Raw genomic sequence first — 72,089 nt, 5'->3', positions numbered from 1 at the left:
ATGCGATCAAAATAACATTTAGTTCCAAAACTTGCAACTAGATGGCGCTAATTTCAATACTTAGAAAAACGCACTTCTACTGCTCAGAACCATTTGAAACAAATATATTCTTGATCAGAATTTCACGCTGAGCACGATGCGATCAAAATAACATTTAGTTCCAAAACTTGCAACTAGATGGCGCTAATTTCAATACTTAGAAAAACGCAATTCTACTGCTCAGAACCATTTGAAACAAACATATTCTTGATCAGAATTTCACGCTGAGCACGATGCGATCAAAATAACATTTAGTTCCAAAACTTGCAACTAGATGGCGCTGATTTCAATACTTTGAAAAACCCTTCTACTGCTCAGAATCATGCAATCTAGGGTATATTCTTGATCAGAATTTCACGCTGAGCACGATGCGATCAAAATAACATTTAGTTCCAAAACTTGCAACTAGATGGCGCTAATTTCAATACTTAGAAAAACGCACTTCTACTGCTCAGAACCATTTGAAACAAACATATTCTTGATCAGAATTTCACGCTGAGCACGATGCGATCAAAATAACATTTAGTTCCAAAACTTGCAACTAGATGGCGCTAATTTCAATTTTTAGAAAAACGCACTTCTACTGCTCAGAACAATTTGAAACAAAAATATTCTTGATCAGAATTTCACGCTGAGCACGATGCGATCAAAATAACATTTAGTTCCAAAACTTGCAACTAGATGGCGCTAATTTCAATACTTAGAAAAACGCACTTCTACTGCTCAGAACCATTTGAAACAAACATATTCTTGATCAGAATTTCACGCTGAGCACGATGCGATCAAAATAAAATTTAGTTCCAAAACTTGCAACTAGATGGCGCTGATTTCAATACTTTGAAAAACCCTTCTACTGCTCAGAATCATGCAATCTAGGGTATATTCTTGATCAGAATTTCACAATGAGCACGATGCGATCAAAATAAAATTTAGTTCCAAAACTTGCAACTAGATGGCGCTAATTTCAATACTTAGAAAAACGCACTTCTACTGCTCAGAACCATTTGAAACAAACATATTCTTGATCAGAATTTCACGCTGAGCACGATGCGATCAAAATAACATTTAGTTCCAAAACTTGCAACTAGATGGCGCTAATTTCAATTTTTAGAAAAACGCACTTCTACTGCTCAGAACAATTTGAAACAAAAATATTCTTGATCAGAATTTCACGCTGAGCACGATGCGATCAAAATAAAATTTAGTTCCAAAACTTGCAACTAGATGGCGCTAATTTCAATACTTAGAAAAACGCACTTCTACTGCTCAGAACCATTTGAAACAAAAATATTCTTGATCAGAATTTCACGCTGAGCACGATGCGATCAAAATGAAATTTAGTTCCAAAACTTGCAACTAGATGGCGCTAATTTCAATACTTAGAAAAACGCACCTCTACTGCTCAGAACCATTTGAAACAAACATATTCTTGTTCAGAATTTCACGCTGAGCACGATGCGATCAAAATAAAATTTAGTTCCAAAACTTGCAAATAGATGGCGCTAATTTCAATACTTAGAAAAACGCACTTCTACTGCTCAGAACCATTTGAAACAAACACATTCTTGATCAGAATTTCACGCTGAGCACGATGCGATCAAAATAACATTTAGTTCCAAAACTTGCAAATAGATGGCGCTAATTTCAATACTTAGAAAAACGCACTTCTTCTGCTCAGAACCATTTGAAACAAACATATTCTTGATCAGAATTTCACGCTGAGCACGATGCGATCAAAATAACATTTAGTTCCAAAACTTGCAACTAGATGGCGCTAATTTCAATACTTAGAAAAACGCACTTCTACTGCTCAGAACCATTTGAAACAAACATATTCTTGATCAGAATTTCACGCTGAGCACGATGCGATCAAAATAACATTTAGTTCCAAAACTTGCAACTAGATGGCGCTAATTTCAATACTTAGAAAAACGCACTTCTACTGCTCAGAACCATTTGAAACAAATATATTCTTGATCAGAATTTCACGCTGAGCACGATGCGATCAAAATAACATTTAGTTCCAAAACTTGCAACTAGATGGCGCTAATTTCAATACTTAGAAAAACGCAATTCTACTGCTCAGAACCATTTGAAACAAACATATTCTTGATCAGAATTTCACGCTGAGCACGATGCGATCAAAATAACATTTAGTTCCAAAACTTGCAACTAGATGGCGCTAATTTCAATACTTAGAAAAACGCAATTCTACTGCTCAGAACCATTTGAAACAAACATATTCTTGATCAGAATTTCACGCTGAGCACGATGCGATCAAAATAACATTTAGTTCCAAAACTTGCAACTAGATGGCGCTGATTTCAATACTTTGAAAAACCCTTCTACTGCTCAGAATCATGCAATCTAGGGTATATTCTTGATCAGAATTTCACGCTGAGCACGATGCGATCAAAATAACATTTAGTTCCAAAACTTGCAACTAGATGGCGCTAATTTCAATACTTAGAAAAACGCACTTCTACTGCTCAGAACCATTTGAAACAAACATATTCTTGATCAGAATTTCACGCTGAGCACGATGCGATCAAAATAACATTTAGTTCCAAAACTTGCAACTAGATGGCGCTAATTTCAATTTTTAGAAAAACGCACTTCTACTGCTCAGAACAATTTGAAACAAAAATATTCTTGATCAGAATTTCACGCTGAGCACGATGCGATCAAAATAACATTTAGTTCCAAAACTTGCAACTAGATGGCGCTAATTTCAATACTTAGAAAAACGCACTTCTACTGCTCAGAACCATTTGAAACAAACATATTCTTGATCAGAATTTCACGCTGAGCACGATGCGATCAAAATAACATTTAGTTCCAAAACTTGCAACTAGATGGCGCTAATTTCAATACTTAGAAAAACGCACTTCTACTGCTCAGAACAATTTGAAACAAACATATTCTTGATCAGAATTTCACGCTGAGCACGATGCGATCAAAATAAAATTTAGTTCCAAAACTTGCAACTAGATGGCGCTGATTTCAATACTTTGAAAAACCCTTCTACTGCTCAGAATCATGCAATCTAGGGTATATTCTTGATCAGAATTTCACAATGAGCACGATGCGATCAAAATAAAATTTAGTTCCAAAACTTGCAACTAGATGGCGCTAATTTCAATACTTAGAAAAACGCACTTCTACTGCTCAGAACCATTTGAAACAAACATATTCTTGATCAGAATTTCACGCTGAGCACGATGCGATCAAAATAACATTTAGTTCCAAAACTTGCAACTAGATGGCGCTAATTTCAATACTTAGAAAAACGCAATTCTACTGCTCAGAACCATTTGAAACAAACATATTCTTGATCAGAATTTCACGCTGAGCACGATGCGATCAAAATAACCTTTAGTTCCAAAACTTGCAACTAGATGGCGCTAATTTCAATACTTAAAAAACGCACTTCTACTGCTCAGAACCATTTGAAACAAAAATATTCTTGATCAGAATTTCACGCTGAGCACGATGCGATCAAAATGAAATTTAGTTCCAAAACTTGCAACTAGATGGCGCTAATTTCAATACTTAGAAAAACGCACCTCTACTGCTCAGAACCATTTGAAACAAACATATTCTTGTTCAGAATTTCACGCTGAGCACGATGCGATCAAAATAAAATTTAGTTCCAAAACTTGCAAATAGATGGCGCTAATTTCAATACTTAGAAAAACGCACTTCTACTGCTCAGAACCATTTGAAACAAACACATTCTTGATCAGAATTTCACGCTGAGCACGATGCGATCAAAATAACATTTAGTTCCAAAACTTGCAAATAGATGGCGCTAATTTCAATACTTAGAAAAACGCACTTCTACTGCTCAGAACCATTTGAAACAAACATATTCTTGATCAGAATTTCACGCTGAGCACGATGCGATCAAAATAACATTTAGTTCCAAAACTTGCAACTAGATGGCGCTAATTTCAATACTTAGAAAAACGCACTTCTACTGCTCAGAACCATTTGAAACAAACATATTCTTGATCAGAATTTCACGCTGAGCACGATGCGATCAAAATAACATTTAGTTCCAAAACTTGCAACTAGATGGCGCTAATTTCAATTTTTAGAAAAACGCACTTCTACTGCTCAGAACCATTTGAAACAAAAATATTCTTGATCAGAATTTCACGCTGAGCACGATGCGATCAAAATGAAATTTAGTTCCAAAACTTGCAACTAGATGGCGCTAATTTCAATACTTAGAAAAACGCACCTCTACTGCTCAGAACCATTTGAAACAAACATATTCTTGTTCAGAATTTCACGCTGAGCACGATGCGATCAAAATAAAATTTAGTTCCAAAACTTGCAAATAGATGGCGCTAATTTCAATACTTAGAAAAACGCACTTCTACTGCTCAGAACCATTTGAAACAAACACATTCTTGATCAGAATTTCACGCTGAGCACGATGCGATCAAAATAACATTTAGTTCCAAAACTTGCAAATAGATGGCGCTAATTTCAATACTTAGAAAAACGCACTTCTTCTGCTCAGAACCATTTGAAACAAACATATTCTTGATCAGAATTTCACGCTGAGCACGATGCGATCAAAATAACATTTAGTTCCAAAACTTGCAACTAGATGGCGCTAATTTCAATACTTAGAAAAACGCACTTCTACTGCTCAGAACCATTTGAAACAAACATATTCTTGATCAGAATTTCACGCTGAGCACGATGCGATCAAAATAACATTTAGTTCCAAAACTTGCAACTAGATGGCGCTAATTTCAATACTTAGAAAAACGCAATTCTACTGCTCAGAACCATTTGAAACAAACATATTCTTGATCAGAATTTCACGCTGAGCACGATGCGATCAAAATAACATTTAGTTCCAAAACTTGCAAATAGATGGCGCTAATTTCAATACTTAGAAAAACGCACTTCTACTGCTCAGAACCATTTGAAACAAACATATTCTTGATCAGAATTTCACGCTGAGCACGATGCGATCAAAATAACATTTAGTTCCAAAACTTGCAACTAGATGGCGCTAATTTCAATACTTAGAAAAACGCAATTCTACTGCTCAGAACCATTTGAAACAAACATATTCTTGATCAGAATTTCACGCTGAGCACGATGCGATCAAAATAACATTTAGTTCCAAAACTTGCAACTAGATGGCGCTGATTTCAATACTTTGAAAAACCCTTCTACTGCTCAGAATCATGCAATCTAGGGTATATTCTTGATCAGAATTTCACGCTGAGCACGATGCGATCAAAATAACATTTAGTTCCAAAACTTGCAACTAGATGGCGCTAATTTCAATACTTAGAAAAACGCACTTCTACTGCTCAGAACCATTTGAAACAAACATATTCTTGATCAGAATTTCACGCTGAGCACGATGCGATCAAAATAACATTTAGTTCCAAAACTTGCAACTAGATGGCGCTAATTTCAATTTTTAGAAAAACGCACTTCTACTGCTCAGAACAATTTGAAACAAAAATATTCTTGATCAGAATTTCACGCTGAGCACGATGCGATCAAAATAACATTTAGTTCCAAAACTTGCAACTAGATGGCGCTAATTTCAATACTTAGAAAAACGCACTTCTACTGCTCAGAACCATTTGAAACAAACATATTCTTGTTCAGAATTTCACGCTGAGCACGATGCGATCAAAATAAAATTTAGTTCCAAAACTTGCAAATAGATGGCGCTAATTTCAATACTTAGAAAAACGCACTTCTACTGCTCAGAACCATTTGAAACAAACACATTCTTGATCAGAATTTCACGCTGAGCACGATGCGATCAAAATAACATTTAGTTCCAAAACTTGCAAATAGATGGCGCTAATTTCAATACTTAGAAAAACGCACTTCTACTGCTCAGAACAATTTGAAACAAAAATATTCTTGATCAGAATTTCACGCTGAGCACGATGCGATCAAAATAAAATTTAGTTCCAAAACTTGCAACTAGATGGCGCTAATTTCAATACTTAGAAAAACGCACTTCTACTGCTCAGAACCATTTGAAACAAAAATATTCTTGATCAGAATTTCACGCTGAGCACGATGCGATCAAAATGAAATTTAGTTCCAAAACTTGCAACTAGATGGCGCTAATTTCAATACTTAGAAAAACGCACTTCTACTGCTCAGAACCATTTGAAACAAACATATTCTTGATCAGAATTTCACGCTGAGCACGATGCGATCAAAATAACATTTAGTTCCAAAACTTGCAACTAGATGGCGCTAATTTCAATTTTTAGAAAAACGCACTTCTACTGCTCAGAACAATTTGAAACAAAAATATTCTTGATCAGAATTTCACGCTGAGCACGATGCGATCAAAATAACATTTAGTTCCAAAACTTGCAACTAGATGGCGCTAATTTCAATACTTAGAAAAACGCACTTCTACTGCTCAGAACCATTTGAAACAAACATATTCTTGATCAGAATTTCACGCTGAGCACGATGCGATCAAAATAACATTTAGTTCCAAAACTTGCAACTAGATGGCGCTAATTTCAATTTTTAGAAAAACGCACTTCTACTGCTCAGAACAATTTGAAACAAAAATATTCTTGATCAGAATTTCACGCTGAGCACGATGCGATCAAAATAAAATTTAGTTCCAAAACTTGCAACTAGATGGCGCTAATTTCAATACTTAGAAAAACGCACTTCTACTGCTCAGAACCATTTGAAACAAAAATATTCTTGATCAGAATTTCACGCTGAGCACGATGCGATCAAAATGAAATTTAGTTCCAAAACTTGCAACTAGATGGCGCTAATTTCAATACTTAGAAAAACGCACTTCTACTGCTCAGAACCATTTGAAACAAACATATTCTTGATCAGAATTTCACGCTGAGCACGATGCGATCAAAATAACATTTAGTTCCAAAACTTGCAACTAGATGGCGCTAATTTCAATTTTTAGAAAAACGCACTTCTACTGCTCAGAACAATTTGAAACAAAAATATTCTTGATCAGAATTTCACGCTGAGCACGATGCGATCAAAATAACATTTAGTTCCAAAACTTGCAACTAGATGGCGCTAATTTCAATACTTAGAAAAACGCACTTCTACTGCTCAGAACCATTTGAAACAAACATATTCTTGATCAGAATTTCACGCTGAGCACGATGCGATCAAAATAACATTTAGTTCCAAAACTTGCAACTAGATGGCGCTAATTTCAATTTTTAGAAAAACGCACTTCTACTGCTCAGAACAATTTGAAACAAAAATATTCTTGATCAGAATTTCACGCTGAGCACGATGCGATCAAAATAAAATTTAGTTCCAAAACTTGCAACTAGATGGCGCTAATTTCAATACTTAGAAAAACGCACTTCTACTGCTCAGAACCATTTGAAACAAAAATATTCTTGATCAGAATTTCACGCTGAGCACGATGCGATCAAAATGAAATTTAGTTCCAAAACTTGCAACTAGATGGCGCTAATTTCAATACTTAGAAAAACGCACTTCTACTGCTCAGAACCATTTGAAACAAACATATTCTTGATCAGAATTTCACGCTGAGCACGATGCGATCAAAATAACATTTAGTTCCAAAACTTGCAACTAGATGGCGCTAATTTCAATTTTTAGAAAAACGCACTTCTACTGCTCAGAACAATTTGAAACAAAAATATTCTTGATCAGAATTTCACGCTGAGCACGATGCGATCAAAATAACATTTAGTTCCAAAACTTGCAACTAGATGGCGCTAATTTCAATACTTAGAAAAACGCACTTCTACTGCTCAGAACCATTTGAAACAAACATATTCTTGATCAGAATTTCACGCTGAGCACGATGCGATCAAAATAACATTTAGTTCCAAAACTTGCAACTAGATGGCGCTAATTTCAATTTTTAGAAAAACGCACTTCTACTGCTCAGAACAATTTGAAACAAAAATATTCTTGATCAGAATTTCACGCTGAGCACGATGCGATCAAAATAAAATTTAGTTCCAAAACTTGCAACTAGATGGCGCTAATTTCAATACTTAGAAAAACGCACTTCTACTGCTCAGAACCATTTGAAACAAAAATATTCTTGATCAGAATTTCACGCTGAGCACGATGCGATCAAAATGAAATTTAGTTCCAAAACTTGCAACTAGATGGCGCTAATTTCAATACTTAGAAAAACGCACTTCTACTGCTCAGAACCATTTGAAACAAACATATTCTTGATCAGAATTTCACGCTGAGCACGATGCGATCAAAATAACATTTAGTTCCAAAACTTGCAACTAGATGGCGCTAATTTCAATTTTTAGAAAAACGCACTTCTACTGCTCAGAACAATTTGAAACAAAAATATTCTTGATCAGAATTTCACGCTGAGCACGATGCGATCAAAATAACATTTAGTTCCAAAACTTGCAACTAGATGGCGCTAATTTCAATACTTAGAAAAACGCACTTCTACTGCTCAGAACCATTTGAAACAAACATATTCTTGATCAGAATTTCACGCTGAGCACGATGCGATCAAAATAACATTTAGTTCCAAAACTTGCAACTAGATGGCGCTAATTTCAATTTTTAGAAAAACGCACTTCTACTGCTCAGAACAATTTGAAACAAAAATATTCTTGATCAGAATTTCACGCTGAGCACGATGCGATCAAAATAAAATTTAGTTCCAAAACTTGCAACTAGATGGCGCTAATTTCAATACTTAGAAAAACGCACTTCTACTGCTCAGAACCATTTGAAACAAAAATATTCTTGATCAGAATTTCACGCTGAGCACGATGCGATCAAAATGAAATTTAGTTCCAAAACTTGCAACTAGATGGCGCTAATTTCAATACTTAGAAAAACGCACTTCTACTGCTCAGAACCATTTGAAACAAACATATTCTTGATCAGAATTTCACGCTGAGCACGATGCGATCAAAATAACATTTAGTTCCAAAACTTGCAACTAGATGGCGCTAATTTCAATTTTTAGAAAAACGCACTTCTACTGCTCAGAACAATTTGAAACAAAAATATTCTTGATCAGAATTTCACGCTGAGCACGATGCGATCAAAATAACATTTAGTTCCAAAACTTGCAACTAGATGGCGCTAATTTCAATACTTAGAAAAACGCACTTCTACTGCTCAGAACCATTTGAAACAAACATATTCTTGATCAGAATTTCACGCTGAGCACGATGCGATCAAAATAACATTTAGTTCCAAAACTTGCAACTAGATGGCGCTAATTTCAATTTTTAGAAAAACGCACTTCTACTGCTCAGAACAATTTGAAACAAAAATATTCTTGATCAGAATTTCACGCTGAGCACGATGCGATCAAAATAAAATTTAGTTCCAAAACTTGCAACTAGATGGCGCTAATTTCAATACTTAGAAAAACGCACTTCTACTGCTCAGAACCATTTGAAACAAAAATATTCTTGATCAGAATTTCACGCTGAGCACGATGCGATCAAAATGAAATTTAGTTCCAAAACTTGCAACTAGATGGCGCTAATTTCAATACTTAGAAAAACGCACTTCTACTGCTCAGAACCATTTGAAACAAACATATTCTTGATCAGAATTTCACGCTGAGCACGATGCGATCAAAATAACATTTAGTTCCAAAACTTGCAACTAGATGGCGCTAATTTCAATTTTTAGAAAAACGCACTTCTACTGCTCAGAACAATTTGAAACAAAAATATTCTTGATCAGAATTTCACGCTGAGCACGATGCGATCAAAATAACATTTAGTTCCAAAACTTGCAACTAGATGGCGCTAATTTCAATACTTAGAAAAACGCACTTCTACTGCTCAGAACCATTTGAAACAAACATATTCTTGATCAGAATTTCACGCTGAGCACGATGCGATCAAAATAACATTTAGTTCCAAAACTTGCAACTAGATGGCGCTAATTTCAATTTTTAGAAAAACGCACTTCTACTGCTCAGAACAATTTGAAACAAAAATATTCTTGATCAGAATTTCACGCTGAGCACGATGCGATCAAAATAAAATTTAGTTCCAAAACTTGCAACTAGATGGCGCTAATTTCAATACTTAGAAAAACGCACTTCTACTGCTCAGAACCATTTGAAACAAAAATATTCTTGATCAGAATTTCACGCTGAGCACGATGCGATCAAAATGAAATTTAGTTCCAAAACTTGCAACTAGATGGCGCTAATTTCAATACTTAGAAAAACGCACCTCTACTGCTCAGAACCATTTGAAACAAACATATTCTTGTTCAGAATTTCACGCTGAGCACGATGCGATCAAAATAAAATTTAGTTCCAAAACTTGCAAATAGATGGCGCTAATTTCAATACTTAGAAAAACGCACTTCTACTGCTCAGAACCATTTGAAACAAACACATTCTTGATCAGAATTTCACGCTGAGCACGATGCGATCAAAATAACATTTAGTTCCAAAACTTGCAAATAGATGGCGCTAATTTCAATACTTAGAAAAACGCACTTCTACTGCTCAGAACCATTTGAAACAAACATATTCTTGATCAGAATTTCACGCTGAGCACGATGCGATCAAAATAACATTTAGTTCCAAAACTTGCAACTAGATGGCGCTAATTTCAATTTTTAGAAAAACGCACTTCTACTGCTCAGAACAATTTGAAACAAAAATATTCTTGATCAGAATTTCACGCTGAGCACGATGCGATCAAAATAACATTTAGTTCCAAAACTTGCAACTAGATGGCGCTAATTTCAATACTTAGAAAAACGCACTTCTACTGCTCAGAACCATTTGAAACAAACATATTCTTGATCAGAATTTCACGCTGAGCACGATGCGATCAAAATAACATTTAGTTCCAAAACTTGCAACTAGATGGCGCTAATTTCAATTTTTAGAAAAACGCACTTCTACTGCTCAGAACAATTTGAAACAAAAATATTCTTGATCAGAATTTCACGCTGAGCACGATGCGATCAAAATAAAATTTAGTTCCAAAACTTGCAACTAGATGGCGCTAATTTCAATACTTAGAAAAACGCACTTCTACTGCTCAGAACCATTTGAAACAAAAATATTCTTGATCAGAATTTCACGCTGAGCACGATGCGATCAAAATGAAATTTAGTTCCAAAACTTGCAACTAGATGGCGCTAATTTCAATACTTAGAAAAACGCACCTCTACTGCTCAGAACCATTTGAAACAAACATATTCTTGTTCAGAATTTCACGCTGAGCACGATGCGATCAAAATAAAATTTAGTTCCAAAACTTGCAAATAGATGGCGCTAATTTCAATACTTAGAAAAACGCACTTCTACTGCTCAGAACCATTTGAAACAAACACATTCTTGATCAGAATTTCACGCTGAGCACGATGCGATCAAAATAACATTTAGTTCCAAAACTTGCAAATAGATGGCGCTAATTTCAATACTTAGAAAAACGCACTTCTACTGCTCAGAACCATTTGAAACAAACATATTCTTGATCAGAATTTCACGCTGAGCACGATGCGATCAAAATAACATTTAGTTCCAAAACTTGCAACTAGATGGCGCTAATTTCAATTTTTAGAAAAACGCACTTCTACTGCTCAGAACAATTTGAAACAAAAATATTCTTGATCAGAATTTCACGCTGAGCACGATGCGATCAAAATAACATTTAGTTCCAAAACTTGCAACTAGATGGCGCTAATTTCAATACTTAGAAAAACGCACTTCTACTGCTCAGAACCATTTGAAACAAACATATTCTTGATCAGAATTTCACGCTGAGCACGATGCGATCAAAATAACATTTAGTTCCAAAACTTGCAACTAGATGGCGCTAATTTCAATTTTTAGAAAAACGCACTTCTACTGCTCAGAACAATTTGAAACAAAAATATTCTTGATCAGAATTTCACGCTGAGCACGATGCGATCAAAATAAAATTTAGTTCCAAAACTTGCAACTAGATGGCGCTAATTTCAATACTTAGAAAAACGCACTTCTACTGCTCAGAACCATTTGAAACAAAAATATTCTTGATCAGAATTTCACGCTGAGCACGATGCGATCAAAATGAAATTTAGTTCCAAAACTTGCAACTAGATGGCGCTAATTTCAATACTTAGAAAAACGCACCTCTACTGCTCAGAACCATTTGAAACAAACATATTCTTGTTCAGAATTTCACGCTGAGCACGATGCGATCAAAATAACATTTAGTTCCAAAACTTGCAACTAGATGGCGCTAATTTCAATACTTAGAAAAACGCACTTCTACTGCTCAGAACCATTTGAAACAAACATATTCTTGATCAGAATTTCACGCTGAGCACGATGCGATCAAAATAACATTTAGTTCCAAAACTTGCAACTAGATGGCGCTAATTTCAATACTTAGAAAAACGCAATTCTACTGCTCAGAACCATTTGAAACAAACATATTCTTGATCAGAATTTCACGCTGAGCACGATGCGATCAAAATAAAATTTAGTTCCAAAACTTGCAACTAGATGGCGCTGATTTCAATACTTTGAAAAACCCTTCTACTGCTCAGAATCATGCAATCTAGGGTATATTCTTGATCAGAATTTCACAATGAGCACGATGCGATCAAAATAAAATTTAGTTCCAAAACTTGCAACTAGATGGCGCTAATTTCAATACTTAGAAAAACGCACTTCTACTGCTCAGAACCATTTGAAACAAACATATTCTTGATCAGAATTTCACGCTGAGCACGATGCGATCAAAATAACATTTAGTTCCAAAACTTGCAACTAGATGGCGCTAATTTCAATTTTTAGAAAAACGCACTTCTACTGCTCAGAACAATTTGAAACAAAAATATTCTTGATCAGAATTTCACGCTGAGCACGATGCGATCAAAATAAAATTTAGTTCCAAAACTTGCAACTAGATGGCGCTAATTTCAATACTTAGAAAAACGCACTTCTACTGCTCAGAACCATTTGAAACAAAAATATTCTTGATCAGAATTTCACGCTGAGCACGATGCGATCAAAATGAAATTTAGTTCCAAAACTTGCAACTAGATGGCGCTAATTTCAATACTTAGAAAAACGCACTTCTACTGCTCAGAACCATTTGAAACAAACATATTCTTGATCAGAATTTCACGCTGAGCACGATGCGATCAAAATAACATTTAGTTCCAAAACTTGCAACTAGATGGCGCTAATTTCAATACTTAGAAAAACGCACTTCTACTGCTCAGAACCATTTGAAACAAACATATTCTTGATCAGAATTTCACGCTGAGCACGATGCGATCAAAATAACATTTAGTTCCAAAACTTGCAACTAGATGGCGCTAATTTCAATTTTTAGAAAAACGCACTTCTACTGCTCAGAACAATTTGAAACAAAAATATTCTTGATCAGAATTTCACGCTGAGCACGATGCGATCAAAATAAAATTTAGTTCCAAAACTTGCAACTAGATGGCGCTAATTTCAATACTTAGAAAAACGCACTTCTACTGCTCAGAACCATTTGAAACAAAAATATTCTTGATCAGAATTTCACGCTGAGCACGATGCGATCAAAATGAAATTTAGTTCCAAAACTTGCAACTAGATGGCGCTAATTTCAATACTTAGAAAAACGCACCTCTACTGCTCAGAACCATTTGAAACAAACATATTCTTGTTCAGAATTTCACGCTGAGCACGATGCGATCAAAATAAAATTTAGTTCCAAAACTTGCAAATAGATGGCGCTAATTTCAATACTTAGAAAAACGCACTTCTACTGCTCAGAACCATTTGAAACAAACACATTCTTGATCAGAATTTCACGCTGAGCACGATGCGATCAAAATAACATTTAGTTCCAAAACTTGCAAATAGATGGCGCTAATTTCAATACTTAGAAAAACGCACTTCTACTGCTCAGAACCATTTGAAACAAACATATTCTTGATCAGAATTTCACGCTGAGCACGATGCGATCAAAATAACATTTAGTTCCAAAACTTGCAACTAGATGGCGCTAATTTCAATACTTAGAAAAACGCACTTCTACTGCTCAGAACCATTTGAAACAAACATATTCTTGATCAGAATTTCACGCTGAGCACGATGCGATCAAAATAACATTTAGTTCCAAAACTTGCAACTAGATGGCGCTAATTTCAATACTTAGAAAAACGCAATTCTACTGCTCAGAACCATTTGAAACAAACATATTCTTGATCAGAATTTCACGCTGAGCACGATGCGATCAAAATAAAATTTAGTTCCAAAACTTGCAACTAGATGGCGCTGATTTCAATACTTTGAAAAACCCTTCTACTGCTCAGAATCATGCAATCTAGGGTATATTCTTGATCAGAATTTCACAATGAGCACGATGCGATCAAAATAAAATTTAGTTCCAAAACTTGCAACTAGATGGCGCTAATTTCAATACTTAGAAAAACGCACTTCTACTGCTCAGAACAATTTGAAACAAAAATATTCTTGATCAGAATTTCACGCTGAGCACGATGCGATCAAAATAACATTTAGTTCCAAAACTTGCAACTAGATGGCGCTAATTTCAATACTTAGAAAAACGCACTTCTACTGCTCAGAACCATTTGAAACAAACATATTCTTGATCAGAATTTCACGCTGAGCACGATGCGATCAAAATAACATTTAGTTCCAAAACTTGCAACTAGATGGCGCTAATTTCAATTTTTAGAAAAACGCACTTCTACTGCTCAGAACAATTTGAAACAAAAATATTCTTGATCAGAATTTCACGCTGAGCACGATGCGATCAAAATAAAATTTAGTTCCAAAACTTGCAACTAGATGGCGCTAATTTCAATACTTAGAAAAACGCACTTCTACTGCTCAGAACCATTTGAAACAAAAATATTCTTGATCAGAATTTCACGCTGAGCACGATGCGATCAAAATGAAATTTAGTTCCAAAACTTGCAACTAGATGGCGCTAATTTCAATACTTAGAAAAACGCACCTCTACTGCTCAGAACCATTTGAAACAAACATATTCTTGTTCAGAATTTCACGCTGAGCACGATGCGATCAAAATAAAATTTAGTTCCAAAACTTGCAAATAGATGGCGCTAATTTCAATACTTAGAAAAACGCACTTCTACTGCTCAGAACCATTTGAAACAAACACATTCTTGATCAGAATTTCACGCTGAGCACGATGCGATCAAAATAACATTTAGTTCCAAAACTTGCAAATAGATGGCGCTAATTTCAATACTTAGAAAAACGCACTTCTACTGCTCAGAACCATTTGAAACAAACATATTCTTGATCAGAATTTCACGCTGAGCACGATGCGATCAAAATAACATTTAGTTCCAAAACTTGCAACTAGATGGCGCTAATTTCAATTTTTAGAAAAACGCACTTCTACTGCTCAGAACAATTTGAAACAAAAATATTCTTGATCAGAATTTCACGCTGAGCACGATGCGATCAAAATAACATTTAGTTCCAAAACTTGCAACTAGATGGCGCTAATTTCAATACTTAGAAAAACGCACTTCTACTGCTCAGAACCATTTGAAACAAACATATTCTTGATCAGAATTTCACGCTGAGCACGATGCGATCAAAATAACATTTAGTTCCAAAACTTGCAACTAGATGGCGCTAATTTCAATTTTTAGAAAAACGCACTTCTACTGCTCAGAACAATTTGAAACAAAAATATTCTTGATCAGAATTTCACGCTGAGCACGATGCGATCAAAATAAAATTTAGTTCCAAAACTTGCAACTAGATGGCGCTAATTTCAATACTTAGAAAAACGCACTTCTACTGCTCAGAACCATTTGAAACAAAAATATTCTTGATCAGAATTTCACGCTGAGCACGATGCGATCAAAATGAAATTTAGTTCCAAAACTTGCAACTAGATGGCGCTAATTTTAATACTTAGAAAAACGCACCTCTACTGCTCAGAACCATTTGAAACAAACATATTCTTGTTCAGAATTTCACGCTGAGCACGATGCGATCAAAATAAAATTTAGTTCCAAAACTTGCAAATAGATGGCGCTAATTTCAATACTTAGAAAAACGCACTTCTACTGCTCAGAACCATTTGAAACAAACACATTCTTGATCAGAATTTCACGCTGAGCACGATGCGATCAAAATAACATTTAGTTCCAAAACTTGCAAATAGATGGCGCTAATTTCAATACTTAGAAAAACGCACTTCTACTGCTCAGAACCATTTGAAACAAACATATTCTTGATCAGAATTTCACGCTGAGCACGATGCGATCAAAATAACATTTAGTTCCAAAACTTGCAACTAGATGGCGCTAATTTCAATACTTAGAAAAACGCACTTCTACTGCTCAGAACCATTTGAAACAAACATATTCTTGATCAGAATTTCACGCTGAGCACGATGCGATCAAAATAACATTTAGTTCCAAAACTTGCAACTAGATGGCGCTAATTTCAATACTTAGAAAAACGCAATTCTACTGCTCAGAACCATTTGAAACAAACATATTCTTGATCAGAATTTCACGCTGAGCACGATGCGATCAAAATAAAATTTAGTTCCAAAACTTGCAACTAGATGGCGCTGATTTCAATACTTTGAAAAACCCTTCTACTGCTCAGAATCATGCAATCTAGGGTATATTCTTGATCAGAATTTCACAATGAGCACGATGCGATCAAAATAAAATTTAGTTCCAAAACTTGCAACTAGATGGCGCTAATTTCAATACTTAGAAAAACGCACTTCTACTGCTCAGAACCATTTGAAACAAACATATTCTTGATCAGAATTTCACGCTGAGCACGATGCGATCAAAATAACATTTAGTTCCAAAACTTGCAACTAGATGGCGCTAATTTCAATTTTTAGAAAAACGCACTTCTACTGCTCAGAACAATTTGAAACAAAAATATTCTTGATCAGAATTTCACGCTGAGCACGATGCGATCAAAATAAAATTTAGTTCCAAAACTTGCAACTAGATGGCGCTAATTTCAATACTTAGAAAAACGCACTTCTACTGCTCAGAACCATTTGAAACAAAAATATTCTTGATCAGAATTTCACGCTGAGCACGATGCGATCAAAATGAAATTTAGTTCCAAAACTTGCAACTAGATGGCGCTAATTTCAATACTTAGAAAAACGCACTTCTACTGCTCAGAACCATTTGAAACAAACATATTCTTGATCAGAATTTCACGCTGAGCACGATGCGATCAAAATAACATTTAGTTCCAAAACTTGCAACTAGATGGCGCTAATTTCAATACTTAGAAAAACGCACTTCTACTGCTCAGAACCATTTGAAACAAACATATTCTTGATCAGAATTTCACGCTGAGCACGATGCGATCAAAATAACATTTAGTTCCAAAACTTGCAACTAGATGGCGCTAATTTCAATTTTTAGAAAAACGCACTTCTACTGCTCAGAACAATTTGAAACAAAAATATTCTTGATCAGAATTTCACGCTGAGCACGATGCGATCAAAATAAAATTTAGTTCCAAAACTTGCAACTAGATGGCGCTAATTTCAATACTTAGAAAAACGCACTTCTACTGCTCAGAACCATTTGAAACAAAAATATTCTTGATCAGAATTTCACGCTGAGCACGATGCGATCAAAATGAAATTTAGTTCCAAAACTTGCAACTAGATGGCGCTAATTTCAATACTTAGAAAAACGCACCTCTACTGCTCAGAACCATTTGAAACAAACATATTCTTGTTCAGAATTTCACGCTGAGCACGATGCGATCAAAATAAAATTTAGTTCCAAAACTTGCAAATAGATGGCGCTAATTTCAATACTTAGAAAAACGCACTTCTACTGCTCAGAACCATTTGAAACAAACACATTCTTGATCAGAATTTCACGCTGAGCACGATGCGATCAAAATAACATTTAGTTCCAAAACTTGCAAATAGATGGCGCTAATTTCAATACTTAGAAAAACGCACTTCTACTGCTCAGAACCATTTGAAACAAACATATTCTTGATCAGAATTTCACGCTGAGCACGATGCGATCAAAATAACATTTAGTTCCAAAACTTGCAACTAGATGGCGCTAATTTCAATACTTAGAAAAACGCACTTCTACTGCTCAGAACCATTTGAAACAAACATATTCTTGATCAGAATTTCACGCTGAGCACGATGCGATCAAAATAACATTTAGTTCCAAAACTTGCAACTAGATGGCGCTAATTTCAATACTTAGAAAAACGCAATTCTACTGCTCAGAACCATTTGAAACAAACATATTCTTGATCAGAATTTCACGCTGAGCACGATGCGATCAAAATAAAATTTAGTTCCAAAACTTGCAACTAGATGGCGCTGATTTCAATACTTTGAAAAACCCTTCTACTGCTCAGAATCATGCAATCTAGGGTATATTCTTGATCAGAATTTCACAATGAGCACGATGCGATCAAAATAAAATTTAGTTCCAAAACTTGCAACTAGATGGCGCTAATTTCAATACTTAGAAAAACGCACTTCTACTGCTCAGAACCATTTGAAACAAACATATTCTTGATCAGAATTTCACGCTGAGCACGATGCGATCAAAATAACATTTAGTTCCAAAACTTGCAACTAGATGGCGCTAATTTCAATACTTAGAAAAACGCACTTCTACTGCTCAGAACCATTTGAAACAAACATATTCTTGATCAGAATTTCACGCTGAGCACGATGCGATCAAAATAACATTTAGTTCCAAAACTTGCAACTAGATGGCGCTAATTTCAATACTTAGAAAAACGCACTTCTACTGCTCAGAACCATTTGAAACAAAAATATTCTTGATCAGAATTTCACGCTGAGCACGATGCGATCAAAATGAAATTTAGTTCCAAAACTTGCAACTAGATGGCGCTAATTTCAATACTTAGAAAAACGCACCTCTACTGCTCAGAACCATTTGAAACAAACATATTCTTGTTCAGAATTTCACGCTGAGCACGATGCGATCAAAATAAAATTTAGTTCCAAAACTTGCAAATAGATGGCGCTAATTTCAATACTTAGAAAAACGCACTTCTACTGCTCAGAACCATTTGAAACAAACACATTCTTGATCAGAATTTCACGCTGAGCACGATGCGATCAAAATAACATTTAGTTCCAAAACTTGCAAATAGATGGCGCTAATTTCAATACTTAGAAAAACGCACTTCTACTGCTCAGAACCATTTGAAACAAACATATTCTTGATCAGAATTTCACGCTGAGCACGATGCGATCAAAATAACATTTAGTTCCAAAACTTGCAACTAGATGGCGCTAATTTCAATACTTAGAAAAACGCACTTCTACTGCTCAGAACCATTTGAAACAAACATATTCTTGATCAGAATTTCACGCTGAGCACGATGCGATCAAAATAACATTTAGTTCCAAAACTTGCAACTAGATGGCGCTAATTTCAATACTTAGAAAAACGCAATTCTACTGCTCAGAACCATTTGAAACAAACATATTCTTGATCAGAATTTCACGCTGAGCACGATGCGATCAAAATAAAATTTAGTTCCAAAACTTGCAACTAGATGGCGCTGATTTCAATACTTTGAAAAACCCTTCTACTGCTCAGAATCATGCAATCTAGGGTATATTCTTGATCAGAATTTCACAATGAGCACGATGCGATCAAAATAAAATTTAGTTCCAAAACTTGCAACTAGATGGCGCTAATTTCAATACTTAGAAAAACGCACTTCTACTGCTCAGAACCATTTGAAACAAACACATTCTTGATCAGAATTTCACGCTGAGCACGATGCGATCAAAATAACATTTAGTTCCAAAACTTGCAAATAGATGGCGCTAATTTCAATACTTAGAAAAACGCACTTCTACTGCTCAGAACCATTTGAAACAAACATATTCTTGATCAGAATTTCACGCTGAGCACGATGCGATCAAAATAACATTTAGTTCCAAAACTTGCAACTAGATGGCGCTAATTTCAATACTTAGAAAAACGCACTTCTACTGCTCAGAACCATTTGAAACAAACATATTCTTGATCAGAATTTCACGCTGAGCACGATGCGATCAAAATAACATTTAGTTCCAAAACTTGCAACTAGATGGCGCTAATTTCAATACTTAGAAAAACGCAATTCTACTGCTCAGAACCATTTGAAACAAACATATTCTTGATCAGAATTTCACGCTGAGCACGATGCGATCAAAATAAAATTTAGTTCCAAAACTTGCAACTAGATGGCGCTGATTTCAATACTTTGAAAAACCCTTCTACTGCTCAGAATCATGCAATCTAGGGTATATTCTTGATCAGAATTTCACAATGAGCACGATGCGATCAAAATAAAATTTAGTTCCAAAACTTGCAACTAGATGGCGCTAATTTCAATACTTAGAAAAACGCACTTCTACTGCTCAGAACCATTTGAAACAAACATATTCTTGATCAGAATTTCACGCTGAGCACGATGCGATCAAAATAACATTTAGTTCCAAAACTTGCAACTAGATGGCGCTAATTTCAATACTTAGAAAAACGCACTTCTACTGCTCAGAACCATTTGAAACAAACATATTCTTGATCAGAATTTCACGCTGAGCACGATGCGATCAAAATAACATTTAGTTCCAAAACTTGCAACTAGATGGCGCTAATTTCAATTTTTAGAAAAACGCACTTCTACTGCTCAGAACAATTTGAAACAAAAATATTCTTGATCAGAATTTCACGCTGAGCACGATGCGATCAAAATAAAATTTAGTTCCAAAACTTGCAACTAGATGGCGCTAATTTCAATACTTAGAAAAACGCACTTCTACTGCTCAGAACCATTTGAAACAAAAATATTCTTGATCAGAATTTCACGCTGAGCACGATGCGATCAAAATGAAATTTAGTTCCAAAACTTGCAACTAGATGGCGCTAATTTCAATACTTAGAAAAACGCACCTCTACTGCTCAGAACCATTTGAAACAAACATATTCTTGTTCAGAATTTCACGCTGAGCACGATGCGATCAAAATAAAATTTAGTTCCAAAACTTGCAAATAGATGGCGCTAATTTCAATACTTAGAAAAACGCACTTCTACTGCTCAGAACCATTTGAAACAAACACATTCTTGATCAGAATTTCACGCTGAGCACGATGCGATCAAAATAACATTTAGTTCCAAAACTTGCAAATAGATGGCGCTAATTTCAATACTTAGAAAAACGCACTTCTACTGCTCAGAACCATTTGAAACAAACATATTCTTGATCAGAATTTCACGCTGAGCACGATGCGATCAAAATAACATTTAGTTCCAAAACTTGCAACTAGATGGCGCTAATTTCAATACTTAGAAAAACGCACTTCTACTGCTCAGAACCATTTGAAACAAACATATTCTTGATCAGAATTTCACGCTGAGCACGATGCGATCAAAATAACATTTAGTTCCAAAACTTGCAACTAGATGGCGCTAATTTCAATACTTAGAAAAACGCAATTCTACTGCTCAGAACCATTTGAAACAAACATATTCTTGATCAGAATTTCACGCTGAGCACGATGCGATCAAAATAAAATTTAGTTCCAAAACTTGCAACTAGATGGCGCTGATTTCAATACTTTGAAAAACCCTTCTACTGCTCAGAATCATGCAATCTAGGGTATATTCTTGATCAGAATTTCACAATGAGCACGATGCGATCAAAATAAAATTTAGTTCCAAAACTTGCAACTAGATGGCGCTAATTTCAATACTTAGAAAAACGCACTTCTACTGCTCAGAACCATTTGAAACAAACATATTCTTGATCAGAATTTCACGCTGAGCACGATGCGATCAAAATAACATTTAGTTCCAAAACTTGCAACTAGATGGCGCTAATTTCAATTTTTAGAAAAACGCACTTCTACTGCTCAGAACAATTTGAAACAAAAATATTCTTGATCAGAATTTCACGCTGAGCACGATGCGATCAAAATAAAATTTAGTTCCAAAACTTGCAACTAGATGGCGCTAATTTCAATACTTAGAAAAACGCACTTCTACTGCTCAGAACCATTTGAAACAAAAATATTCTTGATCAGAATTTCACGCTGAGCACGATGCGATCAAAATGAAATTTAGTTCCAAAACTTGCAACTAGATGGCGCTAATTTCAATACTTAGAAAAACGCACTTCTACTGCTCAGAACCATTTGAAACAAACATATTCTTGATCAGAATTTCACGCTGAGCACGATGCGATCAAAATAACATTTAGTTCCAAAACTTGCAACTAGATGGCGCTAATTTCAATACTTAGAAAAACGCACTTCTACTGCTCAGAACCATTTGAAACAAACATATTCTTGATCAGAATTTCACGCTGAGCACGATGCGATCAAAATAACATTTAGTTCCAAAACTTGCAACTAGATGGCGCTAATTTCAATTTTTAGAAAAACGCACTTCTACTGCTCAGAACAATTTGAAACAAAAATATTCTTGATCAGAATTTCACGCTGAGCACGATGCGATCAAAATAAAATTTAGTTCCAAAACTTGCAACTAGATGGCGCTAATTTCAATACTTAGAAAAACGCACTTCTACTGCTCAGAACCATTTGAAACAAAAATATTCTTGATCAGAATTTCACGCTGAGCACGATGCGATCAAAATGAAATTTAGTTCCAAAACTTGCAACTAGATGGCGCTAATTTCAATACTTAGAAAAACGCACCTCTACTGCTCAGAACCATTTGAAACAAACATATTCTTGTTCAGAATTTCACGCTGAGCACGATGCGATCAAAATAAAATTTAGTTCCAAAACTTGCAAATAGATGGCGCTAATTTCAATACTTAGAAAAACGCACTTCTACTGCTCAGAACCATTTGAAACAAACACATTCTTGATCAGAATTTCACGCTGAGCACGATGCGATCAAAATAACATTTAGTTCCAAAACTTGCAAATAGATGGCGCTAATTTCAATACTTAGAAAAACGCACTTCTACTGCTCAGAACCATTTGAAACAAACATATTCTTGATCAGAATTTCACGCTGAGCACGATGCGATCAAAATAACATTTAGTTCCAAAACTTGCAACTAGATGGCGCTAATTTCAATACTTAGAAAAACGCACTTCTACTGCTCAGAACCATTTGAAACAAACATATTCTTGATCAGAATTTCACGCTGAGCACGATGCGATCAAAATAACATTTAGTTCCAAAACTTGCAACTAGATGGCGCTAATTTCAATACTTAGAAAAACGCAATTCTACTGCTCAGAACCATTTGAAACAAACATATTCTTGATCAGAATTTCACGCTGAGCACGATGCGATCAAAATAAAATTTAGTTCCAAAACTTGCAACTAGATGGCGCTGATTTCAATACTTTGAAAAACCCTTCTACTGCTCAGAATCATGCAATCTAGGGTATATTCTTGATCAGAATTTCACAATGAGCACGATGCGATCAAAATAAAATTTAGTTCCAAAACTTGCAACTAGATGGCGCTAATTTCAATACTTAGAAAAACGCACTTCTACTGCTCAGAACCATTTGAAACAAACATATTCTTGATCAGAATTTCACGCTGAGCACGATGCGATCAAAATAACATTTAGTTCCAAAACTTGCAACTAGATGGCGCTAATTTCAATTTTTAGAAAAACGCACTTCTACTGCTCAGAACAATTTGAAACAAAAATATTCTTGATCAGAATTTCACGCTGAGCACGATGCGATCAAAATAAAATTTAGTTCCAAAACTTGCAACTAGATGGCGCTAATTTCAATACTTAGAAAAACGCACTTCTACTGCTCAGAACCATTTGAAACAAAAATATTCTTGATCAGAATTTCACGCTGAGCACGATGCGATCAAAATGAAATTTAGTTCCAAAACTTGCAACTAGATGGCGCTAATTTCAATACTTAGAAAAACGCACTTCTACTGCTCAGAACCATTTGAAACAAACATATTCTTGATCAGAATTTCACGCTGAGCACGATGCGATCAAAATAACATTTAGTTCCAAAACTTGCAACTAGATGGCGCTAATTTCAATTTTTAGAAAAACGCACTTCTACTGCTCAGAACAATTTGAAACAAAAATATTCTTGATCAGAATTTCACGCTGAGCACGATGCGATCAAAATAACATTTAGTTCCAAAACTTGCAACTAGATGGCGCTAATTTCAATACTTAGAAAAACGCACTTCTACTGCTCAGAACCATTTGAAACAAACATATTCTTGATCAGAATTTCACGCTGAGCACGATGCGATCAAAATAACATTTAGTTCCAAAACTTGCAACTAGATGGCGCTAATTTCAATTTTTAGAAAAACGCACTTCTACTGCTCAGAACAATTTGAAACAAAAATATTCTTGATCAGAATTTCACGCTGAGCACGATGCGATCAAAATAAAATTTAGTTCCAAAACTTGCAACTAGATGGCGCTAATTTCAATACTTAGAAAAACGCACTTCTACTGCTCAGAACCATTTGAAACAAAAATATTCTTGATCAGAATTTCACGCTGAGCACGATGCGATCAAAATGAAATTTAGTTCCAAAACTTGCAACTAGATGGCGCTAATTTCAATACTTAGAAAAACGCACCTCTACTGCTCAGAACCATTTGAAACAAACATATTCTTGTTCAGAATTTCACGCTGAGCACGATGCGATCAAAATAAAATTTAGTTCCAAAACTTGCAAATAGATGGCGCTAATTTCAATACTTAGAAAAACGCACTTCTACTGCTCAGAACCATTTGAAACAAACACATTCTTGATCAGAATTTCACGCTGAGCACGATGCGATCAAAATAACATTTAGTTCCAAAACTTGCAAATAGATGGCGCTAATTTCAATACTTAGAAAAACGCACTTCTACTGCTCAGAACCATTTGAAACAAACATATTCTTGATCAGAATTTCACGCTGAGCACGATGCGATCAAAATAACATTTAGTTCCAAAACTTGCAACTAGATGGCGCTAATTTCAATACTTAGAAAAACGCACTTCTACTGCTCAGAACCATTTGAAACAAACATATTCTTGATCAGAATTTCACGCTGAGCACGATGCGATCAAAATAACATTTAGTTCCAAAACTTGCAACTAGATGGCGCTAATTTCAATACTTAGAAAAACGCAATTCTACTGCTCAGAACCATTTGAAACAAACATATTCTTGATCAGAATTTCACGCTGAGCACGATGCGATCAAAATAAAATTTAGTTCCAAAACTTGCAACTAGATGGCGCTGATTTCAATACTTTGAAAAACCCTTCTACTGCTCAGAATCATGCAATCTAGGGTATATTCTTGATCAGAATTTCACAATGAGCACGATGCGATCAAAATAAAATTTAGTTCCAAAACTTGCAACTAGATGGCGCTAATTTCAATACTTAGAAAAACGCACTTCTACTGCTCAGAACCATTTGAAACAAACATATTCTTGATCAGAATTTCACGCTGAGCACGATGCGATCAAAATAACATTTAGTTCCAAAACTTGCAACTAGATGGCGCTAATTTCAATTTTTAGAAAAACGCACTTCTACTGCTCAGAACAATTTGAAACAAAAATATTCTTGATCAGAATTTCACGCTGAGCACGATGCGATCAAAATAAAATTTAGTTCCAAAACTTGCAACTAGATGGCGCTAATTTCAATACTTAGAAAAACGCACTTCTACTGCTCAGAACCATTTGAAACAAAAATATTCTTGATCAGAATTTCACGCTGAGCACGATGCGATCAAAATGAAATTTAGTTCCAAAACTTGCAACTAGATGGCGCTAATTTCAATACTTAGAAAAACGCACTTCTACTGCTCAGAACCATTTGAAACAAACATATTCTTGATCAGAATTTCACGCTGAGCACGATGCGATCAAAATAACATTTAGTTCCAAAACTTGCAACTAGATGGCGCTAATTTCAATTTTTAGAAAAACGCACTTCTACTGCTCAGAACAATTTGAAACAAAAATATTCTTGATCAGAATTTCACGCTGAGCACGATGCGATCAAAATAACATTTAGTTCCAAAACTTGCAACTAGATGGCGCTAATTTCAATACTTAGAAAAACGCACTTCTACTGCTCAGAACCATTTGAAACAAACATATTCTTGATCAGAATTTCACGCTGAGCACGATGCGATCAAAATAACATTTAGTTCCAAAACTTGCAACTAGATGGCGCTAATTTCAATTTTTAGAAAAACGCACTTCTACTGCTCAGAACAATTTGAAACAAAAATATTCTTGATCAGAATTTCACGCTGAGCACGATGCGATCAAAATAAAATTTAGTTCCAAAACTTGCAACTAGATGGCGCTAATTTCAATACTTAGAAAAACGCACTTCTACTGCTCAGAACCATTTGAAACAAAAATATTCTTGATCAGAATTTCACGCTGAGCACGATGCGATCAAAATGAAATTTAGTTCCAAAACTTGCAACTAGATGGCGCTAATTTCAATACTTAGAAAAACGCACTTCTACTGCTCAGAACCATTTGAAACAAACATATTCTTGATCAGAATTTCACGCTGAGCACGATGCGATCAAAATAACATTTAGTTCCAAAACTTGCAACTAGATGGCGCTAATTTCAATTTTTAGAAAAACGCACTTCTACTGCTCAGAACAATTTGAAACAAAAATATTCTTGATCAGAATTTCACGCTGAGCACGATGCGATCAAAATAACATTTAGTTCCAAAACTTGCAACTAGATGGCGCTAATTTCAATACTTAGAAAAACGCACTTCTACTGCTCAGAACCATTTGAAACAAACATATTCTTGATCAGAATTTCACGCTGAGCACGATGCGATCAAAATAACATTTAGTTCCAAAACTTGCAACTAGATGGCGCTGATTTCAATACTTTGAAAAACCCTTCTACTGCTCAGAATCATGCAATCTAGGGTATATTCTTGATCAGAATTTCACAATGAGCACGATGCGATCAAAATAAAATTTAGTTCCAAAACTTGCAACTAGATGGCGCTAATTTCAATACTTAGAAAAACGCACTTCTACTGCTCAGAACCATTTGAAACAAACATATTCTTGATCAGAATTTCACGCTGAGCACGATGCGATCAAAATAACATTTAGTTCCAAAACTTGCAACTAGATGGCGCTAATTTCAATACTTAGAAAAACGCACTTCTACTGCTCAGAACCATTTGAAACAAACATATTCTTGATCAGAATTTCACGCTGAGCACGATGCGATCAAAATAACATTTAGTTCCAAAACTTGCAACTAGATGGCGCTAATTTCAATTTTTAGAAAAACGCACTTCTACTGCTCAGAACAATTTGAAACAAAAATATTCTTGATCAGAATTTCACGCTGAGCACGATGCGATCAAAATAAAATTTAGTTCCAAAACTTGCAACTAGATGGCGCTAATTTCAATACTTAGAAAAACGCACTTCTACTGCTCAGAACCATTTGAAACAAAAATATTCTTGATCAGAATTTCACGCTGAGCACGATGCGATCAAAATGAAATTTAGTTCCAAAACTTGCAACTAGATGGCGCTAATTTCAATACTTAGAAAAACGCACCTCTACTGCTCAGAACCATTTGAAACAAACATATTCTTGTTCAGAATTTCACGCTGAGCACGATGCGATCAAAATAAAATTTAGTTCCAAAACTTGCAAATAGATGGCGCTAATTTCAATACTTAGAAAAACGCACTTCTACTGCTCAGAACCATTTGAAACAAACACATTCTTGATCAGAATTTCACGCTGAGCACGATGCGATCAAAATAACATTTAGTTCCAAAACTTGCAAATAGATGGCGCTAATTTCAATACTTAGAAAAACGCACTTCTACTGCTCAGAACCATTTGAAACAAACATATTCTTGATCAGAATTTCACGCTGAGCACGATGCGATCAAAATAACATTTAGTTCCAAAACTTGCAACTAGATGGCGCTAATTTCAATACTTAGAAAAACGCACTTCTACTGCTCAGAACCATTTGAAACAAACATATTCTTGATCAGAATTTCACGCTGAGCACGATGCGATCAAAATAACATTTAGTTCCAAAACTTGCAACTAGATGGCGCTAATTTCAATACTTAGAAAAACGCAATTCTACTGCTCAGAACCATTTGAAACAAACATATTCTTGATCAGAATTTCACGCTGAGCACGATGCGATCAAAATAAAATTTAGTTCCAAAACTTGCAACTAGATGGCGCTGATTTCAATACTTTGAAAAACCCTTCTACTGCTCAGAATCATGCAATCTAGGGTATATTCTTGATCAGAATTTCACAATGAGCACGATGCGATCAAAATAAAATTTAGTTCCAAAACTTGCAACTAGATGGCGCTAATTTCAATACTTAGAAAAACGCACTTCTACTGCTCAGAACCATTTGAAACAAACATATTCTTGATCAGAATTTCACGCTGAGCACGATGCGATCAAAATAACATTTAGTTCCAAAACTTGCAACTAGATGGCGCTAATTTCAATTTTTAGAAAAACGCACTTCTACTGCTCAGAACAATTTGAAACAAAAATATTCTTGATCAGAATTTCACGCTGAGCACGATGCGATCAAAATAAAATTTAGTTCCAAAACTTGCAACTAGATGGCGCTAATTTCAATACTTAGAAAAACGCACTTCTACTGCTCAGAACCATTTGAAACAAAAATATTCTTGATCAGAATTTCACGCTGAGCACGATGCGATCAAAATGAAATTTAGTTCCAAAACTTGCAACTAGATGGCGCTAATTTCAATACTTAGAAAAACGCACTTCTACTGCTCAGAACCATTTGAAACAAACATATTCTTGATCAGAATTTCACGCTGAGCACGATGCGATCAAAATAACATTTAGTTCCAAAACTTGCAACTAGATGGCGCTAATTTCAATTTTTAGAAAAACGCACTTCTACTGCTCAGAACAATTTGAAACAAAAATATTCTTGATCAGAATTTCACGCTGAGCACGATGCGATCAAAATGAAATTTAGTTCCAAAACTTGCAACTAGATGGCGCTAATTTCAATACTTAGAAAAACGCACTTCTACTGCTCAGAACCATTTGAAACAAACATATTCTTGATCAGAATTTCACGCTGAGCACGATGCGATCAAAATAACATTTAGTTCCAAAACTTGCAACTAGATGGCGCTAATTTCAATTTTTAGAAAAACGCACTTCTACTGCTCAGAACAATTTGAAACAAAAATATTCTTGATCAGAATTTCACGCTGAGCACGATGCGATCAAAATAAAATTTAGTTCCAAAACTTGCAAATAGATGGCGCTAATTTCAATACTTAGAAAAACGCACTTCTACTGCTCAGAACCATTTGAAACAAACACATTCTTGATCAGAATTTCACGCTGAGCACGATGCGATCAAAATAACATTTAGTTCCAAAACTTGCAAATAGATGGCGCTAATTTCAATACTTAGAAAAACGCACTTCTACTGCTCAGAACCATTTGAAACAAACATATTCTTGATCAGAATTTCACGCTGAGCACGATGCGATCAAAATAACATTTAGTTCCAAAACTTGCAACTAGATGGCGCTAATTTCAATACTTAGAAAAACGCACTTCTACTGCTCAGAACCATTTGAAACAAACATATTCTTGATCAGAATTTCACGCTGAGCACGATGCGATCAAAATAACATTTAGTTCCAAAACTTGCAACTAGATGGCGCTAATTTCAATACTTAGAAAAACGCAATTCTACTGCTCAGAACCATTTGAAACAAACATATTCTTGATCAGAATTTCACGCTGAGCACGATGCGATCAAAATAAAATTTAGTTCCAAAACTTGCAACTAGATGGCGCTGATTTCAATACTTTGAAAAACCCTTCTACTGCTCAGAATCATGCAATCTAGGGTATATTCTTGATCAGAATTTCACAATGAGCACGATGCGATCAAAATAAAATTTAGTTCCAAAACTTGCAACTAGATGGCGCTAATTTCAATACTTAGAAAAACGCACTTCTACTGCTCAGAACCATTTGAAACAAACATATTCTTGATCAGAATTTCACGCTGAGCACGATGCGATCAAAATAACATTTAGTTCCAAAACTTGCAACTAGATGGCGCTAATTTCAATTTTTAGAAAAACGCACTTCTACTGCTCAGAACAATTTGAAACAAAAATATTCTTGATCAGAATTTCACGCTGAGCACGATGCGATCAAAATAAAATTTAGTTCCAAAACTTGCAACTAGATGGCGCTAATTTCAATACTTAGAAAAACGCACTTCTACTGCTCAGAACCATTTGAAACAAAAATATTCTTGATCAGAATTTCACGCTGAGCACGATGCGATCAAAATGAAATTTAGTTCCAAAACTTGCAACTAGATGGCGCTAATTTCAATACTTAGAAAAACGCACTTCTACTGCTCAGAACCATTTGAAACAAACATATTCTTGATCAGAATTTCACGCTGAGCACGATGCGATCAAAATAACATTTAGTTCCAAAACTTGCAACTAGATGGCGCTAATTTCAATTTTTAGAAAAACGCACTTCTACTGCTCAGAACAATTTGAAACAAAAATATTCTTGATCAGAATTTCACGCTGAGCACGATGCGATCAAAATAACATTTAGTTCCAAAACTTGCAACTAGATGGCGCTAATTTCAATACTTAGAAAAACGCACTTCTACTGCTCAGAACCATTTGAAACAAACATATTCTTGATCAGAATTTCACGCTGAGCACGATGCGATCAAAATAACATTTAGTTCCAAAACTTGCAACTAGATGGCGCTAATTTCAATTTTTAGAAAAACGCACTTCTACTGCTCAGAACAATTTGAAACAAAAATATTCTTGATCAGAATTTCACGCTGAGCACGATGCGATCAAAATAAAATTTAGTTCCAAAACTTGCAACTAGATGGCGCTAATTTCAATACTTAGAAAAACGCACTTCTACTGCTCAGAACCATTTGAAACAAAAATATTCTTGATCAGAATTTCACGCTGAGCACGATGCGATCAAAATGAAATTTAGTTCCAAAACTTGCAACTAGATGGCGCTAATTTCAATACTTAGAAAAACGCACTTCTACTGCTCAGAACCATTTGAAACAAACATATTCTTGATCAGAATTTCACGCTGAGCACGATGCGATCAAAATAACATTTAGTTCCAAAACTTGCAACTAGATGGCGCTAATTTCAATTTTTAGAAAAACGCACTTCTACTGCTCAGAACAATTTGAAACAAAAATATTCTTGATCAGAATTTCACGCTGAGCACGATGCGATCAAAATAACATTTAGTTCCAAAACTTGCAACTAGATGGCGCTAATTTCAATACTTAGAAAAACGCACTTCTACTGCTCAGAACCATTTGAAACAAACATATTCTTGATCAGAATTTCACGCTGAGCACGATGCGATCAAAATAACATTTAGTTCCAAAACTTGCAACTAGATGGCGCTAATTTCAATTTTTAGAAAAACGCACTTCTACTGCTCAGAACAATTTGAAACAAAAATATTCTTGATCAGAATTTCACGCTGAGCACGATGCGATCAAAATAAAATTTAGTTCCAAAACTTGCAACTAGATGGCGCTAATTTCAATACTTAGAAAAACGCACTTCTACTGCTCAGAACCATTTGAAACAAAAATATTCTTGATCAGAATTTCACGCTGAGCACGATGCGATCAAAATGAAATTTAGTTCCAAAACTTGCAACTAGATGGCGCTAATTTCAATACTTAGAAAAACGCACCTCTACTGCTCAGAACCATTTGAAACAAACATATTCTTGTTCAGAATTTCACGCTGAGCACGATGCGATCAAAATAAAATTTAGTTCCAAAACTTGCAAATAGATGGCGCTAATTTCAATACTTAGAAAAACGCACTTCTACTGCTCAGAACCATTTGAAACAAACACATTCTTGATCAGAATTTCACGCTGAGCACGATGCGATCAAAATAACATTTAGTTCCAAAACTTGCAAATAGATGGCGCTAATTTCAATACTTAGAAAAACGCACTTCTACTGCTCAGAACCATTTGAAACAAACATATTCTTGATCAGAATTTCACGCTGAGCACGATGCGATCAAAATAACATTTAGTTCCAAAACTTGCAACTAGATGGCGCTAATTTCAATACTTAGAAAAACGCAATTCTACTGCTCAGAACCATTTGAAACAAACATATTCTTGATCAGAATTTCACGCTGAGCACGATGCGATCAAAATAAAATTTAGTTCCAAAACTTGCAACTAGATGGCGCTGATTTCAATACTTTGAAAAACCCTTCTACTGCTCAGAATCATGCAATCTAGGGTATATTCTTGATCAGAATTTCACAATGAGCACGATGCGATCAAAATAAAATTTAGTTCCAAAACTTGCAACTAGATGGCGCTAATTTCAATACTTAGAAAAACGCACTTCTACTGCTCAGAACCATTTGAAACAAACATATTCTTGATCAGAATTTCACGCTGAGCACGATGCGATCAAAATAACATTTAGTTCCAAAACTTGCAACTAGATGGCGCTAATTTCAATTTTTAGAAAAACGCACTTCTACTGCTCAGAACAATTTGAAACAAAAATATTCTTGATCAGAATTTCACGCTGAGCACGATGCGATCAAAATAAAATTTAGTTCCAAAACTTGCAACTAGATGGCGCTAATTTCAATACTTAGAAAAACGCACTTCTACTGCTCAGAACCATTTGAAACAAAAATATTCTTGATCAGAATTTCACGCTGAGCACGATGCGATCAAAATGAAATTTAGTTCCAAAACTTGCAACTAGATGGCGCTAATTTCAATACTTAGAAAAACGCACTTCTACTGCTCAGAACCATTTGAAACAAACATATTCTTGATCAGAATTTCACGCTGAGCACGATGCGATCAAAATAACATTTAGTTCCAAAACTTGCAACTAGATGGCGCTAATTTCAATTTTTAGAAAAACGCACTTCTACTGCTCAGAACAATTTGAAACAAAAATATTCTTGATCAGAATTTCACGCTGAGCACGATGCGATCAAAATAACATTTAGTTCCAAAACTTGCAACTAGATGGCGCTAATTTCAATACTTAGAAAAACGCACTTCTACTGCTCAGAACCATTTGAAACAAACATATTCTTGATCAGAATTTCACGCTGAGCACGATGCGATCAAAATAACATTTAGTTCCAAAACTTGCAACTAGATGGCGCTAATTTCAATTTTTAGAAAAACGCACTTCTACTGCTCAGAACAATTTGAAACAAAAATATTCTTGATCAGAATTTCACGCTGAGCACGATGCGATCAAAATAAAATTTAGTTCCAAAACTTGCAACTAGATGGCGCTAATTTCAATACTTAGAAAAACGCACTTCTACTGCTCAGAACCATTTGAAACAAAAATATTCTTGATCAGAATTTCACGCTGAGCACGATGCGATCAAAATGAAATTTAGTTCCAAAACTTGCAACTAGATGGCGCTAATTTCAATACTTAGAAAAACGCACTTCTACTGCTCAGAACCATTTGAAACAAACATATTCTTGATCAGAATTTCACGCTGAGCACGATGCGATCAAAATAACATTTAGTTCCAAAACTTGCAACTAGATGGCGCTAATTTCAATTTTTAGAAAAACGCACTTCTACTGCTCAGAACAATTTGAAACAAAAATATTCTTGATCAGAATTTCACGCTGAGCACGATGCGATCAAAATAACATTTAGTTCCAAAACTTGCAACTAGATGGCGCTAATTTCAATACTTAGAAAAACGCACTTCTACTGCTCAGAACCATTTGAAACAAACATATTCTTGATCAGAATTTCACGCTGAGCACGATGCGATCAAAATAACATTTAGTTCCAAAACTTGCAACTAGATGGCGCTAATTTCAATTTTTAGAAAAACGCACTTCTACTGCTCAGAACAATTTGAAACAAAAATATTCTTGATCAGAATTTCACGCTGAGCACGATGCGATCAAAATAAAATTTAGTTCCAAAACTTGCAACTAGATGGCGCTAATTTCAATACTTAGAAAAACGCACTTCTACTGCTCAGAACAATTTGAAACAAAAATATTCTTGATCAGAATTTCACGCTGAGCACGATGCGATCAAAATAAAATTTAGTTCCAAAACTTGCAACTAGATGGCGCTAATTTCAATACTTAGAAAAACGCACTTCTACTGCTCAGAACCATTTGAAACAAAAATATTCTTGATCAGAATTTCACGCTGAGCACGATGCGATCAAAATGAAATTTAGTTCCAAAACTTGCAACTAGATGGCGCTAATTTCAATACTTAGAAAAACGCACCTCTACTGCTCAGAACCATTTGAAACAAACATATTCTTGTTCAGAATTTCACGCTGAGCACGATGCGATCAAAATAAAATTTAGTTCCAAAACTTGCAAATAGATGGCGCTAATTTCAATACTTAGAAAAACGCACTTCTACTGCTCAGAACCATTTGAAACAAACACATTCTTGATCAGAATTTCACGCTGAGCACGATGCGATCAAAATAACATTTAGTTCCAAAACTTGCAAATAGATGGCGCTAATTTCAATACTTAGAAAAACGCACTTCTACTGCTCAGAACCATTTGAAACAAACATATTCTTGATCAGAATTTCACGCTGAGCACGATGCGATCAAAATAACATTTAGTTCCAAAACTTGCAACTAGATGGCGCTAATTTCAATACTTAGAAAAACGCACTTCTACTGCTCAGAACCATTTGAAACAAACATATTCTTGATCAGAATTTCACGCTGAGCACGATGCGATCAAAATAACATTTAGTTCCAAAACTTGCAACTAGATGGCGCTAATTTCAATACTTAGAAAAACGCAATTCTACTGCTCAGAACCATTTGAAACAAACATATTCTTGATCAGAATTTCACGCTGAGCACGATGCGATCAAAATAAAATTTAGTTCCAAAACTTGCAACTAGATGGCGCTGATTTCAATACTTTGAAAAACCCTTCTACTGCTCAGAATCATGCAATCTAGGGTATATTCTTGATCAGAATTTCACAATGAGCACGATGCGATCAAAATAAAATTTAGTTCCAAAACTTGCAAATAGATGGCGCTAATTTCAATACTTAGAAAAACGCACTTCTACTGCTCAGAACCATTTGAAACAAACACATTCTTGATCAGAATTTCACGCTGAGCACGATGCGATCAAAATAACATTTAGTTCCAAAACTTGCAAATAGATGGCGCTAATTTCAATACTTAGAAAAACGCACTTCTACTGCTCAGAACCATTTGAAACAAACATATTCTTGATCAGAATTTCACGCTGAGCACGATGCGATCAAAATAACATTTAGTTCCAAAACTTGCAACTAGATGGCGCTAATTTCAATACTTAGAAAAACGCACTTCTACTGCTCAGAACCATTTGAAACAAACATATTCTTGATCAGAATTTCACGCTGAGCACGATGCGATCAAAATAACATTTAGTTCCAAAACTTGCAACTAGATGGCGCTAATTTCAATACTTAGAAAAACGCAATTCTACTGCTCAGAACCATTTGAAACAAACATATTCTTGATCAGAATTTCACGCTGAGCACGATGCGATCAAAATAAAATTTAGTTCCAAAACTTGCAACTAGATGGCGCTGATTTCAATACTTTGAAAAACCCTTCTACTGCTCAGAATCATGCAATCTAGGGTATATTCTTGATCAGAATTTCACAATGAGCACGATGCGATCAAAATAAAATTTAGTTCCAAAACTTGCAACTAGATGGCGCTAATTTCAATACTTAGAAAAACGCACTTCTACTGCTCAGAACCATTTGAAACAAACATATTCTTGATCAGAATTTCACGCTGAGCACGATGCGATCAAAATAACATTTAGTTCCAAAACTTGCAAATAGATGGCGCTAATTTCAATACTTAGAAAAACGCACTTCTACTGCTCAGAACCATTTGAAACAAACACATTCTTGATCAGAATTTCACGCTGAGCACGATGCGATCAAAATAACATTTAGTTCCAAAACTTGCAAATAGATGGCGCTAATTTCAATACTTAGAAAAACGCACTTCTACTGCTCAGAACCATTTGAAACAAACATATTCTTGATCAGAATTTCACGCTGAGCACGATGCGATCAAAATAACATTTAGTTCCAAAACTTGCAACTAGATGGCGCTAATTTCAATACTTAGAAAAACGCACTTCTACTGCTCAGAACCATTTGAAACAAACATATTCTTGATCAGAATTTCACGCTGAGCACGATGCGATCAAAATAACATTTAGTTCCAAAACTTGCAACTAGATGGCGCTAATTTCAATACTTAGAAAAACGCAATTCTACTGCTCAGAACCATTTGAAACAAACATATTCTTGATCAGAATTTCACGCTGAGCACGATGCGATCAAAATAACATTTAGTTCCAAAACTTGCAACTAGATGGCGCTAATTTCAATACTTAGAAAAACGCAATTCTACTGCTCAGAACCATTTGAAACAAACATATTCTTGATCAGAATTTCACGCTGAGCACGATGCGATCAAAATAACATTTAGTTCCAAAACTTGCAACTAGATGGCGCTAATTTCAATACTTAAAAAACGCACTTCTACTGCTCAGAACCATTTGAAACAAACATATTCTTGATCAGAATTTCACGCTGAGCACGATGCGATCAAAATGAAATTTAGTTCCAAAACTTGCAACTAGATGGCGCTAATTTCAATACTTAGAAAAACGCACCTCTACTGCTCAGAACCATTTGAAACAAACATATTCTTGTTCAGAATTTCACGCTGAGCACGATGCGATCAAAATAAAATTTAGTTCCAAAACTTGCAAATAGATGGCGCTAATTTCAATACTTAGAAAAACGCACTTCTACTGCTCAGAACCATTTGAAACAAACATATTCTTGATCAGAATTTCACGCTGAGCACGATGCGATCAAAATAACATTTAGTTCCAAAACTTGCAACTAGATGGCGCTAATTTCAATACTTAGAAAAACGCAATTCTACTGCTCAGAACCATTTGAAACAAACATATTCTTGATCAGAATTTCACGCTGAGCACGATGCGATCAAAATAACATTTAGTTCCAAAACTTGCAACTAGATGGCGCTGATTTCAATACTTTGAAAAACCCTTCTACTGCTCAGAATCATGCAATCTAGGGTATATTCTTGATCAGAATTTCACGCTGAGCACGATGCGATCAAAATAACATTTAGTTCCAAAACTTGCAACTAGATGGCGCTAATTTCAATACTTAGAAAAACGCACTTCTACTGCTCAGAACCATTTGAAACAAACATATTCTTGATCAGAATTTCACGCTGAGCACGATGCGATCAAAATAACATTTAGTTCCAAAACTTGCAACTAGATGGCGCTAATTTCAATTTTTAGAAAAACGCACTTCTACTGCTCAGAACAATTTGAAACAAAAATATTCTTGATCAGAATTTCACGCTGAGCACGATGCGATCAAAATAACATTTAGTTCCAAAACTTGCAACTAGATGGCGCTAATTTCAATACTTAGAAAAACGCACTTCTACTGCTCAGAACCATTTGAAACAAACATATTCTTGATCAGAATTTCACGCTGAGCACGATGCGATCAAAATAACATTTAGTTCCAAAACTTGCAACTAGATGGCGCTAATTTCAATACTTAGAAAAACGCACTTCTACTGCTCAGAACAATTTGAAACAAACATATTCTTGATCAGAATTTCACGCTGAGCACGATGCGATCAAAATAAAATTTAGTTCCAAAACTTGCAACTAGATGGCGCTGATTTCAATACTTTGAAAAACCCTTCTACTGCTCAGAATCATGCAATCTAGGGTATATTCTTGATCAGAATTTCACAATGAGCACGATGCGATCAAAATAAAATTTAGTTCCAAAACTTGCAACTAGATGGCGCTAATTTCAATACTTAGAAAAACGCACTTCTACTGCTCAGAACCATTTGAAACAAACATATTCTTGATCAGAATTTCACGCTGAGCACGATGCGATCAAAATAACATTTAGTTCCAAAACTTGCAACTAGATGGCGCTAATTTCAATTTTTAGAAAAACGCACTTCTACTGCTCAGAACAATTTGAAACAAAAATATTCTTGATCAGAATTTCACGCTGAGCACGATGCGATCAAAATAAAATTTAGTTCCAAAACTTGCAACTAGATGGCGCTAATTTCAATACTTAGAAAAACGCACTTCTACTGCTCAGAACCATTTGAAACAAAAATATTCTTGATCAGAATTTCACGCTGAGCACGATGCGATCAAAATGAAATTTAGTTCCAAAACTTGCAACTAGATGGCGCTAATTTCAATACTTAGAAAAACGCACCTCTACTGCTCAGAACCATTTGAAACAAACATATTCTTGTTCAGAATTTCACGCTGAGCACGATGCGATCAAAATAAAATTTAGTTCCAAAACTTGCAAATAGATGGCGCTAATTTCAATACTTAGAAAAACGCACTTCTACTGCTCAGAACCATTTGAAACAAACACATTCTTGATCAGAATTTCACGCTGAGCACGATGCGATCAAAATAACATTTAGTTCCAAAACTTGCAAATAGATGGCGCTAATTTCAATACTTAGAAAAACGCACTTCTACTGCTCAGAACCATTTGAAACAAACATATTCTTGATCAGAATTTCACGCTGAGCACGATGCGATCAAAATAACATTTAGTTCCAAAACTTGCAACTAGATGGCGCTAATTTCAATACTTAGAAAAACGCACTTCTACTGCTCAGAACCATTTGAAACAAACATATTCTTGATCAGAATTTCACGCTGAGCACGATGCGATCAAAATAACATTTAGTTCCAAAACTTGCAACTAGATGGCGCTAATTTCAATACTTAGAAAAACGCAATTCTACTGCTCAGAACCATTTGAAACAAACATATTCTTGATCAGAATTTCACGCTGAGCACGATGCGATCAAAATAACATTTAGTTCCAAAACTTGCAACTAGATGGCGCTAATTTCAATACTTAGAAAAACGCAATTCTACTGCTCAGAACCATTTGAAACAAACATATTCTTGATCAGAATTTCACGCTGAGCACGATGCGATCAAAATAACATTTAGTTCCAAAACTTGCAACTAGATGGCGCTAATTTCAATACTTAAAAAACGCACTTCTACTGCTCAGAACCATTTGAAACAAAAATATTCTTGATCAGAATTTCACGCTGAGCACGATGCGATCAAAATGAAATTTAGTTCCAAAACTTGCAACTAGATGGCGCTAATTTCAATACTTAGAAAAACGCACCTCTACTGCTCAGAACCATTTGAAACAAACATATTCTTGTTCAGAATTTCACGCTGAGCACGATGCGATCAAAATAAAATTTAGTTCCAAAACTTGCAAATAGATGGCGCTAATTTCAATACTTAGAAAAACGCACTTCTACTGCTCAGAACCATTTGAAACAAACACATTCTTGATCAGAATTTCACGCTGAGCACGATGCGATCAAAATAACATTTAGTTCCAAAACTTGCAAATAGATGGCGCTAATTTCAATACTTAGAAAAACGCACTTCTACTGCTCAGAACCATTTGAAACAAACATATTCTTGATCAGAATTTCACGCTGAGCACGATGCGATCAAAATAACATTTAGTTCCAAAACTTGCAACTAGATGGCGCTAATTTCAATACTTAGAAAAACGCAATTCTACTGCTCAGAACCATTTGAAACAAACATATTCTTGATCAGAATTTCACGCTGAGCACGATGCGATCAAAATAACATTTAGTTCCAAAACTTGCAACTAGATGGCGCTGATTTCAATACTTTGAAAAACCCTTCTACTGCTCAGAATCATGCAATCTAGGGTATATTCTTGATCAGAATTTCACGCTGAGCACGATGCGATCAAAATAACATTTAGTTCCAAAACTTGCAACTAGATGGCGCTAATTTCAATACTTAGAAAAACGCACTTCTACTGCTCAGAACCATTTGAAACAAACATATTCTTGATCAGAATTTCACGCTGAGCACGATGCGATCAAAATAACATTTAGTTCCAAAACTTGCAACTAGATGGCGCTAATTTCAATTTTTAGAAAAACGCACTTCTACTGCTCAGAACAATTTGAAACAAAAATATTCTTGATCAGAATTTCACGCTGAGCACGATGCGATCAAAATAACATTTAGTTCCAAAACTTGCAACTAGATGGCGCTAATTTCAATACTTAGAAAAACGCACTTCTACTGCTCAGAACCATTTGAAACAAACATATTCTTGATCAGAATTTCACGCTGAGCACGATGCGATCAAAATAACATTTAGTTCCAAAACTTGCAACTAGATGGCGCTAATTTCAATACTTAGAAAAACGCACTTCTACTGCTCAGAACAATTTGAAACAAACATATTCTTGATCAGAATTTCACGCTGAGCACGATGCGATCAAAATAAAATTTAGTTCCAAAACTTGCAACTAGATGGCGCTGATTTCAATACTTTGAAAAACCCTTCTACTGCTCAGAATCATGCAATCTAGGGTATATTCTTGATCAGAATTTCACAATGAGCACGATGCGATCAAAATAAAATTTAGTTCCAAAACTTGCAACTAGATGGCGCTAATTTCAATACTTAGAAAAACGCACTTCTACTGCTCAGAACCATTTGAAACAAACATATTCTTGATCAGAATTTCACGCTGAGCACGATGCGATCAAAATAACATTTAGTTCCAAAACTTGCAACTAGATGGCGCTAATTTCAATTTTTAGAAAAACGCACTTCTACTGCTCAGAACAATTTGAAACAAAAATATTCTTGATCAGAATTTCACGCTGAGCACGATGCGATCAAAATAAAATTTAGTTCCAAAACTTGCAACTAGATGGCGCTAATTTCAATACTTAGAAAAACGCACTTCTACTGCTCAGAACCATTTGAAACAAAAATATTCTTGATCAGAATTTCACGCTGAGCACGATGCGATCAAAATGAAATTTAGTTCCAAAACTTGCAACTAGATGGCGCTAATTTCAATACTTAGAAAAACGCACCTCTACTGCTCAGAACCATTTGAAACAAACATATTCTTGTTCAGAATTTCACGCTGAGCACGATGCGATCAAAATAAAATTTAGTTCCAAAACTTGCAAATAGATGGCGCTAATTTCAATACTTAGAAAAACGCACTTCTACTGCTCAGAACCATTTGAAACAAACACATTCTTGATCAGAATTTCACGCTGAGCACGATGCGATCAAAATAACATTTAGTTCCAAAACTTGCAAATAGATGGCGCTAATTTCAATACTTAGAAAAACGCACTTCTACTGCTCAGAACAATTTGAAACAAACATATTCTTGATCAGAATTTCACGCTGAGCACGATGCGATCAAAATAACATTTAGTTCCAAAACTTGCAACTAGATGGCGCTAATTTCAATACTTAGAAAAACGCACTTCTACTGCTCAGAACCATTTGAAACAAACATATTCTTGATCAGAATTTCACGCTGAGCACGATGCGATCAAAATAACATTTAGTTCCAAAACTTGCAACTAGATGGCGCTAATTTCAATACTTAGAAAAACGCAATTCTACTGCTCAGAACCATTTGAAACAAACATATTCTTGATCAGAATTTCACGCTGAGCACGATGCGATCAAAATAACATTTAGTTCCAAAACTTGCAAATAGATGGCGCTAATTTCAATACTTAGAAAAACGCAATTCTACTGCTCAGAACCATTTGAAACAAACATATTCTTGATCAGAATTTCACGCTGAGCACGATGCGATCAAAATAACATTTAGTTCCAAAACTTGCAACTAGATGGCGCTAATTTCAATTTTTAGAAAAACGCACTTCTACTGCTCAGAACAATTTGAAACAAAAATATTCTTGATCAGAATTTCACGCTGAGCACGATGCGATCAAAATAACATTTAGTTCCAAAACTTGCAACTAGATGGCGCTAATTTCAATACTTAGAAAAACGCACTTCTACTGCTCAGAACCATTTGAAACAAACATATTCTTGATCAGAATTTCACGCTGAGCACGATGCGATCAAAATAACATTTAGTTCCAAAACTTGCAACTAGATGGCGCTAATTTCAATACTTAGAAAAACGCACTTCTACTGCTCAGAACAATTTGAAACAAACATATTCTTGATCAGAATTTCACGCTGAGCACGATGCGATCAAAATAAAATTTAGTTCCAAAACTTGCAACTAGATGGCGCTGATTTCAATACTTTGAAAAACCCTTCTACTGCTCAGAATCATGCAATCTAGGGTATATTCTTGATCAGAATTTCACGCTGAGCACGATGCGATCAAAATAACATTTAGTTCCAAAACTTGCAACTAGATGGCGCTAATTTCAATACTTAGAAAAACGCACTTCTACTGCTCAGAACCATTTGAAACAAACATATTCTTGATCAGAATTTCACGCTGAGCACGATGCGATCAAAATAACATTTAGTTCCAAAACTTGCAACTAGATGGCGCTAATTTCAATTTTTAGAAAAACGCACTTCTACTGCTCAGAACAATTTGAAACAAAAATATTCTTGATCAGAATTTCACGCTGAGCACGATGCGATCAAAATAACATTTAGTTCCAAAACTTGCAACTAGATGGCGCTAATTTCAATACTTAGAAAAACGCACTTCTACTGCTCAGAACCATTTGAAACAAACATATTCTTGATCAGAATTTCACGCTGAGCACGATGCGATCAAAATAACATTTAGTTCCAAAACTTGCAACTAGATGGCGCTAATTTCAATACTTAGAAAAACGCACTTCTACTGCTCAGAACAATTTGAAACAAACATATTCTTGATCAGAATTTCACGCTGAGCACGATGCGATCAAAATAAAATTTAGTTCCAAAACTTGCAACTAGATGGCGCTGATTTCAATACTTTGAAAAACCCTTCTACTGCTCAGAATCATGCAATCTAGGGTATATTCTTGATCAGAATTTCACAATGAGCACGATGCGATCAAAATAAAATTTAGTTCCAAAACTTGCAACTAGATGGCGCTAATTTCAATACTTAGAAAAACGCACTTCTACTGCTCAGAACCATTTGAAACAAACATATTCTTGATCAGAATTTCACGCTGAGCACGATGCGATCAAAATAACATTTAGTTCCAAAACTTGCAACTAGATGGCGCTAATTTCAATTTTTAGAAAAACGCACTTCTACTGCTCAGAACAATTTGAAACAAAAATATTCTTGATCAGAATTTCACGCTGAGCACGATGCGATCAAAATAAAATTTAGTTCCAAAACTTGCAACTAGATGGCGCTAATTTCAATACTTAGAAAAACGCACTTCTACTGCTCAGAACCATTTGAAACAAAAATATTCTTGATCAGAATTTCACGCTGAGCACGATGCGATCAAAATGAAATTTAGTTCCAAAACTTGCAACTAGATGGCGCTAATTTCAATACTTAGAAAAACGCACCTCTACTGCTCAGAACCATTTGAAACAAACATATTCTTGTTCAGAATTTCACGCTGAGCACGATGCGATCAAAATAAAATTTAGTTCCAAAACTTGCAAATAGATGGCGCTAATTTCAATACTTAGAAAAACGCACTTCTACTGCTCAGAACCATTTGAAACAAACACATTCTTGATCAGAATTTCACGCTGAGCACGATGCGATCAAAATAACATTTAGTTCCAAAACTTGCAAATAGATGGCGCTAATTTCAATACTTAGAAAAACGCACTTCTACTGCTCAGAACAATTTGAAACAAACATATTCTTGATCAGAATTTCACGCTGAGCACGATGCGATCAAAATAACATTTAGTTCCAAAACTTGCAACTAGATGGCGCTAATTTCAATACTTAGAAAAACGCACTTCTACTGCTCAGAACCATTTGAAACAAACATATTCTTGATCAGAATTTCACGCTGAGCACGATGCGATCAAAATAACATTTAGTTCCAAAACTTGCAACTAGATGGCGCTAATTTCAATACTTAGAAAAACGCAATTCTACTGCTCAGAACCATTTGAAACAAACATATTCTTGATCAGAATTTCACGCTGAGCACGATGCGATCAAAATAACATTTAGTTCCAAAACTTGCAAATAGATGGCGCTAATTTCAATACTTAGAAAAACGCAATTCTACTGCTCAGAACCATTTGAAACAAACATATTCTTGATCAGAATTTCACGCTGAGCACGATGCGATCAAAATAACATTTAGTTCCAAAACTTGCAACTAGATGGCGCTAATTTCAATTTTTAGAAAAACGCACTTCTACTGCTCAGAACAATTTGAAACAAAAATATTCTTGATCAGAATTTCACGCTGAGCACGATGCGATCAAAATAACATTTAGTTCCAAAACTTGCAACTAGATGGCGCTAATTTCAATACTTAGAAAAACGCACTTCTACTGCTCAGAACCATTTGAAACAAACATATTCTTGATCAGAATTTCACGCTGAGCACGATGCGATCAAAATAACATTTAGTTCCAAAACTTGCAACTAGATGGCGCTAATTTCAATACTTAGAAAAACGCACTTCTACTGCTCAGAACAATTTGAAACAAACATATTCTTGATCAGAATTTCACGCTGAGCACGATGCGATCAAAATAAAATTTAGTTCCAAAACTTGCAACTAGATGGCGCTGATTTCAATACTTTGAAAAACCCTTCTACTGCTCAGAATCATGCAATCTAGGGTATATTCTTGATCAGAATTTCACAATGAGCACGATGCGATCAAAATAAAATTTAGTTCCAAAACTTGCAACTAGATGGCGCTAATTTCAATACTTAGAAAAACGCACTTCTACTGCTCAGAACCATTTGAAACAAACATATTCTTGATCAGAATTTCACGCTGAGCACGATGCGATCAAAATAACATTTAGTTCCAAAACTTGCAACTAGATGGCGCTAATTTCAATTTTTAGAAAAACGCACTTCTACTGCTCAGAACAATTTGAAACAAAAATATTCTTGATCAGAATTTCACGCTGAGCACGATGCGATCAAAATAAAATTTAGTTCCAAAACTTGCAACTAGATGGCGCTAATTTCAATACTTAGAAAAACGCACTTCTACTGCTCAGAACCATTTGAAACAAAAATATTCTTGATCAGAATTTCACGCTGAGCACGATGCGATCAAAATGAAATTTAGTTCCAAAACTTGCAACTAGATGGCGCTAATTTCAATACTTAGAAAAACGCACCTCTACTGCTCAGAACCATTTGAAACAAACATATTCTTGTTCAGAATTTCACGCTGAGCACGATGCGATCAAAATAAAATTTAGTTCCAAAACTTGCAAATAGATGGCGCTAATTTCAATACTTAGAAAAACGCACTTCTACTGCTCAGAACCATTTGAAACAAACACATTCTTGATCAGAATTTCACGCTGAGCACGATGCGATCAAAATAACATTTAGTTCCAAAACTTGCAAATAGATGGCGCTAATTTCAATACTTAGAAAAACGCACTTCTACTGCTCAGAACAATTTGAAACAAACATATTCTTGATCAGAATTTCACGCTGAGCACGATGCGATCAAAATAACATTTAGTTCCAAAACTTGCAAATAGATGGCGCTAATTTCAATACTTAGAAAAACGCAATTCTACTGCTCAGAACCATTTGAAACAAACATATTCTTGATCAGAATTTCACGCTGAGCACGATGCGATCAAAATAACATTTAGTTCCAAAACTTGCAACTAGATGGCGCTAATTTCAATTTTTAGAAAAACGCACTTCTACTGCTCAGAACAATTTGAAACAAAAATATTCTTGATCAGAATTTCACGCTGAGCACGATGCGATCAAAATAACATTTAGTTCCAAAACTTGCAACTAGATGGCGCTAATTTCAATACTTAGAAAAACGCACTTCTACTGCTCAGAACCATTTGAAACAAACATATTCTTGATCAGAATTTCACGCTGAGCACGATGCGATCAAAATAACATTTAGTTCCAAAACTTGCAACTAGATGGCGCTAATTTCAATACTTAGAAAAACGCACTTCTACTGCTCAGAACAATTTGAAACAAACATATTCTTGATCAGAATTTCACGCTGAGCACGATGCGATCAAAATAAAATTTAGTTCCAAAACTTGCAACTAGATGGCGCTGATTTCAATACTTTGAAAAACCCTTCTACTGCTCAGAATCATGCAATCTAGGGTATATTCTTGATCAGAATTTCACAATGAGCACGATGCGATCAAAATAAAATTTAGTTCCAAAACTTGCAACTAGATGGCGCTAATTTCAATACTTAGAAAAACGCACTTCTACTGCTCAGAACCATTTGAAACAAACATATTCTTGATCAGAATTTCACGCTGAGCACGATGCGATCAAAATAACATTTAGTTCCAAAACTTGCAACTAGATGGCGCTAATTTCAATTTTTAGAAAAACGCACTTCTACTGCTCAGAACAATTTGAAACAAAAATATTCTTGATCAGAATTTCACGCTGAGCACGATGCGATCAAAATAAAATTTAGTTCCAAAACTTGCAACTAGATGGCGCTAATTTCAATACTTAGAAAAACGCACTTCTACTGCTCAGAACCATTTGAAACAAAAATATTCTTGATCAGAATTTCACGCTGAGCACGATGCGATCAAAATGAAATTTAGTTCCAAAACTTGCAACTAGATGGCGCTAATTTCAATACTTAGAAAAACGCACCTCTACTGCTCAGAACCATTTGAAACAAACATATTCTTGTTCAGAATTTCACGCTGAGCACGATGCGATCAAAATAAAATTTAGTTCCAAAACTTGCAAATAGATGGCGCTAATTTCAATACTTAGAAAAACGCACTTCTACTGCTCAGAACCATTTGAAACAAACACATTCTTGATCAGAATTTCACGCTGAGCACGATGCGATCAAAATAACATTTAGTTCCAAAACTTGCAAATAGATGGCGCTAATTTCAATACTTAGAAAAACGCACTTCTACTGCTCAGAACAATTTGAAACAAACATATTCTTGATCAGAATTTCACGCTGAGCACGATGCGATCAAAATAACATTTAGTTCCAAAACTTGCAACTAGATGGCGCTAATTTCAATACTTAGAAAAACGCACTTCTACTGCTCAGAACCATTTGAAACAAACATATTCTTGATCAGAATTTCACGCTGAGCACGATGCGATCAAAATAACATTTAGTTCCAAAACTTGCAACTAGATGGCGCTAATTTCAATACTTAGAAAAACGCAATTCTACTGCTCAGAACCATTTGAAACAAACATATTCTTGATCAGAATTTCACGCTGAGCACGATGCGATCAAAATAACATTTAGTTCCAAAACTTGCAAATAGATGGCGCTAATTTCAATACTTAGAAAAACGCAATTCTACTGCTCAGAACCATTTGAAACAAACATATTCTTGATCAGAATTTCACGCTGAGCACGATGCGATCAAAATAACATTTAGTTCCAAAACTTGCAACTAGATGGCGCTAATTTCAATACTTAAAAAACGCACTTCTACTGCTCAGAACCATTTGAAACAAAAATATTCTTGATCAGAATTTCACGCTGAGCACGATGCGATCAAAATGAAATTTAGTTCCAAAACTTGCAACTAGATGGCGCTAATTTCAATACTTAGAAAAACGCACCTCTACTGCTCAGAACCATTTGAAACAAACATATTCTTGTTCAGAATTTCACGCTGAGCACGATGCGATCAAAATAAAATTTAGTTCCAAAACTTGCAAATAGATGGCGCTAATTTCAATACTTAGAAAAACGCACTTCTACTGCTCAGAACCATTTGAAACAAACACATTCTTGATCAGAATTTCACGCTGAGCACGATGCGATCAAAATAACATTTAGTTCCAAAACTTGCAAATAGATGGCGCTAATTTCAATACTTAGAAAAACGCACTTCTACTGCTCAGAACCATTTGAAACAAACATATTCTTGATCAGAATTTCACGCTGAGCACGATGCGATCAAAATAACATTTAGTTCCAAAACTTGCAACTAGATGGCGCTAATTTCAATACTTAGAAAAACGCACTTCTACTGCTCAGAACCATTTGAAACAAACATATTCTTGATCAGAATTTCACGCTGAGCACGATGCGATCAAAATAACATTTAGTTCCAAAACTTGCAACTAGATGGCGCTAATTTCAATACTTAGAAAAACGCACTTCTACTGCTCAGAACAATTTGAAACAAACATATTCTTGATCAGAATTTCACGCTGAGCACGATGCGATCAAAATAAAATTTAGTTCCAAAACTTGCAACTAGATGGCGCTGATTTCAATACTTTGAAAAACCCTTCTACTGCTCAGAATCATGCAATCTAGGGTATATTCTTGATCAGAATTTCACAATGAGCACGATGCGATCAAAATAAAATTTAGTTCCAAAACTTGCAACTAGATGGCGCTAATTTCAATACTTAGAAAAACGCACTTCTACTGCTCAGAACCATTTGAAACAAACATATTCTTGATCAGAATTTCACGCTGAGCACGATGCGATCAAAATAACATTTAGTTCCAAAACTTGCAACTAGATGGCGCTAATTTCAATTTTTAGAAAAACGCACTTCTACTGCTCAGAACAATTTGAAACAAAAATATTCTTGATCAGAATTTCACGCTGAGCACGATGCGATCAAAATAAAATTTAGTTCCAAAACTTGCAACTAGATGGCGCTAATTTCAATACTTAGAAAAACGCACTTCTACTGCTCAGAACCATTTGAAACAAAAATATTCTTGATCAGAATTTCACGCTGAGCACGATGCGATCAAAATGAAATTTAGTTCCAAAACTTGCAACTAGATGGCGCTAATTTCAATACTTAGAAAAACGCACCTCTACTGCTCAGAACCATTTGAAACAAACATATTCTTGTTCAGAATTTCACGCTGAGCACGATGCGATCAAAATAAAATTTAGTTCCAAAACTTGCAAATAGATGGCGCTAATTTCAATACTTAGAAAAACGCACTTCTACTGCTCAGAACCATTTGAAACAAACACATTCTTGATCAGAATTTCACGCTGAGCACGATGCGATCAAAATAACATTTAGTTCCAAAACTTGCAAATAGATGGCGCTAATTTCAATACTTAGAAAAACGCACTTCTACTGCTCAGAACAATTTGAAACAAACATATTCTTGATCAGAATTTCACGCTGAGCACGATGCGATCAAAATAACATTTAGTTCCAAAACTTGCAACTAGATGGCGCTAATTTCAATACTTAGAAAAACGCACTTCTACTGCTCAGAACCATTTGAAACAAACATATTCTTGATCAGAATTTCACGCTGAGCACGATGCGATCAAAATAACATTTAGTTCCAAAACTTGCAACTAGATGGCGCTAATTTCAATACTTAGAAAAACGCAATTCTACTGCTCAGAACCATTTGAAACAAACATATTCTTGATCAGAATTTCACGCTGAGCACGATGCGATCAAAATAACATTTAGTTCCAAAACTTGCAAATAGATGGCGCTAATTTCAATACTTAGAAAAACGCAATTCTACTGCTCAGAACCATTTGAAACAAACATATTCTTGATCAGAATTTCACGCTGAGCACGATGCGATCAAAATAACATTTAGTTCCAAAACTTGCAACTAGATGGCGCTAATTTCAATACTTAAAAAACGCACTTCTACTGCTCAGAACCATTTGAAACAAAAATATTCTTGATCAGAATTTCACGCTGAGCACGATGCGATCAAAATGAAATTTAGTTCCAAAACTTGCAACTAGATGGCGCTAATTTCAATACTTAGAAAAACGCACCTCTACTGCTCAGAACCATTTGAAACAAACATATTCTTGTTCAGAATTTCACGCTGAGCACGATGCGATCAAAATAAAATTTAGTTCCAAAACTTGCAAATAGATGGCGCTAATTTCAATACTTAGAAAAACGCACTTCTACTGCTCAGAACCATTTGAAACAAACACATTCTTGATCAGAATTTCACGCTGAGCACGATGCGATCAAAATAACATTTAGTTCCAAAACTTGCAAATAGATGGCGCTAATTTCAATACTTAGAAAAACGCACTTCTACTGCTCAGAACCATTTGAAACAAACATATTCTTGATCAGAATTTCACGCTGAGCACGATGCGATCAAAATAACATTTAGTTCCAAAACTTGCAACTAGATGGCGCTAATTTCAATACTTAGAAAAACGCACTTCTACTGCTCAGAACCATTTGAAACAAACATATTCTTGATCAGAATTTCACGCTGAGCACGATGCGATCAAAATAACATTTAGTTCCAAAACTTGCAACTAGATGGCGCTAATTTCAATACTTAGAAAAACGCACCTCTACTGCTCAGAACCATTTGAAACAAACATATTCTTGTTCAGAATTTCACGCTGAGCACGATGCGATCAAAATAAAATTTAGTTCCAAAACTTGCAAATAGATGGCGCTAATTTCAATACTTAGAAAAACGCACTTCTACTGCTCAGAACCATTTGAAACAAACATATTCTTGATCAGAATTTCACGCTGAGCACGATGCGATCAAAATAACATTTAGTTCCAAAACTTGCAACTAGATGGCGCTAATTTCAATTTTTAGAAAAACGCACTTCTACTGCTCAGAACAATTTGAAACAAAAATATTCTTGATCAGAATTTCACGCTGAGCACGATGCGATCAAAATAAAATTTAGTTCCAAAACTTGCAACTAGATGGCGCTAATTTCAATACTTAGAAAAACGCACTTCTACTGCTCAGAACCATTTGAAACAAAAATATTCTTGATCAGAATTTCACGCTGAGCACGATGCGATCAAAATGAAATTTAGTTCCAAAACTTGCAACTAGATGGCGCTAATTTCAATACTTAGAAAAACGCACCTCTACTGCTCAGAACCATTTGAAACAAACATATTCTTGTTCAGAATTTCACGCTGAGCACGATGCGATCAAAATAAAATTTAGTTCCAAAACTTGCAAATAGATGGCGCTAATTTCAATACTTAGAAAAACGCACTTCTACTGCTCAGAACCATTTGAAACAAACACATTCTTGATCAGAATTTCACGCTGAGCACGATGCGATCAAAATAACATTTAGTTCCAAAACTTGCAAATAGATGGCGCTAATTTCAATACTTAGAAAAACGCACTTCTACTGCTCAGAACAATTTGAAACAAACATATTCTTGATCAGAATTTCACGCTGAGCACGATGCGATCAAAATAACATTTAGTTCCAAAACTTGCAACTAGATGGCGCTAATTTCAATACTTAGAAAAACGCACTTCTACTGCTCAGAACCATTTGAAACAAACATATTCTTGATCAGAATTTCACGCTGAGCACGATGCGATCAAAATAACATTTAGTTCCAAAACTTGCAACTAGATGGCGCTAATTTCAATACTTAGAAAAACGCAATTCTACTGCTCAGAACCATTTGAAACAAACATATTCTTGATCAGAATTTCACGCTGAGCACGATGCGATCAAAATAACATTTAGTTCCAAAACTTGCAAATAGATGGCGCTAATTTCAATACTTAGAAAAACGCAATTCTACTGCTCAGAACCATTTGAAACAAACATATTCTTGATCAGAATTTCACGCTGAGCACGATGCGATCAAAATAACATTTAGTTCCAAAACTTGCAACTAGATGGCGCTAATTTCAATACTTAAAAAACGCACTTCTACTGCTCAGAACCATTTGAAACAAAAATATTCTTGATCAGAATTTCACGCTGAGCACGATGCGATCAAAATGAAATTTAGTTCCAAAACTTGCAACTAGATGGCGCTAATTTCAATACTTAGAAAAACGCACCTCTACTGCTCAGAACCATTTGAAACAAACATATTCTTGTTCAGAATTTCACGCTGAGCACGATGCGATCAAAATAAAATTTAGTTCCAAAACTTGCAAATAGATGGCGCTAATTTCAATACTTAGAAAAACGCACTTCTACTGCTCAGAACCATTTGAAACAAACACATTCTTGATCAGAATTTCACGCTGAGCACGATGCGATCAAAATAACATTTAGTTCCAAAACTTGCAAATAGATGGCGCTAATTTCAATACTTAGAAAAACGCACTTCTACTGCTCAGAACCATTTGAAACAAACATATTCTTGATCAGAATTTCACGCTGAGCACGATGCGATCAAAATAACATTTAGTTCCAAAACTTGCAACTAGATGGCGCTAATTTCAATACTTAGAAAAACGCACTTCTACTGCTCAGAACCATTTGAAACAAACATATTCTTGATCAGAATTTCACGCTGAGCACGATGCGATCAAAATAACATTTAGTTCCAAAACTTGCAACTAGATGGCGCTAATTTCAATACTTAGAAAAACGCACCTCTACTGCTCAGAACCATTTGAAACAAACATATTCTTGTTCAGAATTTCACGCTGAGCACGATGCGATCAAAATAAAATTTAGTTCCAAAACTTGCAAATAGATGGCGCTAATTTCAATACTTAGAAAAACGCACTTCTACTGCTCAGAACCATTTGAAACAAACATATTCTTGATCAGAATTTCACGCTGAGCACGATGCGATCAAAATAACATTTAGTTCCAAAACTTGCAACTAGATGGCGCTAATTTCAATACTTAGAAAAACGCACCTCTACTGCTCAGAACCATTTGAAACAAACATATTCTTGTTCAGAATTTCACGCTGAGCACGATGCGATCAAAATAAAATTTAGTTCCAAAACTTGCAAATAGATGGCGCTAATTTCAATACTTAGAAAAACGCACTTCTACTGCTCAGAACCATTTGAAACAAACATATTCTTGATCAGAATTTCACGCTGAGCACGATGCGATCAAAATAACATTTAGTTCCAAAACTTGCAACTAGATGGCGCTAATTTCAATACTTAGAAAAACGCACCTCTACTGCTCAGAACCATTTGAAACAAACATATTCTTGTTCAGAATTTCACGCTGAGCACGATGCGATCAAAATGAAATTTAGTTCCAAAACTTGCAACTAGATGGCGCTAATTTCAATACTTAGAAAAACGCACCTCTACTGCTCAGAACCATTTGAAACAAACATATTCTTGTTCAGAATTTCACGCTGAGCACGATGCGATCAAAATAAAATTTAGTTCCAAAACTTGCAAATAGATGGCGCTAATTTCAATACTTAGAAAAACGCACTTCTACTGCTCAGAACCATTTGAAACAAACACATTCTTGATCAGAATTTCACGCTGAGCACGATGCGATCAAAATAACATTTAGTTCCAAAACTTGCAAATAGATGGCGCTAATTTCAATACTTAGAAAAACGCACTTCTACTGCTCAGAACCATTTGAAACAAACACATTCTTGATCAGAATTTCACGCTGAGCACGATGCGATCAAAATAACATTTAGTTCCAAAACTTGCAAATAGATGGCGCTAATTTCAATACTTAGAAAAACGCACTTCTACTGCTCAGAACCATTTGAAACAAACATATTCTTGATCAGAATTTCACGCTGAGCACGATGCGATCAAAATAACATTTAGTTCCAAAACTTGCAACTAGATGGCGCTGATTTCAATACTTTGAAAAACCCTTCTACTGCTCAGAATCATGCAATCTAGGGTATATTCTTGATCAGAATTTCACGCTGAGCACGATGCGATCAAAATAACATTTAGTTCCAAAACTTGCAACTAGATGGCGCTAATTTCAATACTTAGAAAAACGCACTTCTACTGCTCAGAACCATTTGAAACAAACATATTCTTGATCAGAATTTCACGCTGAGCACGATGCGATCAAAATAACATTTAGTTCCAAAACTTGCAACTAGATGGCGCTAATTTCAATTTTTAGAAAAACGCACTTCTACTGCTCAGAACAATTTGAAACAAAAATATTCTTGATCAGAATTTCACGCTGAGCACGATGCGATCAAAATAACATTTAGTTCCAAAACTTGCAACTAGATGGCGCTAATTTCAATACTTAGAAAAACGCACTTCTACTGCTCAGAACCATTTGAAACAAACATATTCTTGATCAGAATTTCACGCTGAGCACGATGCGATCAAAATAACATTTAGTTCCAAAACTTGCAACTAGATGGCGCTAATTTCAATACTTAGAAAAACGCACTTCTACTGCTCAGAACAATTTGAAACAAACATATTCTTGATCAGAATTTCACGCTGAGCACGATGCGATCAAAATAAAATTTAGTTCCAAAACTTGCAACTAGATGGCGCTGATTTCAATACTTTGAAAAACCCTTCTACTGCTCAGAATCATGCAATCTAGGGTATATTCTTGATCAGAATTTCACGCTGAGCACGATGCGATCAAAATAAAATTTAGTTCCAAAACTTGCAACTAGATGGCGCTAATTTCAATACTTAGAAAAACGCACTTCTACTGCTCAGAACCATTTGAAACAAACACATTCTTGATCAGAATTTCACGCTGAGCACGATGCGATCAAAATAACATTTAGTTCCAAAACTTGCAAATAGATGGCGCTAATTTCAATACTTAGAAAAACGCACTTCTACTGCTCAGAACCATTTGAAACAAACATATTCTTGATCAGAATTTCACGCTGAGCACGATGCGATCAAAATAACATTTAGTTCCAAAACTTGCAACTAGATGGCGCTAATTTCAATACTTAGAAAAACGCAATTCTACTGCTCAGAACCATTTGAAACAAACATATTCTTGATCAGAATTTCACGCTGAGCACGATGCGATCAAAATAACATTTAGTTCCAAAACTTGCAACTAGATGGCGCTAATTTCAATACTTAGAAAAACGCAATTCTACTGCTCAGAACCATTTGAAACAAACATATTCTTGATCAGAATTTCACGCTGAGCACGATGCGATCAAAATAACATTTAGTTCCAAAACTTGCAACTAGATGGCGCTAATTTCAATACTTAGAAAAACGCACTTCTACTGCTCAGAACCATTTGAAACAAAAATATTCTTGATCAGAATTTCACGCTGAGCACGATGCGATCAAAATAACATTTAGTTCCAAAACTTGCAACTAGATGGCGCTAATTTCAATACTTAAAAAACGCACTTCTACTGCTCAGAACCATTTGAAACAAAAATATTCTTGATCAGAATTTCACGCTGAGCACGATGCGATCAAAATAAAATTTAGTTCCAAAACTTGCAAATAGATGGCGCTAATTTCAATACTTAGAAAAACGCACCTCTACTGCTCAGAACCATTTGAAACAAACACATTCTTGATCAGAATTTCACGCTGAGCACGATGCGATCAAAATAACATTTAGTTCCAAAACTTGCAACTAGATGGCGCTAATTTCAATACTTAGAAAAACGCAATTCTACTGCTCAGAACCATTTGAAACAAACATATTCTTGATCAGAATTTCACGCTGAGCACGATGCGATCAAAATAACATTTAGTTCCAAAACTTGCAACTAGATGGCGCTGATTTCAATACTTTGAAAAACCCTTCTACTGCTCAGAATCATGCAATCTAGGGTATATTCTTGATCAGAATTTCACGCTGAGCACGATGCGATCAAAATAACATTTAGTTCCAAAACTTGCAACTAGATGGCGCTAATTTCAATACTTAGAAAAACGCACTTCTACTGCTCAGAACCATTTGAAACAAACATATTCTTGATCAGAATTTCACGCTGAGCACGATGCGATCAAAATAACATTTAGTTCCAAAACTTGCAACTAGATGGCGCTAATTTCAATTTTTAGAAAAACGCACTTCTACTGCTCAGAACAATTTGAAACAAAAATATTCTTGATCAGAATTTCACGCTGAGCACGATGCGATCAAAATAACATTTAGTTCCAAAACTTGCAACTAGATGGCGCTAATTTCAATACTTAGAAAAACGCACTTCTACTGCTCAGAACCATTTGAAACAAACATATTCTTGATCAGAATTTCACGCTGAGCACGATGCGATCAAAATAACATTTAGTTCCAAAACTTGCAACTAGATGGCGCTAATTTCAATACTTAGAAAAACGCACTTCTACTGCTCAGAACAATTTGAAACAAACATATTCTTGATCAGAATTTCACGCTGAGCACGATGCGATCAAAATAAAATTTAGTTCCAAAACTTGCAACTAGATGGCGCTGATTTCAATACTTTGAAAAACCCTTCTACTGCTCAGAATCATGCAATCTAGGGTATATTCTTGATCAGAATTTCACAATGAGCACGATGCGATCAAAATAAAATTTAGTTCCAAAACTTGCAACTAGATGGCGCTAATTTCAATACTTAGAAAAACGCACTTCTACTGCTCAGAACCATTTGAAACAAACATATTCTTGATCAGAATTTCACGCTGAGCACGATGCGATCAAAATAACATTTAGTTCCAAAACTTGCAACTAGATGGCGCTAATTTCAATTTTTAGAAAAACGCACTTCTACTGCTCAGAACAATTTGAAACAAAAATATTCTTGATCAGAATTTCACGCTGAGCACGATGCGATCAAAATAAAATTTAGTTCCAAAACTTGCAACTAGATGGCGCTAATTTCAATACTTAGAAAAACGCACTTCTACTGCTCAGAACCATTTGAAACAAAAATATTCTTGATCAGAATTTCACGCTGAGCACGATGCGATCAAAATGAAATTTAGTTCCAAAACTTGCAACTAGATGGCGCTAATTTCAATACTTAGAAAAACGCACCTCTACTGCTCAGAACCATTTGAAACAAACATATTCTTGTTCAGAATTTCACGCTGAGCACGATGCGATCAAAATAAAATTTAGTTCCAAAACTTGCAAATAGATGGCGCTAATTTCAATACTTAGAAAAACGCACTTCTACTGCTCAGAACCATTTGAAACAAACACATTCTTGATCAGAATTTCACGCTGAGCACGATGCGATCAAAATAACATTTAGTTCCAAAACTTGCAAATAGATGGCGCTAATTTCAATACTTAGAAAAACGCACTTCTACTGCTCAGAACAATTTGAAACAAACATATTCTTGATCAGAATTTCACGCTGAGCACGATGCGATCAAAATAACATTTAGTTCCAAAACTTGCAACTAGATGGCGCTAATTTCAATACTTAGAAAAACGCACTTCTACTGCTCAGAACCATTTGAAACAAACATATTCTTGATCAGAATTTCACGCTGAGCACGATGCGATCAAAATAACATTTAGTTCCAAAACTTGCAACTAGATGGCGCTAATTTCAATACTTAGAAAAACGCAATTCTACTGCTCAGAACCATTTGAAACAAACATATTCTTGATCAGAATTTCACGCTGAGCACGATGCGATCAAAATAACATTTAGTTCCAAAACTTGCAAATAGATGGCGCTAATTTCAATACTTAGAAAAACGCAATTCTACTGCTCAGAACCATTTGAAACAAACATATTCTTGATCAGAATTTCACGCTGAGCACGATGCGATCAAAATAACATTTAGTTCCAAAACTTGCAACTAGATGGCGCTAATTTCAATACTTAAAAAACGCACTTCTACTGCTCAGAACCATTTGAAACAAAAATATTCTTGATCAGAATTTCACGCTGAGCACGATGCGATCAAAATGAAATTTAGTTCCAAAACTTGCAACTAGATGGCGCTAATTTCAATACTTAGAAAAACGCACCTCTACTGCTCAGAACCATTTGAAACAAACATATTCTTGTTCAGAATTTCACGCTGAGCACGATGCGATCAAAATAAAATTTAGTTCCAAAACTTGCAAATAGATGGCGCTAATTTCAATACTTAGAAAAACGCACTTCTACTGCTCAGAACCATTTGAAACAAACACATTCTTGATCAGAATTTCACGCTGAGCACGATGCGATCAAAATAACATTTAGTTCCAAAACTTGCAAATAGATGGCGCTAATTTCAATACTTAGAAAAACGCACTTCTACTGCTCAGAACCATTTGAAACAAACATATTCTTGATCAGAATTTCACGCTGAGCACGATGCGATCAAAATAACATTTAGTTCCAAAACTTGCAACTAGATGGCGCTAATTTCAATACTTAGAAAAACGCACTTCTACTGCTCAGAACCATTTGAAACAAACATATTCTTGATCAGAATTTCACGCTGAGCACGATGCGATCAAAATAACATTTAGTTCCAAAACTTGCAACTAGATGGCGCTAATTTCAATACTTAGAAAAACGCACCTCTACTGCTCAGAACCATTTGAAACAAACATATTCTTGTTCAGAATTTCACGCTGAGCACGATGCGATCAAAATAAAATTTAGTTCCAAAACTTGCAAATAGATGGCGCTAATTTCAATACTTAGAAAAACGCACTTCTACTGCTCAGAACCATTTGAAACAAACATATTCTTGATCAGAATTTCACGCTGAGCACGATGCGATCAAAATAACATTTAGTTCCAAAACTTGCAACTAGATGGCGCTAATTTCAATACTTAGAAAAACGCACCTCTACTGCTCAGAACCATTTGAAACAAACATATTCTTGTTCAGAATTTCACGCTGAGCACGATGCGATCAAAATAAAATTTAGTTCCAAAACTTGCAAATAGATGGCGCTAATTTCAATACTTAGAAAAACGCACTTCTACTGCTCAGAACCATTTGAAACAAACATATTCTTGATCAGAATTTCACGCTGAGCACGATGCGATCAAAATAACATTTAGTTCCAAAACTTGCAACTAGATGGCGCTAATTTCAATACTTAGAAAAACGCACCTCTACTGCTCAGAACCATTTGAAACAAACATATTCTTGTTCAGAATTTCACGCTGAGCACGATGCGATCAAAATGAAATTTAGTTCCAAAACTTGCAACTAGATGGCGCTAATTTCAATACTTAGAAAAACGCACCTCTACTGCTCAGAACCATTTGAAACAAACATATTCTTGTTCAGAATTTCACGCTGAGCACGATGCGATCAAAATAAAATTTAGTTCCAAAACTTGCAAATAGATGGCGCTAATTTCAATACTTAGAAAAACGCACTTCTACTGCTCAGAACCATTTGAAACAAACACATTCTTGATCAGAATTTCACGCTGAGCACGATGCGATCAAAATAACATTTAGTTCCAAAACTTGCAAATAGATGGCGCTAATTTCAATACTTAGAAAAACGCACTTCTACTGCTCAGAACCATTTGAAACAAACATATTCTTGATCAGAATTTCACGCTGAGCACGATGCGATCAAAATAACATTTAGTTCCAAAACTTGCAACTAGATGGCGCTAATTTCAATACTTAGAAAAACGCACTTCTACTGCTCAGAACCATTTGAAACAAACATATTCTTGATCAGAATTTCACGCTGAGCACGATGCGATCAAAATAACATTTAGTTCCAAAACTTGCAACTAGATGGCGCTAATTTCAATACTTAGAAAAACGCAATTCTACTGCTCAGAACCATTTGAAACAAACATATTCTTGATCAGAATTTCACGCTGAGCACGATGCGATCAAAATAACATTTAGTTCCAAAACTTGCAACTAGATGGCGCTAATTTCAATACTTAGAAAAACGCAATTCTACTGCTCAGAACCATTTGAAACAAACATATTCTTGATCAGAATTTCACGCTGAGCACGATGCGATCAAAATAACATTTAGTTCCAAAACTTGCAACTAGATGGCGCTAATTTCAATACTTAAAAAACGCACTTCTACTGCTCAGAACCATTTGAAACAAAAATATTCTTGATCAGAATTTCACGCTGAGCACGATGCGATCAAAATGAAATTTAGTTCCAAAACTTGCAACTAGATGGCGCTAATTTCAATACTTAGAAAAACGCACCTCTACTGCTCAGAACCATTTGAAACAAACATATTCTTGTTCAGAATTTCACGCTGAGCACGATGCGATCAAAATAAAATTTAGTTCCAAAACTTGCAAATAGATGGCGCTAATTTCAATACTTAGAAAAACGCACTTCTACTGCTCAGAACCATTTGAAACAAACACATTCTTGATCAGAATTTCACGCTGAGCACGATGCGATCAAAATAACATTTAGTTCCAAAACTTGCAAATAGATGGCGCTAATTTCAATACTTAGAAAAACGCACTTCTACTGCTCAGAACCATTTGAAACAAACATATTCTTGATCAGAATTTCACGCTGAGCACGATGCGATCAAAATAACATTTAGTTCCAAAACTTGCAACTAGATGGCGCTAATTTCAATACTTAGAAAAACGCACTTCTACTGCTCAGAACCATTTGAAACAAACATATTCTTGATCAGAATTTCACGCTGAGCACGATGCGATCAAAATAACATTTAGTTCCAAAACTTGCAACTAGATGGCGCTGATTTCAATACTTTGAAAAACCCTTCTACTGCTCAGAATCATGCAATCTAGGGTATATTCTTGATCAGAATTTCACGCTGAGCACGATGCGATCAAAATAACATTTAGTTCCAAAACTTGCAACTAGATGGCGCTAATTTCAATACTTAGAAAAACGCACTTCTACTGCTCAGAACCATTTGAAACAAACATATTCTTGATCAGAATTTCACGCTGAGCACGATGCGATCAAAATAACATTTAGTTCCAAAACTTGCAACTAGATGGCGCTAATTTCAATTTTTAGAAAAACGCACTTCTACTGCTCAGAACAATTTGAAACAAAAATATTCTTGATCAGAATTTCACGCTGAGCACGATGCGATCAAAATAACATTTAGTTCCAAAACTTGCAACTAGATGGCGCTAATTTCAATACTTAGAAAAACGCACTTCTACTGCTCAGAACCATTTGAAACAAACATATTCTTGATCAGAATTTCACGCTGAGCACGATGCGATCAAAATAACATTTAGTTCCAAAACTTGCAACTAGATGGCGCTAATTTCAATACTTAGAAAAACGCACTTCTACTGCTCAGAACAATTTGAAACAAACATATTCTTGATCAGAATTTCACGCTGAGCACGATGCGATCAAAATAAAATTTAGTTCCAAAACTTGCAACTAGATGGCGCTGATTTCAATACTTTGAAAAACCCTTCTACTGCTCAGAATCATGCAATCTAGGGTATATTCTTGATCAGAATTTCACGCTGAGCACGATGCGATCAAAATAAAATTTAGTTCCAAAACTTGCAACTAGATGGCGCTAATTTCAATACTTAGAAAAACGCACTTCTACTGCTCAGAACCATTTGAAACAAACATATTCTTGATCAGAATTTCACGCTGAGCACGATGCGATCAAAATAACATTTAGTTCCAAAACTTGCAACTAGATGGCGCTAATTTCAATTTTTAGAAAAACGCACTTCTACTGCTCAGAACAATTTGAAACAAAAATATTCTTGATCAGAATTTCACGCTGAGCACGATGCGATCAAAATAAAATTTAGTTCCAAAACTTGCAACTAGATGGCGCTAATTTCAATACTTAGAAAAACGCACTTCTACTGCTCAGAACCATTTGAAACAAAAATATTCTTGATCAGAATTTCACGCTGAGCACGATGCGATCAAAATGAAATTTAGTTCCAAAACTTGCAACTAGATGGCGCTAATTTCAATACTTAGAAAAACGCACCTCTACTGCTCAGAACCATTTGAAACAAACATATTCTTGTTCAGAATTTCACGCTGAGCACGATGCGATCAAAATAACATTTAGTTCCAAAACTTGCAAATAGATGGCGCTAATTTCAATACTTAGAAAAACGCACTTCTACTGCTCAGAACCATTTGAAACAAACATATTCTTGATCAGAATTTCACGCTGAGCACGATGCGATCAAAATAACATTTAGTTCCAAAACTTGCAACTAGATGGCGCTAATTTCAATACTTAGAAAAACGCACTTCTACTGCTCAGAACCATTTGAAACAAACATATTCTTGATCAGAATTTCACGCTGAGCACGATGCGATCAAAATAACATTTAGTTCCAAAACTTGCAACTAGATGGCGCTAATTTCAATACTTAGAAAAACGCAATTCTACTGCTCAGAACCATTTGAAACAAACATATTCTTGATCAGAATTTCACGCTGAGCACGATGCGATCAAAATAACATTTAGTTCCAAAACTTGCAACTAGATGGCGCTGATTTCAATACTTTGAAAAACCCTTCTACTGCTCAGAATCATGCAATCTAGGGTATATTCTTGATCAGAATTTCACGCTGAGCACGATGCGATCAAAATAAAATTTAGTTCCAAAACTTGCAACTAGATGGCGCTAATTTCAATACTTAGAAAAACGCACTTCTACTGCTCAGAACCATTTGAAACAAACATATTCTTGATCAGAATTTCACGCTGAGCACGATGCGATCAAAATAACATTTAGTTCCAAAACTTGCAACTAGATGGCGCTAATTTCAATTTTTAGAAAAACGCACTTCTACTGCTCAGAACAATTTGAAACAAAAATATTCTTGATCAGAATTTCACGCTGAGCACGATGCGATCAAAATAAAATTTAGTTCCAAAACTTGCAACTAGATGGCGCTGATTTCAATACTTTGAAAAACCCTTCTACTGCTCAGAATCATGCAATCTAGGGTATATTCTTGATCAGAATTTCACGCTGAGCACGATGCGATCAAAATAAAATTTAGTTCCAAAACTTGCAACTAGATGGCGCTAATTTCAATACTTAGAAAAACGCACTTCTACTGCTCAGAACCATTTGAAACAAACATATTCTTGATCAGAATTTCACGCTGAGCACGATGCGATCAAAATAACATTTAGTTCCAAAACTTGCAACTAGATGGCGCTAATTTCAATTTTTAGAAAAACGCACTTCTACTGCTCAGAACAATTTGAAACAAAAATATTCTTGATCAGAATTTCACGCTGAGCACGATGCGATCAAAATAAAATTTAGTTCCAAAACTTGCAACTAGATGGCGCTAATTTCAATACTTAGAAAAACGCACTTCTACTGCTCAGAACCATTTGAAACAAAAATATTCTTGATCAGAATTTCACGCTGAGCACGATGCGATCAAAATGAAATTTAGTTCCAAAACTTGCAACTAGATGGCGCTAATTTCAATACTTAGAAAAACGCACCTCTACTGCTCAGAACCATTTGAAACAAACATATTCTTGTTCAGAATTTCACGCTGAGCACGATGCGATCAAAATAACATTTAGTTCCAAAACTTGCAAATAGATGGCGCTAATTTCAATACTTAGAAAAACGCACTTCTACTGCTCAGAACCATTTGAAACAAACATATTCTTGATCAGAATTTCACGCTGAGCACGATGCGATCAAAATAACATTTAGTTCCAAAACTTGCAACTAGATGGCGCTAATTTCAATACTTAGAAAAACGCACTTCTACTGCTCAGAACCATTTGAAACAAACATATTCTTGATCAGAATTTCACGCTGAGCACGATGCGATCAAAATAACATTTAGTTCCAAAACTTGCAACTAGATGGCGCTAATTTCAATACTTAGAAAAACGCAATTCTACTGCTCAGAACCATTTGAAACAAACATATTCTTGATCAGAATTTCACGCTGAGCACGATGCGATCAAAATAACATTTAGTTCCAAAACTTGCAACTAGATGGCGCTGATTTCAATACTTTGAAAAACCCTTCTACTGCTCAGAATCATGCAATCTAGGGTATATTCTTGATCAGAATTTCACGCTGAGCACGATGCGATCAAAATAAAATTTAGTTCCAAAACTTGCAACTAGATGGCGCTAATTTCAATACTTAGAAAAACGCACTTCTACTGCTCAGAACCATTTGAAACAAACATATTCTTGATCAGAATTTCACGCTGAGCACGATGCGATCAAAATAACATTTAGTTCCAAAACTTGCAACTAGATGGCGCTAATTTCAATTTTTAGAAAAACGCACTTCTACTGCTCAGAACAATTTGAAACAAAAATATTCTTGATCAGAATTTCACGCTGAGCACGATGCGATCAAAATAAAATTTAGTTCCAAAACTTGCAACTAGATGGCGCTAATTTCAATACTTAGAAAAACGCACTTCTACTGCTCAGAACCATTTGAAACAAAAATATTCTTGATCAGAATTTCACGCTGAGCACGATGCGATCAAAATAACATTTAGTTCCAAAACTTGCAACTAGATGGCGCTAATTTCAATACTTAGAAAAACGCACCTCTACTGCTCAGAACCATTTGAAACAAACATATTCTTGTTCAGAATTTCACGCTGAGCACGATGCGATCAAAATAACATTTAGTTCCAAAACTTGCAACTAGATGGCGCTAATTTCAATACTTAGAAAAACGCACTTCTACTGCTCAGAACCATTTGAAACAAACATATTCTTGATCAGAATTTCACGCTGAGCACGATGCGATCAAAATAACATTTAGTTCCAAAACTTGCAACTAGATGGCGCTAATTTCAATACTTAGAAAAACGCAATTCTACTGCTCAGAACCATTTGAAACAAACATATTCTTGATCAGAATTTCACGCTGAGCACGATGCGATCAAAATAACATTTAGTTCCAAAACTTGCAACTAGATGGCGCTGATTTCAATACTTTGAAAAACCCTTCTACTGCTCAGAATCATGCAATCTAGGGTATATTCTTGATCAGAATTTCACGCTGAGCACGATGCGATCAAAATAAAATTTAGTTCCAAAACTTGCAACTAGATGGCGCTAATTTCAATACTTAGAAAAACGCACTTCTACTGCTCAGAACCATTTGAAACAAACATATTCTTGATCAGAATTTCACGCTGAGCACGATGCGATCAAAATAACATTTAGTTCCAAAACTTGCAACTAGATGGCGCTAATTTCAATTTTTAGAAAAACGCACTTCTACTGCTCAGAACAATTTGAAACAAAAATATTCTTGATCAGAATTTCACGCTGAGCACGATGCGATCAAAATAAAATTTAGTTCCAAAACTTGCAACTAGATGGCGCTAATTTCAATACTTAGAAAAACGCACTTCTACTGCTCAGAACCATTTGAAACAAAAATATTCTTGATCAGAATTTCACGCTGAGCACGATGCGATCAAAATAACATTTAGTTCCAAAACTTGCAACTAGATGGCGCTAATTTCAATACTTAGAAAAACGCACCTCTACTGCTCAGAACCATTTGAAACAAACATATTCTTGTTCAGAATTTCACGCTGAGCACGATGCGATCAAAATAACATTTAGTTCCAAAACTTGCAACTAGATGGCGCTAATTTCAATACTTAGAAAAACGCACTTCTACTGCTCAGAACCATTTGAAACAAACATATTCTTGATCAGAATTTCACGCTGAGCACGATGCGATCAAAATAAAATTTAGTTCCAAAACTTGCAACTAGATGGCGCTAATTTCAATACTTAGAAAAACGCACTTCTACTGCTCAGAACCATTTGAAACAAACATATTCTTGATCAGAATTTCACGCTGAGCACGATGCGATCAAAATAACATTTAGTTCCAAAACTTGCAACTAGATGGCGCTAATTTCAATACTTAGAAAAACGCACTTCTACTGCTCAGAACAATTGGAAACAAACATATTCTTGATCAGAATTTCACGCTGAGCACGATGCGATCAAAATAACATTTAGTTCCAAAACTTGCAAATAGATGGCGCTAATTTCAATACTTAGAAAAACGCACTTCTACTGCTCAGAACCATTTGAAACAAACATATTCTTGATCAGAATTTCACGCTGAGCACGATGCGATCAAAATAAAATTTAGTTCCAAAACTTGCAACTAGATGGCGCTAATTTCAATACTTAGAAAAACGCACTTCTACTGCTCAGAACCATTTGAAACAAAAATATTCTTGATCAGAATTTCACGCTGAGCACGATGCGATCAAAATGAAATTTAGTTCCAAAACTTGCAACTAGATGGCGCTAATTTCAATACTTAGAAAAACGCACCTCTACTGCTCAGAACCATTTGAAACAAACATATTCTTGTTCAGAATTTCACGCTGAGCACGATGCGATCAAAATAAAATTTAGTTCCAAAACTTGCAAATAGATGGCGCTAATTTCAATACTTAGAAAAACGCACTTCTACTGCTCAGAACCATTTGAAACAAACATATTCTTGATCAGAATTTCACGCTGAGCACGATGCGATCAAAATAACATTTAGTTCCAAAACTTGCAACTAGATGGCGCTAATTTCAATTTTTAGAAAAACGCACTTCTACTGCTCAGAACAATTTGAAACAAAAATATTCTTGATCAGAATTTCACGCTGAGCACGATGCGATCAAAATAACATTTAGTTCTAAAACTTGCAACTAGATGGCGCTAATTTCAATACTTAGAAAAACGCACTTCTACTGCTCAGAACAATTTGAAACAAAAATATTCTTGATCAGAATTTCACGCTGAGCACGATGCGATCAAAATAAAATTTAGTTCCAAAACTTGCAACTAGATGGCGCTAATTTCAATACTTAGAAAAACAATTTCACGCTGAGCACGATGCGATCAAAATAACATTTAGTTCCAAAACTTGCAACTAGATGGCGCTAATTTCAATACTTAGAAAAACGCACTTCTACTGCTCAGAACAATTTGAAACAAAAATATTCTTGATCAGAATTTCACGCCGAGCACGATGCGATCAAAATAAAATTTAGTTCCAAAACTTGCAACTAGATGGCGCTAATTTCAATACTTAGAAAAACGCACTTCTACTGCTCAGAACAATTTGAAACAAACATATTCTTGATCAGAATTTCACGCTGAGCACGATGCGATCAAAATAACATTTAGTTCCAAAACTTGCAACTAGATGGCGCTAATTTCAATACTTAGAAAAACGCACTTCTACTGCTCAGAACCATTTGAAACAAACATATTCTTGATCAGAATTTCACGCTGAGCACGATGCGATCAAAATAACATTTAGTTCCAAAACTTGCAACTAGATGGCGCTAATTTCAATACTTAGAAAAACGCACTTCTACTGCTCAGAACAATTTGAAACAAAAATATTCTTGATCAGAATTTCACGCTGAGCACGATGCGATCAAAATAAAATTTAGTTCCAAAACTTGCAACTAGATGGCGCTAATTTCAATACTTAGAAAAACGCACTTCTACTGCTCAGAACCATTTGAAACAAACATATTCTTGATCAGAATTTCACGCTGAGCACGATGCGATCAAAATAACATTTAGTTCCAAAACTTGCAACTAGATGGCGCTAATTTCAATACTTAGAAAAACGCACTTCTACTGCTCAGAACAATTTGAAACAAAAATATTCTTGATCACAATTTCACGCTGAGCACGATGCGATCAAAATAAAATTTAGTTCCAAAACTTGCAACTAGATGGCGCTAATTTCAATACTTAGAAAAACGCACTTCTACTGCTCAGAACCATTTGAAACAAACATATTCTTGATCAGAATTTCACGCTGAGCACGATGCGATCAAAATAACATTTAGTTCTAAAACTTGCAACTAGATGGCGCTAATTTCAATACTTAGAAAAACGCACTTCTACTGCTCAGAACAATTTGAAACAAAAATATTCTTGATCAGAATTTCACGCTGAGCACGATGCGATCAAAATAAAATTTAGTTCCAAAACTTGCAACTAGATGGCGCTAATTTCAATACTTAGAAAAACAATTTCACGCTGAGCACGATGCGATCAAAATAACATTTAGTTCCAAAACTTGCAACTAGATGGCGCTAATTTCAATACTTAGAAAAACGCACTTCTACTGCTCAGAACAATTTGAAACAAAAATATTCTTGATCAGAATTTCACGCCGAGCACGATGCGATCAAAATAAAATTTAGTTCCAAAACTTGCAACTAGATGGCGCTAATTTCAATACTTAGAAAAACGCACTTCTACTGCTCAGAACAATTTGAAACAAACATATTCTTGATCAGAATTTCACGCTGAGCACGATGCGATCAAAATAACATTTAGTTCCAAAACTTGCAACTAGATGGCGCTAATTTCAATACTTAGAAAAACGCACTTCTACTGCTCAGAACCATTTGAAACAAACATATTCTTGATCAGAATTTCACGCTGAGCACGATGCGATCAAAATAACATTTAGTTCCAAAACTTGCAACTAGATGGCGCTAATTTCAATACTTAGAAAAACGCACTTCTACTGCTCAGAACAATTTGAAACAAAAATATTCTTGATCAGAATTTCACGCTGAGCACGATGCGATCAAAATAAAATTTAGTTCCAAAACTTGCAACTAGATGGCGCTAATTTCAATACTTAGAAAAACGCACTTCTACTGCTCAGAACCATTTGAAACAAACATATTCTTGATCAGAATTTCACGCTGAGCACGATGCGATCAAAATAACATTTAGTTCTAAAACTTGCAACTAGATGGCGCTAATTTCAATACTTAGAAAAACGCACTTCTACTGCTCAGAACAATTTGAAACAAAAATATTCTTGATCAGAATTTCACGCCGAGCACGATGCGATCAAAATAAAATTTAGTTCCAAAACTTGCAACTAGATGGCGCTAATTTCAATACTTAGAAAAACAATTTCACGCTGAGCACGATGCGATCAAAATAACATTTAGTTCCAAAACTTGCAACTAGATGGCGCTAATTTCAATACTTAGAAAAACGCACTTCTACTGCTCAGAACAATTTGAAACAAAAATATTCTTGATCAGAATTTCACGCCGAGCACGATGCGATCAAAATAAAATTTAGTTCCAAAACTTGCAACTAGATGGCGCTAATTTCAATACTTAGAAAAACGCACTTCTACTGCTCAGAACAATTTGAAACAAACATATTCTTGATCAGAATTTCACGCTGAGCACGATGCGATCAAAATAACATTTAGTTCCAAAACTTGCAACTAGATGGCGCTAATTTCAATACTTAGAAAAACGCACTTCTACTGCTCAGAACCATTTGAAACAAACATATTCTTGATCAGAATTTCACGCTGAGCACGATGCGATCAAAATAACATTTAGTTCCAAAACTTGCAACTAGATGGCGCTAATTTCAATACTTAGAAAAACGCACTTCTACTGCTCAGAACAATTTGAAACAAAAATATTCTTGATCAGAATTTCACGCTGAGCACGATGCGATCAAAATAAAATTTAGTTCCAAAACTTGCAACTAGATGGCGCTAATTTCAATACTTAGAAAAACAATTTCACGCTGAGCACGATGCGATCAAAATAACATTTAGTTCCAAAACTTGCAACTAGATGGCGCTAATTTCAATACTTAGAAAAACGCACTTCTACTGCTCAGAACAATTTGAAACAAAAATATTCTTGATCAGAATTTCACGCCGAGCACGATGCGATCAAAATAAAATTTAGTTCCAAAACTTGCAACTAGATGGCGCTAATTTCAATACTTAGAAAAACGCACTTCTACTGCTCAGAACAATTTGAAACAAAAATATTCTTGATCAGAATTTCACGCTGAGCACGATGCGATCAAAATAAAATTTAGTTCCAAAACTTGCAACTAGATGGCGCTAATTTCAATACTTAGAAAAACGAACTTCTACTGCTCAGAACCATTTGAAACAAACATATTCTTGATCAGAATTTCACGCTGAGCACGATGCGATCAAAATAACATTTAGTTCCAAAACTTGCAACTAGATGGCGCTAATTTCAATACTTAGAAAAACGCACTTCTACTGCTCAGAACAATTTGAAACAAAAATATTCTTGATCAGAATTTCACGCTGAGCACGATGCGATCAAAATAAAATTTAGTTCCAAAACTTGCAACTAGATGGCGCTAATTTCAATACTTAGAAAAACGCACTTCTACTGCTCAGAACCATTTGAAACAAACATATTCTTGATCAGAATTTCACGCTGAGCACGATGCGATCAAAATAACATTTAGTTCCAAAACTTGCAACTAGATGGCGCTAATTTCAATACTTAGAAAAACGCACTTCTACTGCTCAGAACAATTTGAAACAAAAATATTCTTGATCAGAATTTCACGCTGAGCACGATGCGATCAAAATAAAATTTAGTTCCAAAACTTGCAACTAGATGGCGCTAATTTCAATACTTAGAAAAACGCACTTCTACTGCTCAGAACCATTTGAAACAAACATATTCTTGATCAGAATTTCACGCTGAGCACGATGCGATCAAAATAACATTTAGTTCCAAAACTTGCAACTAGATGGCGCTAATTTCAATACTTAGAAAAACGCACTTCTACTGCTCAGAACCATTTGAAACAAACATATTCTTGATCAGAATTTCACGCTGAGCACGATGCGATCAAAATAACATTTAGTTCCAAAACTTGCAACTTGATGGCGCTAATTTCAATACTTAGAAAAACGCAATTCTACTGCTCAGAACCATTTGAAACAAACATATTCTTGATCAGAATTTCACGCTGAGCACGATGCGATCAAAATAACATTTAGTTCCAAAACTTGCAACTAGATGGCGCTAATTTCAATACTTAGAAAAACGCACTTCTACTGCTCAGAACAATTTGAAACAAAAATATTCTTGATCAGAATTTCACGCTGAGCACGATGCGATCAAAATAAAATTTAGTTCCAAAACTTGCAACTAGATGGCGCTAATTTCAATACTTAGAAAAACAATTTCACGCTGAGCACGATGCGATCAAAATAACATTTAGTTCCAAAACTTGCAACTAGATGGCGCTAATTTCAATACTTAGAAAAACGCACTTCTACTGCTCAGAACAATTTGAAACAAAAATATTCTTGATCAGAATTTCACGCCGAGCACGATGCGATCAAAATAAAATTTAGTTCCAAAACTTGCAACTAGATGGCGCTAATTTCAATACTTAGAAAAACGCACTTCTACTGCTCAGAACAATTTGAAACAAACATATTCTTGATCAGAATTTCACGCTGAGCACGATGCGATCAAAATAACATTTAGTTCCAAAACTTGCAACTAGATGGCGCTAATTTCAATACTTAGAAAAACGCACTTCTACTGCTCAGAACCATTTGAAACAAACATATTCTTGATCAGAATTTCACGCTGAGCACGATGCGATCAAAATAACATTTAGTTCTAAAACTTGCAACTAGATGGCGCTAATTTCAATACTTAGAAAAACGCACTTCTACTGCTCAGAACCATTTGAAACAAACATATTCTTGATCAGAATTTCACGCTGAGCACGATGCGATCAAAATAACATTTAGTTCCAAAACTTGCAACTAGATGGCGCTAATTTCAATACTTAGAAAAACGCACTTCTACTGCTCAGAACCATTTGAAACAAACATATTCTTGATCAGAATTTCACGCTGAGCACGATGCGATCAAAATAACATTTAGTTCCAAAACTTGCAACTTGATGGCGCTAATTTCAATACTTAGAAAAACGCAATTCTACTGCTCAGAACCATTTGAAACAAACATATTCTTGATCAGAATTTCACGCTGAGCACGATGCGATCAAAATAACATTTAGTTCCAAAACTTGCAACTAGATGGCGCTAATTTCAATACTTAGAAAAACGCACTTCTACTGCTCAGAACAATTTGAAACAAAAATATTCTTGATCAGAATTTCACGCTGAGCACGATGCGATCAAAATAAAATTTAGTTCCAAAACTTGCAACTAGATGGCGCTAATTTCAATACTTAGAAAAACAATTTCACGCTGAGCACGATGCGATCAAAATAACATTTAGTTCCAAAACTTGCAACTAGATGGCGCTAATTTCAATACTTAGAAAAACGCA

This window comes from Daphnia pulicaria, chromosome 5 (assembly GCF_021234035.1).
Source record: "Daphnia pulicaria isolate SC F1-1A chromosome 5, SC_F0-13Bv2, whole genome shotgun sequence".
NCBI classification, from domain to species: domain Eukaryota; kingdom Metazoa; phylum Arthropoda; class Branchiopoda; order Diplostraca; family Daphniidae; genus Daphnia; species Daphnia pulicaria.
This window is presented reverse-complemented; position numbering follows the sequence as displayed.